The following is a 72,089-nucleotide window of genomic DNA, read 5'->3' on the forward strand; positions in this document are numbered from 1 at the left end:
GAAAACACATGAGCTACAGTGTCTCTATTAATTTCATGGCTGTCTGTGCAACATTGACTTAGTTGGACAGTCACCTCCAGTCTGACGTGTTGGTTTGGGACAGTTGGGGATGCTGATTTGTGGCTGGCAGGAGCAATACCTGGGATGCAGGCTGATTAGAAGCCAGTGTGTCATCGTCATTTTTACCTGTAATATTCAATAATAAGCTTAACTCCAAGCAGGAGGCACGTCTCGGTTGTGCGAAGGTTGGGTTGTTTGTTTTGTGTTTACTACTGTCAACTTATGAATACAAGACTCGGTAAGTAGAGTTAATGGAGCGTACTGACTTTCAGTGATGTTTTAATGGTTTGCCATTCCCACATTCTTAAATCCTTAATATTCAATATAATTAGACTGACTAACAGTTTTATTCAGAGAGAAAATCGTTGCAAAACTTTCTCTGTTAGCACTTCAGGAGAGTATTTCAGGAGAGATATGGAATGATTGTGAATGTTTGTGACAGACTTTGTTTTTGAACTTCTGGCTGAGAAACAGTCAATGTTACACTGTAGCTGCTTCGGCAGTCACAGCAGAAACAAAAACTTAAATCCCCATGTGATTCTTGGGGTCTGGCACATGAAGATCTAAGTTAGGTGTGACAGGGACAGAGACGGGATGAGGCTGGGGCTGAGGCTGAGGCTGAGGCTAGGGCTCGGACTGAGGCTGGGGCCAGAGGCAGGGCCGGGTCCGGGGTTAAGACTGAGGCTGTGGCTGTTTGTCAAGTATGTACTTTGTATGCCTCAAAATCAACCCAAAGAAAAAAAAACATTCACACGTAGTGTACATATCACCTAAAATATTAAGCCTCATGTAAGACCTGTTTTTCTGTAGTCATACCTTCCATGTGGTAAATACATTGTCTCCCTGGTTTGTCTAGTATGGAGTATCACACAATCCCACCCACACCAAACAAAGAGCCCCCCCTATACACACACACACACTGCTCAGACTAAATGTGATTGAAGCTGTTTTAGAAAGGAAGGAAGTAAGAGCATGTCCTTGCCTCCATGTAGAGGAGGAGACATGGCCACACACACGCACACACACAGACACACACACACACACACACTACACAGCACCCTGTTCAGAGAGGACCATCTGGGCACAGCGAGGGAACCGTCCATACAGGCAGCTACATGGACGCCCATGCCAGATATGTGGTCCCCAGATCCCTGGCCAGTATTATGTAAATGTGATTTGTTAATTCAGTGGCCCTGTTTGGGGTAAATCTGCCACCAACACCTGCCAGAGTTTCTACAGGCCAGGACCCATATCCACCGTGACACTGGCTTCATTAGATAAACAAAGCAGGTCCCTATAACAGCATTTGGTGGAAGGCACCATCAATTCTGGTACATTTAGATCACAGGGATTGGATATGACACTGTGGGGGCTTCGTTACTCTGGCTCCCAGACTCACAAGGTGAACACAGAATGTGTGTGTGTGTATGGATGTGTGTATGTGTAAGGTTTTCTCTGTCTTTCTTTCTCTCTCTTTCCTTTAATGTGTTTCTGGTGTAAATGAACAGGCACAAATGTGTGTTTTTATTCTGTCTCCCAGATTCTCTGCCATAAAGATGGTGACTGATGTATTTTTCAGCCATGGTACCATAATCAAAGAGGCTCTTGTGGCCTTTCTGATGCATCATGTAACGTTTATATAGACTGGAGCAGAGTAGAACAAAAACAGAGAAAGAGGCAGACATATTGTAGACAGCGACAGAGTCAGAAAAGGAATTGTTTCTGTCTACGTGCTTTTAATTCTGGCATCCCATGTCAGCTCCCTTCTGGTCCAGTTCCTCTCTCCTCCATACAGTTTATCATCTCTACCTTCTCCAGCTGATGTATTTTTCTTCTGTGGCTAATGTCTACCAGCCTTTACACAAATTATCTTTACCTTCACCTTCTCTTCCTGTCATTCATTTTCCTTTGGATCATATCTACCTCCTCATTCAGTTCCTGTCTTCTCCATGGATGATGACTGTCCTGTGGAGCATCAGCCTGCTGGAAGGCATGTAGGTTTTGCCTGTGTGTGTGTCTGTATGTGTGTGTGTGGTCTTGTTTAACTACCCTTGCGGGGACCAAATGTCCTTACATGTATAGGGAAGCGTGAAAAACTTGACTTTGTGGGGCTCCCGGGAAGATATGGTTCCAATATCTTCTAATGCTTTTTTCATGGCGTTTTAGGGGTTTTAGCGTTAGGGTTAGAATTACATTAAGGGTTAAGGATCAAGTTTACAGTTAGGGTTCGGGTTAGTGGTGAGAGATAACACCATTTTTAATGGAAGTGAATGGTGGGGCCACACTAGGATAGAAAAACAAACATGTGTGAGTGCGTGTGTGCATTTAGAGTTCTGGTCAGAGATCTGGTTACATGCATTTGTTGCTCAGCTGCAGACTTGGCACATTGTAGGCCTACAGTTGATATTTCTAATGATTCAATTGGCCCAACGAGCATATGCTGTCCTCCCAATCATAAAGTTCAATTATACCAGTTGTAATTGGATTTTCTATGTGTGTGTGCATGTTTGCGTCTGTGTGTTTATGTGCCGGTGTGTTTGTACAGTGTATAGGGAGGTGTGAGTGTTGTAATCAGGTTTCTTCTTGTTTATTGAGTTTGAAAGAGAGTGAAATGTAATCTGAAAAAGACGTTTAATCAGTGACCTCTCACCAGAGTGTGTATAGTCTACTCTAATCAGATCTATAAAGGTTGAATTTGATACTACTTTTTATTTTTATTTTACAGATACAATGTAGCACATTCATGTTAAACATGCACCTTTGTCACAACTGTGTTGTCCCAACATCATTTTGGTTTAAATCAATTAGAACTTTGCTGAAGGAATATTTATAATTTGATGATTTTAATAAATTAAACTGGCCATGAGAGACTCCAGTCTAGGTTGTAGTGGTCCAAGCAGCCTGTGGGATCCCTGGCTTTGTCACCTCAGGAACACTGGAGGTTGTCAGCTGCCGAGTCTCCACAGGTTCGGGATGTTTACTATTAAATATTGATAGACATCTGGAGCCCCATTCATCAGCCATCAAATCTCAGTCCTCCCCTCAATGTAAAACACACACACACACACACACGCACACACACCCCCACAACACACACACACACACACACACACACACACACACACACACACACACACACACACACAGACACAGTCCAGGTCACGTGGGCTCATGAATCAGATGCTTTGGCCGGCTTGGTTGCTCTGGTATTTCCAGGAACTGCTTGTGCCTCAAAGGCATGCAATTCTGGCACAGACCCCAAAACATATTAGGTGGATTACCAGGACAGGATGAAAATGTGCTTGCCCGTCACATTTGTAAGTGCTGAGTGTACAGTGGGCACTGGAGAGGTCTGAAACAAAACTAGAATTAGATTGTTTGGTCTCATTTCAGATTTAGACTTAAAAGTTGTAAAATTGTTTGGACAACAATGAATAGATTTATGAAAAAATAAACGTTTCTCATCTTTATCAGGACCAACCTTTGAGTTTACTGTTCTGGTGCTGCCACACAAGAAGGCATTGAACGCAAAAGTAAATATATTTTGTTTATTACAGCAGCCATTTTGGTTGATGGAATTAAGTAGTATTATATTCATTTTTATGATACTATAAAGAAAAGCACAGGGAAGGAGTTAAGGACAGAAAAGGGCCCAAAAGTGCTGTGCTTGCATAAGTACAAGCCTTTTTTAGGATACTGCTTGTTGGAGGCCATCACTTAACCATAAAAATAACAGCCTAATAAAAAAATATATATTTATATTTCAGCTGTAGGGACAAACATTTTGTCATAATTGTGGACTATATACTGCATATACTGAAAATAAATTATGGACTGACATGTTGACAATTAAGACCAAATGTCAACATGGCATACTGGTGTCAGAAAAAGATGCTCATCAATAGTAATTTGTTGGCATTTTGTGAATTTGTATTTGTACTGTTTCAATCCAATGCTACCAAGTGTGTATTTTTCCATGTTTGTTTTGTGTGTGGTGGCTGGTAGAAAGGCTGGATGTTGAAAACAAAGAAACACAAAAAGGCTTCTTTAGCAAGGGGATGGACAGCCTTTCAACTCTTCTGTTTTCACAACCAACCTCCCTAGCCTGTCTATAAAATTCCCGCAATGCCCAATTGGAACCATGTGTTCTGTGAGCACCACAGAGAAATTGGTGGAGAACACTGTGAATGCCAGACACACTAAAGGCGAGAGGAAGAGAGAAAAGGGAAAACAAGCCTCTTTAGTGTTTTCTTAATTATTCAGCCCAGGAGGGATGCTCTTGCTGCTTGTTTGTGTCAGCCGACACATGTACAGGTACAGAGGCACAGGCACACACTGTAGGGTAGAGAGTGTGTTTGTTTGTGTGTGTGTGACATGTGACTTCTGTGCATGAGTACATCTCCATCGTTTTCAGTGTAAATTAGTGTGTCTAAATGTGTACTGTTCGCAAGAGTTTGTGTGTTTGTGGCGTCTCGTATCCGTGTCAATGGATGACACAGTCCAGTCCTGCCACAACAGAAACAGCCTTCTCTGTCTCTGCCTCTCTCCCCCTCTCTTTCTTTCTTTCTTTCTTTCTTTCTTTCTTCTCTCTCTCTCTCTCTCTCTCTCTCTCTCTCTCTCTCTCTCTCTCTCTCTCTCTCTCTCTCTCTCTCTCTCTCTTTCTCTTTCTCTCTCACTCTCTCTCTCTTTTTCTCTAGCTCTCTTTCTCTGGAGAAAATCAAAGTGATGAAGAGGAGATTAGTTAGGAGATTAGTGATAGGCTCCTCACATCTACCACCGACGACAGACAACAGCAGCAGCATTGCCGTGGCGACCCTGTCCCGAGCTCTAATCGCTTCAAATGTCATGACGGAACAGGGGCAGGCGGTAGATCTGGGCTGCTACTAGGTGCACCACTTGTTTGTGCGAATGTATGGCAATTAAAAATAATTGGGAAGCAGGTTTGCCTGTAAATCTTCCAAGAGTGCCAGTTGTGATGTAATGAAGCTTCATTAGGTATTCTGAAAGCTGAGAGCACCGTATGACAACAGCAATTAGCAGGGATCATAGGCACAGTGAAAGCAAATCATTAAAAAATACCCTGGCCAAGATTAGCTTTTCGTTTTATGACCAATTCATTAGCTAATTGATTTCTTATTAGTTCCAGGCAGAGGAGCCTGTTTGGGGCTCTGGTGCAGGTAATTAACAGCATTTACTCCATTAGTCAATTGCCTAATTTTCTAGGAAAACAACTTTGGAACGGAGCAGTGCTGGAGGCAGAGGGCCGAGTGCTGCGTGCTTCACTCCCTCTTTAACATGGAGGGGAGGGATCCTCTCTGCTGCTTGGGGCTCGGCATCGTTAACGCCTGTTAATACGCCCTGATTACACATTCCTGTCATGAGACTGTGTCTGGTGCCTGGGTCCATGTTAGCCGGGATGGATGGATTGAGAAGAGAGAAGAGGGGATGACTTCAGTTATGAATGAAAGAGAGCCACAATAGAGTAGGGGGGGGGGGGGAGAGAGAGAGTGAATAAGGATGGCAGATTTGTTGTATTCCATATTTAACGTGACAGTGAAAAGCCTTCGTTTTTATCTCCTTCCATGAATAGGGCATATTTACAACCTGCTTCCCTGCCATGTATGGATTAGTTGTGTCAAATGAATTGAGAAGGAATTCTATTAATTATTGCTGGTGACCACAAAGACAGGGGTGCATATCCGAGAGCTCTCTTTACTCCGCACATGGCGAAGAGAGCAGGTAGATGGATGGTGACAGGTGAGACTGCCTCCAGCAGCCACTCACATAACAGGGGCAAGAGAGGAGAAGAGGACGGCAGAGATGAAGGTTGAGGGAGGGGTCATCATTTTGCCTCTCCTTTGGAATCCTCTATAGATCACCATTACCGTCAAATCAAGCTGTCTAATGAGGTGTTTTAGGAGAGAACAGACAGGTTCACCGTTACATTGGTGTTGTAAATCTACTTCAGAACTCTCTTTCATAATTGTGGATCAGTGAAGGAGCCAGCATTTGATACGTGAAACGTGGAGAGGGTTTTCCATAGTTTTTTTGTACATGTCAAATATTGACAAGACGTCCGTGTGATGGTTAAGGTTGGGGAGAGGGAGCCAGGTCAGTGCTGGAGTTTGTCCAAACACATCAGTAAAAATGACGCTGACAAGCAGGAGGTATGTGATCAGCCTGTTCAGTATGAAGAGGAGTGGGCTCTGAGTTCACCATGGCCACGGACAGACAGAGACGGAGCTCTTTGGGGGATGAAGAGTGAGATAAAACGAGAGATAAAAAGAGAGTAGGGGGAAAGTTCCGTCTGATGGAAGAGAGACAGGGATTTTGCCCATCAAAGCAGCCAACGGACACATGCACACGCACAGCCTCGGGGTACTGCTGAATGACTCTAGCCAGGACTAAGTATACACACACACAGTCACTGGTCCCTCACTAACTCATACACACACACTGCTACATGAGTCTGCTACATGGAACATTGATTAGCATTGTAACATGCATGACCATGGTATTGCTGTGGGAAGATTAGCTCCGATTGTGTCAGTTCCAAGGGGGAGAGTCAGGTCCGGGTCAGACTGTCTGTGTCCATGGAATTTATACTTCATTTACTCTATTTACTCAAATATTGTATTTTCAATACAAAAACGACCGATCTACAATTGCAGGAGAGATGATGTCTGTCTGACTGACCTGCCCCACAGTGTTGTCCTTTCAGCACATTGTGTGTGTGTATGTCTACACATATGTCTCACAAACATGGTTTCCATCCCCATAGGAGAGACCTGGGGGTACAGGGGGACTTAACTGGACAGATGGAGGCTCAGGGACCCGCTACAGATGGACCTCCCCCCCATGTCTCTTCTGCCTTTCGTTTCTCTAACCTCCCTCCCAGCCCCTGCCTCCCAGTATCTCCTCTCTGTGCCTCTTAATCTGCTTGCATCCCTTCCACAACTCTATTCTCTTCAATACAGACTTTGTTTTCTCATTGACCCCTGTCCACCATCCTTGTTTTCCTCCTCTCCTCCATCTCACCGTCACTTGATTCTTCCCTTCTATTTGCACGGTCTGTCTCAATCCCTTTGTTAATGAATCCTAATGACTTCTCCTGAAGACCAGGGAATGAATCTTCCCCTCTCGCTAGTTCTCTCACCCCGTTGCTCTCTCTGTTTCTCTCCCCCCTTCTCCCTCCCCCACTCCCCGCTCCCTCCCTTTCTCTGTCTCTGTCTCTCTCTCTCTATTTCTCTCTCCCATTGTGATCAGAGGACGGATGGTGAGTGTCTCTTAGTAGAACAGACTGTGATTGCATGATTGAGCAAGTGCAGCACGGTTCTATAGAGGCCTGTCTGTGGGCCTGTGTCAAATGGCTGTGCTCTCTGTGGCTGACTCCCAGGGATGCCTCGTAGTCTGCTGTGGATACCCCCATTTACAGACGCACAATCGCAGACACACACACACACACACACACACAGGGAAAACGTGTGTGAGATGTGTGCTCAGCCAGGGGGAGTTACACAATATCCTGATTAATCTGCTACTGTTTGATTGACTAACTGACTGCTGATTGGCTAGAAAACTGAATGATTGTCTGGCTGACTGGTTGATCTGACTGATTGTCTAGCTTGCTGGCAGGCTGATACACTGCTATTTAATGGCCATCTAACTGGCCATGTGATGCAATCTTAACAGCTTCAGCAGCAATTTAACAAACAATGGAATGAATCCAAATAGAAATCCTAGTTCAAAATAGAACTGAATGTGGTAATCCAGTGTAGCATACTGATTTCTAAACCCTCTGGAAATATAACAGGTTAAAATGACCAAACACTGCTGGGGTCAAAAGGGTCCTTACCATTCATAATTTTATAATATTCCTGTCATAGATTCCTATGTCCTGTTAGATTGTGTGTTGATCAATATGAGGCGGATTTAACCAAGGGTCCATAATGAAATAACCATGAGACATGCCTCATCTATCGAACGGCACTAACAAACTTTAAATACATGTTATGATTTAGATTATGTACACTACAGGATCTTCTCATAATAGGCATGTCATGCACTGCTACCATAAACATTTTCTTTTCTCTCTATCCCTACATCTACTTTTCATGTAGCCCCTGGGACACAAATAAACAAAATAAGGTTCAAATAGTAAAATAGTAGCGTGCATTAAGGGCTGTGAGACCACTGTAATATTTCATGAATTATTTTGAAATATTGATTTGTGCAAATTGTGTTCTACCTGTTTTTATTTCCCTGGAGACCCTGGCTATTAACCTGAACAGCAGCAGGGTAGAAGATCTGTGATCAAATGCACCCCGTCACTTTGTGATGACTGGAAGTTGATGAAAGCACCTGATGAATAAGGATGACCTGAAAATCCAACAAACTGCCTCCACTGCTTCTCAGTAGTGGAGAGGGAGATGGAGAAAGTCAGATGGCTGAGCGGTTAGGGAATTGGGCTATTAATCAGAAGGTTGCCGGTTCGATTCCTGGCTGTGCAAAAATGACGTTGTGTCCTTGGGCAAGGCAATTCACCCTATTTGCCTTGGGGGAATGTCCCTGTACTTACTGTAATGACATATAGAGTTACACGTATTGTCAGTGGATTACAGTGTTTTCCCTCTAAATTTGCTCTGCATTTAGGGGTATAATGTTGATTTCATGCCGTCTTTCAGTCAGAGGCCCCCTGCCCTGTGGGTAGGAGAAGATAGAGGAAAACAATAACGACCCAAGGAGAAGACCATCATCAGATTCCCCAAATGTCTTTCTGTTCTAATGTTTAGCAGAATCTGCTATTTTGCCTTGTTGAATTATTTTGCCCTAAAACCATAGCATAGATGACAAACAGTACGGTGATAATGAAGGGTTCTTGTCTCATGGGACTGCCCTTGCTCTGCAGCTGGAACACCACAGACACCACTGTTAACCCCCTCCAAAACTGGCATTTGGGATCTCATAAAAAGTCACTGCAGTAACATGGTTGTAGGTCCAACCTTCCTAGAATCAACAGCATTATTTTGCTTCTGCATTTATTCAGTGAAATTAAGTTAACTGTAAAGCTGAGCTAAAGCATAGATACTCTAATATGCGTTTAAATTGCATAGACATATATAAAATAGCTTCCAGTTCTTGCCATGGGTACATTTCTCATAGCTGTGCTTCATAGACCATAATCTACTGTAGCACAGCTGGGGTTGACATGGACTCACTAACTAAATCAGGACAACAACAAACGCTATGCAACACTAAATTATGTTTTTAAATAAGACATCTCTTTGAAGGATTCCACTCGTAAAAACTTTTGACATCATTAACCCATCTGTGTTAGTGGGGGAAGGTTTGTGGTATGGTTTCATGCAGGCAGGGTATACTGTAGCTGTCTTCTCTGCTTGCATGTGGTGACACATGAGGATGGACGGGTTGGAGTGCCTTGAGAAACAGCTTCATGATTCAGAGATTACATTGGGAGCAGAGCAGTAGCAGAGTACTTGATGCAAACATATAAAAAATAGCCAGCAGATCTCTCTAGAGGTCAAGTTTGAGGGAATCGGATCTGTAATCTAAAAATATTTGACTAAATTATGGGGCAAAAAATAAACAGCCACGTGTATGTGTGTGTGTGTGTGAAAAGACATTCAAAAACACACATGAAAAAACACACTTCATATGAGGAAACCAAGATTTACAGACTTACTCATAGGGACTTTTCACACACCTGTGTGTTGTACACCGTAGGCCTGTTTTACACTTATTGGGCATAACAAGGACTTCTGTCAACCATTTTCTATTTGCACAAATGTTTACTAACTTTATATATATAGAGAGAGAGAGAGAGACACATTTTTAAATATAGATTTATGGATTTTTTACTTTTCATAAAATGCTGTTACTTTGTATATTTTTCATTGTGTACATTTTGTGTTGCCTGTCAGTGTAGTTGTAACAGTGTAATTTGCCTCTGTGGATCAATAAAGTAGTAGTCTACTTTACTCTAGCATTGTCCATTTCTGATTCAACCAGAGGGGGACTCGCCATGCCGATTTTCACTCATAAAAGTACCAATAATAACACCAACAACAATACTGTTGGTGTTATTCCAATCACAATATTAAGCAGCAGCCTAGACCTACCAGGACAGGGCAGATACAAATAACACTGATCTTTATACCTCTGGATAAAAGTTGCACTGCCTACAAACACATGCAGGCTACCACCTCCAAGCATGTGAGAAAACTAGAGCTCTGATTGGACATCAACAAAGCCACACCTCCTAGCTCAGGCCCAGGAGCAGAATACACTCAGCTCAGCCTGTCGATTGGCTAAAACATATCAGGGCCTTGTCGGCAGAACAGCAGGTTTATTATCACCATATTATCCCTACACGTGGTAAATGCTCAGACACTGGCATCAGCATATTTAAGGTGGTAGTTTGGATATAAAATCCTGTATGACATCTACCACAACAAATTAGACTGATCTTTTACAGTTTGTGCCAATTATTTCTACATTTATGTTATTGCACCTGCTGCTCTTTAAGGTGATCAGCATGCTTGTTCACTGAAATATCTGTTTAATATTTTTAATAATTAACAGTAGTCCAAATGAAGTAGCCCATCATGCTTTAGTTTGACATTTTCGTAATTCATTATTCAAATGATGCATGGTTAATGTATTAACGTTCAGCTAGAATTTGCATTGATTCTGTTTTAGTTAAACTACAACCAAAAAGTAACATTACAAAGTATGAGGCCGACTGTGGGGCTCATGGCCTGCAAAGAACCAAACTCTCCTCCACATTCTAACTGATTCGTGAAAGAGTGGATTTAAGGTGCTCAAATGATTCTCGAGATTGGAAGATCTAATTCTAGAGTGAACATAAAACAACTGTCCACGCGCTTTGCTAAGGCGCCATATCATAGGGTGGTGGGAATGCCAAAATAGGGTGGGAGTCAGCATGCTTTACTGTACTAAATGCAAAGGGCCATATTATATACGTGGCCAACATGACACGGAAATTACTTGAACTTCAGTTAACGCATTGGTTTATGAATGGAAAATGAATGTTACAATGTAACAATTTCACGCTACACGTAAAGAGCGAGCAATTGGCTATCGAATGTTAAAAGAAAATTCGTTTTCACTAATAATCTGAAAGGTTGCGCTGTATATTGCATGTTCAAATGATTGATTTGAAAGGGATACATAATTAGATTATATGACGCAATTATTTTGTAGCCTGTGATTTAATTGCAGTGATTTTATTACTCATGATCATATGCAAAAAATATAAATGAAAAAATTACAATACTTCTAGTCTTATTTTTATCATTCATTATTTGAATGTTCACAATATTATTATTATAATTAGTAGTTTTTAAATTTAGATTAGGCTACTCTGTTATTTTTTTTAACATGTGGTAGACTTCATCAGAACGAAACGTCACAAATGAATTCAAACATCTGTATCGGTCATCACGTTGGCTTTGCCGTAATGCAGAACTCAAGCTGAAAAATGAGCGCTATGCACAGCAGGACCGTAACCTTGCAGTGAGTGTGGGTTACAGATCACTGCTGGGTGACTGTACGTCTCACGCTGCCACCCTCTCCCTCTGGGAAGCTACAAAGTGTCAAAACAGAGGGAGGGAGAAGTAATAAAATAATTGGCACAAAAAGGGAAAAATAGGATTCATGGCCCTTTAAGAATGTTTCGCCACTAAACTATGGCGACAACAGCGCTACTGCCTAAAGATCTGTCTCGTGGAAGCGTGCTCATGTACAAATACCCTTGAGGCTGTCGTTGAGCTCTTGTTGGGAACCTACAAGTCAACGGGCAACAGACGTGCCGTCAATGGGAAAAGCTCAGTCATTGCCACTAATTTAGAAAAAAAACATTCATTTTAAGATCATGCTGATGTAGGCCTTATGAACAAAAATAATCTGTATGGAAGTCAACGTCTTACACATTCCCCAAAAGGTCAAGCCACATATGCCTATCACACGATATAGACATTTTTCGATATGCATAAATATTGGCCTACATAACGCACCGTATCAAGACATTAACAATGTGTAATACACATAACGTTATAAATATCGAAATATCTCAAATAGGCCATTTCATCCAAGCACTTTTCCTATGCAGGGTTTATGGTGTCCTAGTCAGCATGCATTCAGACAGTTGAGCAAATGTAATTTTATCAGTCAAAATTGTTTTTGAGTGTAATAAAATAAAAGACTACCATAGAATGCCTTATTGCGCGATGTTCATAATCCGACACAAAGGCTATAAGTTAACGGCAGCCAAGATGGATGCATTTCATTATTGACCACACACATGCGTCTCTACAAGTTATTCTGCAAGGATACTTATTATCGAGGCTAGCGATTTAGAGCACAGATTGGCGTCTCAAAGAGGATTTACGTCCATTAACAACAAAAGGCGCAGCTCGTGGCACAAGGGAGAGACCTCAGCCCAGCGCATCAGCCGATGTGATCTGAAGCCGGTTTGTGATAAATGGGGAGATATCAAAACACGTCATTAGAAAGCAGAGCTTTACTGAACGCTTTCACACTGCCAGGGCGCTCAGGGTAGCATACCCAGGGGACAGCTCTCTTCTCTCGGCCTTTTGTGTTGCTGTGCTCGTCCACGAGTTAGATAATGTTAAACCATTATGATATACTCAGCTTGTTTTTCCATAAAAATCTTATAAACCAGGGATTTTTTTTCAAGAGACGATTATCTAGATCAATTATCGGATGCAACTCAACAGCACTAACAATGGAATCTACATTAAATAAAATACATCCTCCCAAATATGTGATTGTCATATAACATCTCATTTGTCAATAAAATTACATTTTCAATTGACTGCGCCGCCCTGAATGGAGTCTGATTATGTAGACAATAATTGATTTTATCATCACAATATTAATGCACAACTGGCATTTCAGTATTTTTATAACAACACGAAATTTCTCAAACAAGCTAATCACACTGGAGATTACTTAAAATGTTGCTCATTGGGATAAGGCATGCAGTAAAATATTTACCTTGGTTTAATCAAAGAGTTCTGCTGTTTAAAATAATAATGTAGGCCTGTTAAAACAAAAACGAGCATATGCTGTAGACAGATATTATTATTTCCTACATTATGGTAAAATGTATATGTATAGGCTATAAAGGCTATGTGTATACAAACATTTTTCAATGTTAAACTATCAATCCTATTTCAATCAGTCTAAAAAGTGTAATCTTCCAATCAACCAAAGCCTACTTAAAAAAATAAAAATATATATAATTAGCCCAATAGCCCAATTGTTTTAATATGTAGCCTGAGCTATGTCATTAAAACAAAACTTCAGGCCTACAATTTGAGGTAGACTAACTGTCCTGTGTTTTCAACTGAAACTTGGCCATCTAAACGACTCATGGCAATGTCTGTTGTTATTATAGCCTATAGTTCACCTGATCCACTTGTCAACCCCCCCCCCCCCCAAAAAAAAAAGTCCCTCTCCGTAGGACTATTCATAAGTCATAATAATGTTAATGAAATTAGCACCGAGTTAATTAAACAAAAGCTACAGATCTCACCCGCATTTAACCGTAAGGCACCGGCCTTTTAATGACCCGTAATTGAATTAACCGCCTCCGTCGCAACATTGATTTTTGGAAAAGCTGCTGAAAGTTGAATTCAGAAAAGTCGAGCCATCCGTAATTGCTCAAGACACAGAGATGGGGGCTGGGCTGAGGTGGCTGTGTATAAATAGTCTTCTCTCAAATACTCACTCATAACAGCTAGAGTGATCTCACCTCCTCTCCACCCCTCCTATCGCTGCAATCACGACCGAACGCGAAGAGCAATACAGTGTAACGGTATAGCTAATTTATAGTGGATTTCCGTTATCAGGACCACTAACCATGGAAGAACTTACGGCGTTCGTTTCTAAATCCTTTGACCAAAAAACGAAGGAGAGCAGTAAGGAGAGTATCACGTACAGGGAAGTTTTGGAGAGTGGCTTGGCACGGGCAAGGGAGCTCGGAAACTCGGAGACCAATCTACAGGACATAACGGAAAGCAGCAACCACTGTCCGGTTCATCTATTCAAGGAACACGTAGAATTAGAAAAGGAAAAATTGAAGGACTTTAACGTTTCAAGGTCTTCAGAAGGTGGGTTTTTGAATGAATGTCGTTCGAGTCTGTCGACGTGAATGTACGAGATTCATGCAGTTCGCAGCTTAGCCATCAACCCCTTAATGTTTACCTTGACAATATGTATAGCCGTTTACAACTAAATAAAACGTTGTTTTGGTTCAATTGAAGTATTGGTTACAGTCTGTGTTGTTAATAATTTAGTATTTAACATGTTTGGGAAAATACATTCTATTGTCAGGATGCCAACAATGTTTTTCAACGCAGCTGTTGATCATTGCTGGTCATTTCGAAACAAATCATAATGAAAGAACATTAAGGCCCATTCGATCGATGTTGCACCGTGCTAATGAATAGGATAAGATGATGATACTTTCATCTCTGTGTCACCCTACAGAATAGCATAGCTACTTGACATTTTGTCCTGTTTGGCTGCGTTTCAACTTTGAAACAACTGTAGGCTACTACATTAGTGATCCTACACCCTTAGGCAACATTTTGATTTTCATAAAACATGAAAATGTAAAGTTAAAGAAATCAAACATAAATACCTAAATATAGGCTCATCTCTCATCTTCATCATTCTAAATAGACTAGTGTAAATAGGCTACGTAGACTATAAGCTAATGTTTGATAGGCCTTCCAATAATGAAGTAAGCTATTCTATAGCCTAATACAACACAGTCATCACAGTAATCCTCACCCAAATTTGTTTTATTATTGTGAGCTGAATACCCAGACAGAAAAATCTATGCAACAAGAACGTGGGCTTTCACATACAGTCTATCATTCTAAACATTCTGAACGTGTTTAGCACACACGGAATATTATTTTTAAAGTCTGCAAACGTCTATAAACCACCATTTAGGCCATCATAACCTGTTAAAACATCGATATGATTTTTTGGGGTAACATTAGGCTACCTTCGATATTATTATCTATAAATTGTGTTTAAACAAAGGTAAAATGCACAACATTTTCAGCAACTATTCAATTAAACCTTCTATCGCCTATTTGTATTTGTATATTGAGAAACCAGCAGTGGACTTCATTACGAGATAGTCAACATGAGATCGACTGGGTGATGGAATAATAGGCTTTTTTTGCAGTAAAATGTTGCTTATGATGTCTAAGTAAACAGTCCAATTTATCAACCAAAAGGCTTCTCGGTAAAACAGAATCGAACCTAAATGCCGCAGTAACTAGCAGCAACTAATGCTGTTCAAAATACTTTCCTTGTTTTTACATAGGCCTATTTATTATAATGTTTTTGTGTGTGTGCAAAATGTAGTGCAGACTAGGCAATATGGATGTGTAATGCATGCATTACACATCCATACACACAAAAAGCACAAGTGTGACTTTTACTAGAAATTAACTAGTTGTATTTTACACAGGGATCTACGAATGTAAGGACAAAAAGGAAGACGTAAAGTCGGAAGACGAGGACGCGCAGAGCAAGCTGAAGCAACGGCGGAGCAGAACCAACTTCACCCTGGAGCAGCTCAACGAGCTGGAGCGGCTTTTCGACGAGACCCACTACCCGGACGCCTTCATGCGCGAGGAGTTGAGCCAAAGGCTGGGGCTGTCAGAGGCCAGAGTGCAGGTGAGCGCCGTTTCTAAAATTATACTGTGGAGGCCAAAAACAGCATGGGTAGGCCTAAAGGTTATTGGATGTAAAACATCGACATCGATTCCGTATACGGGTAACGGGTTCTGATGTCCAGTCATGTGCCCAAAATAACAGGCCTTTGGAATACATACAACATTTAGGCTTATCATTAGCCCACGCAATAATTTATGGCCTAGTTGAGTTCCACACTCTGCAGACGTGTTGAGCTGTCTTTAATGATGCAATCAAACAAATAATGCAATATGCCGAACACATAAACTATTAAGAGACCAGAAGCAACACTGCTTTATTTAACGACTGTATTTTACTAGATTGGTAGTCGGCTAATAGCCAACAGACTGAATTAGTTCAACCTCTTATTATTGTCGATATGATTTTTTGATTTTCCCAAATAACTGATTTTAGTAAGAACACAACTATAGGCTTGTATATTTTTTAGGCTAAGAGGCAACGTAGCCTAATAACAACATAATATCAACAATAGTAGGCTACTATTAGTAGTAGGCTACTAGTACTAGGTGTACTACTAACAACTCCTAACTAATATAAAAAAATAAAAAAATAAAAAAGGCAAATTAATAATTTAGCTTTTGGTCAAAACCGCACACAAATCGTCTAGAATATACGTTTTTAACAATGGCGTCTTTCCATCTCTCAAAAGTTGCGTGTGCCTGTGAAAGATCTTACCACATCATTAAAACTAATAAAGAGATGAGACGTCTGCTGCAGGGGACACTCTCTTATGTCAGTCACCTCATTTACCCCCGCATTCTCTTTGTAATATTTGCCATTGGGATGATAGACTGTTCCCATAAAAAAGGATTAGATATAATGTAATTATGGCTCAACTGTGTCGGTTGTAGCCTACTGCACGTTCAGCAATCAAATCTATGTTAGAGGTCTTCAACGTGGGTCAGTTTGCAGAGGAACAGTAACCTATCTAAAAAATAATCTGATCTAGGATGAAACTAAAGTGCAATGTTCAGCTGTTTTAAGTCTAAGCGTTTGTAGGCTGCAGACGGAAATGCATCAGCTGTAGGCTATTATCTTCGTATAGGCCCTTTCTAGTATAGTCTAGTCCACAACAACTTGATGGAATTTGCCGGGTTGTCAAAGAGCACTGAGCTGAGGCCACGTTGTTGTAGAACGGCTGAGGGACAGATTTTCGATCTCAACCCCAATCTATCGTAAGTAAATTGTCAGACATGTGCTAGATAGCGGGTATTAACCTGCACTTACTCGCCTGAACAGAAGCCCCGCTCCGCACAGCTGTCAAGAATCTAATTGAAAGTTATGAGAGCTTGGTGAGGAGCAGGCAGTAACCCGATTAGGACTAATATCTTTGGGTTTCTGGTGCACAGCTAAATTAAATGTCATTATTCACTGTCTCTAATAAAAATCAAAAGGAAATTAGATTAGGGTATTTGTGAAGCGCATCATTGAGTGGTCCTTAATGAAGAAATAACTGTCTGAACCAGTGTAGTTCACTTTGCTTAGCATACTGCCGTGTAATTGGAATTGATCCCAAGCTGTAAAACGTTTGATTTATTTGTAGTTTTTGTGTCAATACAGACCTCTGAGACAACACCAATGGTTCTCAATTAAGGCTTTTATTTCTGACTGTTGTTACAGTTAGATAGTTACAAAGATAACAAAACATGCACACATGATAACAAAAGCAATAGCCTACACATTGTAATAATGACAAAAATCCAACAACAACCAATCATAATGGTAACACCTAATAATTATTATCATAACAATGACAACAATAATAACAGAATTTTGAAAAATAATAGTAGGCTAGGCCTGAAACAAATAGGCTTAAATTATCGTTCGTTGTCCTTTCTAAAATAAGTAAAAAATTGCATTTGAACCATAGCCTCCATTACCACTTATTGAAGTCCACTAATCATCTGTGGTCAGCGCATATGCCAATAAAGCCTGCTTTATCGACAACCGTGTTATTGCAGCCCCATCAACACATCCTCAACGATCCACGCGCTTAAAATGGTTGCGGCACCTTGAGTCATTTGACTGCGCCCTTTGTGGTCCGTGGACTTGCTAATTCCTAACTGTAAATAGTAGTCATTGAAAGGTCGGAGGGGAAATAATATGATGAAAATCATTGCAGGGTCGAGGGGGGCTGGGGGGGGGGGGGGGGCGTAGAAGATAATGATATTCAGAAGGGAAATTAGGTTGATGATGATTAACAACAAGAGACGACACAGCCTCTGCAAACTACACGGAGCTTGGAAGACTGCACGAATTAGATCGTCTCCTGACCCTTTCACCTTGTAGGCTATATTTTGGGCAACACACAAAATAAGGAATCACGGCGGCATTGCTACATTAATATACTGCTAGCATAGTATATGTATACTAAGTATGCTAAAAGCAGTTACATCTATTTTAATTAGTGAAAATATGAACGCCATGATAATTACTAATTGTATGTGTTACCTACAGGTTTGGTTTCAGAACAGAAGGGCAAAATGTCGAAAACAAGAAAACCAGATGCACAAAGGTAAACATTATTATGATTATGATTTTGATTAATATTACAATTTCGCTGTAGTCGTGGCATTAACTAGCCTACACATCATTGATCAATCGCAATAAATACAGAGGCCTATGTATATTTTGTTCGAGGTTGTGGAGGCTTCCATTTTGGTTTATCCACGGCTGTGCATTACCTTAAATAATGAAGCAATACATTAAAAGATTTAATATCAGATTTCAAGCATCGTTTTTCCTACTTTGAACAAACTCTTCCAACGCACTATCTCACCCTACTGTCTCGCTGTCTGACAGACATCTCTCCGTTCTCCGCAGGTGTCATCCTGGGCACCGCCAGTCACCTAGACGCTTGCAGAGTAGCTCCGTACGTCAACATGGGGGCCCTGAGAATGCCTTTCCAACAGGTAAGCAATTGTTTTCATTACCACCGAAATTGCGTAAATTACAGAATGGAATTTTATAACATAAACATTGAAACCATTTATATTTCTATTCTAACTAAAATTGGATCAAACAAGCTTTCATAATCATCAATGCATTCATTTGGAAGTAGCCTGGTATTATTATTAACTTGCCCTGCTAAATTAAATAACTTATGTTAATTAAGTTAATTCCCCCACAAATGTTCAGCATAGTTTCCAGCCATAAAATAATTCTCAACAGCACTTCTAATGATCTCAGATTCTGTGAAATACCAAGACTTTTGTCATATTTGAAACATCAAAAAAAATACAACTATATTCCTTGGTTTTCTCACAGTGTAACTTGGGTTGAAATGCAATACTCTGTACTGTAGCAGAATGGCGGACAAAGACTTATCCATTGACTTTAACAGTATGATGGGTGGTGTGTTACAAGGACCAACTGGACTTTCACACCCAGAGCCCAACCCCATCACCTTTTTCGGTATCTTTTTCTGTTGAGAGGTGAGCAGGAGAAGTGAGCAAGTAGGGGGCAAGGACGGACGTGTGATCTGGTGGTGTGTGCTTCTGCGTCCTGGTCATTGCGGTTTTCAGTGAAGAGTACAGGTCCAATTAAACCGACAGAGTGCTAGGCACATAAAAGAGATGATGAAAGCAGAGGAATGGAGAAGGCTCTTATGGATATTGGCACTGAGTTACACTGACAGGGGTGGAGGCATAATGCCTGCATACTGAGTGGCCTCTTTTATGCAGGACTGAGGCACAGCTTCTAGGATGGACACACTCACTCCGTAGTACACTGGCAGACCGGGCTAGTAGGTGAATCTGAACATGCGTGCATGCATTCATATAAGCATGTCAGCACTCAGACGTTGTTCAAACGCAAGCATACATATTAACTCAATGACCAAAAACGCATGCATGAGCACATACACAAAGATACATTTACCACTTATCCAAGACAACCCATACAGACGATTACACACGCCATACACAGACATTGCATGCAAACACGCTTCACACAAGGCACACGAGGAGACGAAGCTAAAGCTATGTCCTCTAGCCTGTTATAAATGGCGTACTGTATGCTTAATAGTTCTGACTTGTTTGGAGCCCACCAGTGTTTTAGTGGCCGATAGTTTGTGACTATAGCATAGTATAGAGACTCTGGTGTGAGGCTCTTTGCGTTTTCATGTAGAAAACTATGCTTGCTGCCCCAGAGACAGCGTGTTATTAACATGCTGAGGGAGTAGAGACTGGTGTTGCGGTGAGAAGTCTTCCACCACCAAATTAATTCAATGTGAAAGTTAAACAACAATTATTTGACGTGTTTAGCATGAGTTTGACTATTTTGAATCTGAGAAAAGTTCAAATTGGTTGAAACAGTTAGCCCTCCATTACTCTGGTCATGCATGGACTTAGTGGACTTAGATAAAGTATTTTTTATGGATGAGAAAGCATGAAGCTCTCCACTTCTCCGGGTGCTTTCTTTGGTATTTGAAGCACATGAGGAATGGCAAGAGGCTACACTAGTCTGTCTGAAGAAAAAGGATGGCAAATTTTCACCTACTTCTTAAAAAATAATTGCCAAAAATTTGCACACTGATATTCTATGCTCCATACGATTTCACCCCCGTTGCTCAGGAATATGTCAGGATAAATATTTATAACTCTAAATACGTGAATATTTTTGGTGCAAAATAGTTTATTTATGCAATTGAATACATAATTATGATAACAAGCTGGTGCATATTTCCAAGGGTATAAAGAAGGGCTCAGATTGAATTAAACTAATCTGTTCAGTGTCCTAGAAACACTTTGATACTGGACTAGTAAATTGGATGTGGTGTCTGACTGCAATGTATGATTCATTCACTTTTGGAATAGCTGACATGCAGAAAGGGGCTCCAGCTCAAAGTGCAGCTCTTGACTATTTTCTTACAAAACAAAGTGTAAGCAACAGCTTAGAGAGGGGGAGACTTGAGGGGGAATTTAGTGTCAGACTATGAAACCTAAATCCTGAGCTCTCCTCCCACACACGCACACTAGCAAAAGGGCAGGGACTCACTAACCCTGGGTTTGTGTTTGGCTGTCCCTGCAGGTACAGGCCCAGCTCCAGTTAGAAGGTGTTGCTCACTCTCACCCCCACCTGCACCCACACCTGGCGGCACATGCCCCCTACCTGATGTTCCCGCCCCCTCCCTTTGGACTACCAATCGCTTCGTTGGCGGACTCAGCCTCTGCTGCGGCGGCTGTGGCGGCAGCTGCCAAAAGCAACAGCAAGAACTCCAGCATCGCCGACCTGCGACTCAAGGCAAGAAAACACGCTGAGGCTCTGGGACTCTGACCCCACGGGGCCACCCCTCCGTTCGCCCGACGCCCATAATCGCTTCTCACACAAGACTGAGCCTGTGAAAGGGCCATGACACGCACAGCTAAAACTAAACTAAACAAAAAAACACTGAGGGGATTGAAAGAGAGAAACACAGAGAAAGAGAGAGTTTGAGAGAAAGAGAGATAGAAAGAATGGGGGAAACAGGAGGAGGAGTAACAAAAAAAAGGAGAGAGAGCGGGAAATTGTCACAAAACCAGCTGCCAAAACAAGCCACTTGTAGTGAAAGGTAATTAAATACAAATGAAATCACCTTTTACTTTTCGCCCAACAGGCAGGACTTCTGCGGGGCCAGTGGCTCAGTCCACTCCAGGCACAGATCTCAGCCCCTGGACCATACAAACACATGTGGATGTCTGTCTGAAGGCCAGACCAGGCCAGCCAGTCAGACCCGAAGAGGCTTTAACAAAGCTAGCTGGCTAAGCAGACGGCAGGGCCATGTTGACATTGTAAACTCTTGACTGTGGAACAGACACAGACAACCAAGTGACATCGGAACTGCTCTGACTTTACACACGTAAAAAAAAAGAGAAAAAAAAAAGAAAAGACATGATCTTGTTTGCCTCCAACCACTGTGTTCCCTGCCGCCGCCTAGTGCATGAGTCCTATTGGAGTATAGTAGACCTGTATGGGCCTGGCCGCTGTCTGTTTTATCTCTGCCATCTAGCCCCCACGACATCTTCATCTCCCAGGCCAAAGGTCACTGGCCTCTCTTAGGTTTCAATTTCCTCAAGCTGTGGACCAAAAGAAAAGAACACCAATCCCATCTTCTTCGAGAAGGAGAGAACAAATCTATTGCTGGGCATGTGTCAGTGAGACAGTTTTCTTTCCTTACACCTCAATTTGTGCTCTCTCTTATTTTTCTTTCTCTCTTTCTTATTTCTTTCTGCTTATTGTGATTTGTCCTGGGTTTAGAAGTGAAAATAGCCTTTGCACTTCAGGTCTTGTATGTGGGTGTTTAATAACGCCACTACAAGCAAATACTACTTTATTAAATGAGGGGGGATTTGATATCATCACGACATTGAAAAGAGACAGTCATAAGATGTTTCGTGAAAAAAGGGTATAGCTGCATTTTTGTAATTTTGAAAATATGGAGAAAGCATCAGTTAAACTGAAATGCAAATGTGTGCAGATTAAGTGCAATACTGTAAATATTAAAAGTAAACACATAGCAGTTAATCCTCCACGATATGGAATCCCGACAATTTTCAGTCATTTTTGACGTGCTGATATTGTTGGTGTCAACTCTCTTTGCCAAACAGAACAGTTTTTCTAAAGCAGTGTATATTATATTATGTTGTTACTTCATCCACAATAATGTGCCATAACACTTAGAAACTCCATTGTATTCAAACATAGTTCTGTACACACCAGGAAATGACAATTAGTTGTGGAGGTAGACATATTATTGATATAGCAGAAATATACAGCTGATTTTTCTAGAATAGTGCATGTTGTTTTTACAAAGAGCACATTTAACAACAAAGCGGCTTTATGTATTTAAAATTATTCAGAAGAATTTCCAGAAATTATCCAACAGATTAATAATTATATGAAATATTTGGAATGTCAAAAACATGATTTATTGTTTGTGGAAAGGCCATTTGATACAACTGTCTCAGCATGTATGTGAACCTGTGAATCCTAGTCACGTCTACCTTCAACAATGGATTGCCATTTTCTGTGGTCATAAATCTCAAATTATAGTTGTTTAGCGATGTTTCCATTTTAAATTAAACAAATGGGTGCTTTTATTTATTATTTTGTCTGAAAGTTTATGAAAGGTGAAATAGTTACACGTGTACATTTTACATGGCTTTGCATTTATTTTTATATGTTTTATAAATGTTACATGAGAGGTGTGGCTGTAGTGCATTGTTTGCCTAAATGTAGCGTGTCCGAGTTTACAAACATTTCAGGGATGGTTGAATTTATCAAAGCTCCATGGAAGTTGTACCATCAGAATTACTATCATTTCAAATGCAAGCATGCCTAAACATGATTCACCATACAGTTGTGTTTTTTCTCTTTTGATTCACAAAATATGAATGTACATCTTGTACAAGTAAACTATCAATAAAGTTATAAATATTTGTACTGAAGCTATCATAATTCACACACATTTCATACAACAATGTTATTTTAAAGCTATGACCATGATGCACAATGAACAGGCTTGGAGAACCATTTTCTCCTGTTAATGATTATTTATGACCTCTTTACGATAAACTTGGATCCAATCCTCGCAGGGTACATAAATACCATCAGCAAACAGTTTATACATAAAGCTATGGCATGAATAGTGTTGTAAAATGATCTGCATCCTGACCTTCAGCACACAGGCTGTAGGAGTTGATGTGTGATCTGGCAGTATCATGACAGGCTTTGCCCACAGCTTGGCAGTGAAGGATGTGGATCAATAACAATATCAGTCTGGTCCTGAGGTTCTTGCAGTCTCTGGCCCGCACCATCAGATCCAATCTGATCCCCATTCCAGAAGAGAAAATTGAGGTGCTATGAGATCCACAGGCTCCCTGCACTCAACTCATCCCAGAGTCTGCAGCCAAGCCTTTATGAAGACCCCATGCTGGCAGTAATGACAGAGATAGTATTGGGATTGAAAGTGAACTGTAACTTTGTCAAATAAAAGCAGGATGGCTATAATTGGAGAAATAGCAGTTCCCACAGAGAGAAAATAGGACAATAATAAGCAAGGGTTTGGAGAGATAATTTCTTTTCTTTTTTTAGATCACTTCTATATCCAGAGAGCAATTTTGCTCCCTGTTTCAATGGCAATGATTAACTTGAACAGATCTCAAGAAGAGATCAATAGTTGTATCCATATGTGTACATCTGCATTCAAAATGATTTCCCGAAACTTCTATTTTCTCTCTGTCTCTCCCTTACACACAACCCATACACAAATGCATACACACGTGCACACTCACACCCTTTCCACTTGTTTTACCCGCACATACTAAATTTTGCACGTTCATAATAGTAGGCCTCTTTTTCAAGTGTATTGGCTTCCTCTGGGAACCCAGATCCAGATGTCTGTACACACAGTAATTACAACATGTGCTGTAGTACCTTTTTGTCTGAACTCCATGCAGGAATTAGTCCAAATGGCGTCCTGTTGAGCTCAGTACCCCATAGAAGGTCGCCATGCGTTTAATTTGTACCTCTGTGCTCATACATCAAGATTAAGTGATAGAGTCGCAGATGGATCAGTCTGTATTTACGCACTGACCCCTCTGGCAGGGCCCACTGGGCCAGGCTGGAAATACCAGCATCCTTTTATGTGTACTAATAATTAGCCATGCACACACAGCCATCCATCAACATGCAATGAGCCATGGCTGCTTTGTCAACATGTTCAAGAACATAAATCTATTTATGTTGGCCACAAGTAACAAATAAAGAGTAATGTAATAATATGGCAGGTAAGTGTGTGTGTGTGTGTGTGTGTGTGTGCGTGTGTGTGTTAGTGAATATTTGTCTGTGTGTGTGTGGAGGGGTATGTGAGGAAAATGTATGTCAAGGTTGTTCAAAAGTGTTTTGATTATTGTCTGAATTACAATATGTTACACATGTAAGTGTCTCATATTTCCTTATCCTGGCCTTACCGTGAAGGTGAAGAGGAAGGAACCACATTTCATACAGCGTGTTCACAAGAATATATCTCAATATTGATGTGTATTTATTAGCAGTAATGAGGTGTTCCGGCAAGGGCACCACATTGTAATTGGAGTCCAGTCTTAAACAGAGATCCCTTTATCTACAACTCTCCCACACACAGTCTGTCTGGGCCATGTCGACCACTGTGGAGCAGAGCGAGGCTGAGCAATAGAGGCTGTGTGGAGCTTTCAACCCCGGTGCCAAGCTATGCTATCCTGCAAGAGGTCAAGTGCTCAGAGGTCACGTGAAAATAGTTTTTATCACATTTCATTCTCATAATCCTCTTTGAATGTCACACACAACTATGGTCAGACGGAATGTGTGCTGCCGCAGCCTGAGGAGTATGAGGCTGGGCAGTGCAGTGGAAGGGGTCAGAATACACACAGCTTAGTTTGACTCAACTAGACAGTGAAGAAAAGCGCCTACCTTGAACACTCAGCTGCTGTAAATGTTAGCGAAGTTCCTATGACTTCATTTTGTTTATCCCCATACCCTGTCAACGTTAATAGGATGTCCACTAGTCACAAAGTATTGATACATTTTGTTATGCTGCTTCTAATATCTAACATATCCAGATTAGAGTGTTTTTGTTCGTGTTGAGGAACATCAGAAGTAAGTACTCTAATCGAAATCCTGTACGGTTCCTCTTGTCAATAGCCTCAAAGGTTTATGTGTTCCTAGGAAATGTAATTCCAGTGTTCCTCATTTGGTTGAGAGCTGCAGGATCAACCGCTCACAGAAACTTCAGCTGAAAACTATTGAACTGAAGTGTTGAAGTTCCTTATGGCCGACTCCAGATCAAAGACCCTTTTCTAACCCTGTTTGCTTTGATTTGGCTTTGGTTTACTTTGTTGGCTAATACTCATAATGTAGCCTATCTGGAGTCAACGGCAGTGCAGAACCATATTAAAACCAACATCTTAAGACTGGGTCAATATTTCTATTGTGCAGTGAAGAGAAAAGTGTCAAGAGTTTCAACAGTAAAGGAAAAAAAATTCTCATTTAATTAGATGTCTGATTTTCTCCATGATCCAAATTAATTATTTCATAATTATTTTATTTTCTATTATAAGGCCATGTCTGTTCAATTTAGCACAACCACAATGTCACTACACACCATGGTTGTTTACACAGCATATGTGTTTGTCAGTCCAATCTAAACAATAAAACTCTACACTGTTCAAAAAGGAGCTCAACTATTATATTTTCTCAAACTGTCTATTTATAATTCATAATATTCACTGCTTGTAGAATGGCTTAGTAAGGTGAAATACAATGTTTCAGTGTATTGTTCTCATTTTGATACAGTCACACTTACAATTATTCCTGTTGTTTAATAGCTTTGCATGTGCAGTATTTATGTGCTTGTATGCATATAGATTGTATATACATTTGCAATTTGTGTCTCATTCTGGACAATCAGCAGGGCTACCACAGCATCTTCATGGTCATCCAGAAAACATTCTGGTTCTAGACTTCCAACATTACGTTCTGAGCTGTGAGCGTTCATGTGCTGCCATGGTCGTTCTAGCGAGAGGGTCAGAGAAGCTACAGTATCTGCTCTACCCCAGGCTGGGAACACTCTTGTCCAACATATCTCTCTGAGCGCTGTGCTTTCCCCTCCACAGGTCTACAGTATCTCCCTCTGTCGGAAAATAGAGAAAAGAAAGAGAGGTTGTGTGTGAGAGAGATGTGGGCTTACAGGGGATATCACAGCCATGCACTAAACTAAGTAGAGTGATCTTTATAAATAACCTTTATTGAAAATATAAGCAGGGCTTGTTACAAAGTCTTTCTGATACAAAGTCTTTTGAAAATATGTTTTGTAATTATTAACTTAAAAAACATGATTTTATCAAAAGCAACATTCTGCTTTCATTTGATGGATTCTTCTGACCAAACAAACCAAGTTTGCTTGTTTTTTTTTTCAAATAAGAAATGTAAATGGACAGCCGAACGCAATTAGGAAAATATATCAAAACAGATGAAGACACCAAACATGAAACTAATTCCTCCCAACAGTCCATTGAATCGATTCCAGCACTGTTAAGAACCGTTAGTTCCAGTTAAAGGAAATTCGATTCCCAATAAGTTTTTTAAGTACTCCATCCATCATTATTCCTCAATGCAAAACATGTAAAACTATTACTACATAAGAAGGGGAAGCACTCTAGAATGCTTCAATGACTAAATATGCTGACAAGGACCAATCTTTTTCAATCTTAGGATGGTGGTTACTTGTATTTTCACTTATCATTATTTGATTGTGCCCAAGTTATGTTATACCTGTTCTAGCAACTGATTTGCAATATGTATTCACAAACCTATATCGAAAAATCACAAACCTTGTTAAAAGCCATACTTTTACCATTTAACCATGGTAACTATGACGGAAAGATGTCTTATTGTCTTATTTTAATCATATGCAGTAATTATGTAATTCTATACATTCTATGCTTTTTCAGTTATTTTTCCATAGACATGGTTTCCCATTGACTACTGACGTACTGTAGCCAACCATCTTATTAAGTTTAACAGCCTTTGGTAATGCAGCAAGGTGTCGTGTCATTGATGTTGTCATGGGTAGATTTGAGAGACATAAGAATCTTACAGTATTATGTAACTTTTTTTCATGACGAATCATTTGTGTCCTATTTTAGATTTTAGAGACCCAAATCAAACATTTTCCAGTTTGGTCCAACATTATATTCTTGTGTTTCTACTAATTTGATCTCAGGTGGAGAAAGAGTCAAAAGTTTCGTCACCTTCAGAGAGATTTCTCAGATGCTCAACTTAAAAATAACCACAAAGGTATTTTCCGACTCGAGAAGACCAATGAGACACCGAATGAAGTATCAACCATCTACAGTTGTTACTCATTACTGACATTTGCACAAATACATGTCCATTTAAATCCTCTTTGTGGACTACTCTACCTCTCCTCTCCTCCAGCTCCTGTTAAGAGTTGTCCCACAATGCATTTCAACTCTGTGAACAGATAATAACATCAAACTGCGTTGTTGCATGTGCGCACATCAAACAGTGAACCTCTCCGGAGCCTCTGGTCTCCATAGACAAGCACAGCGGGAGGCTCAGGACTCTCCCCCCTCTCCTCCATGGGGTGGGAGAAGTGGGAGGGCTGGGAGAAGAAGGGGCCTTACAGATTCCAGGGCAATCAGACAGACGGTGAATGTTAATGAAAAAGCAAACAGCCCACTGCTGCAATTTGTGCTGGGAGCCATGTTAGAGCAATTGGTGCTACCCTTCGCCACAGCTCTGTTCCCCCTGCAAACTAGGAACACTCGGGGGGAACATAATTATGTGTCATTTCCAGTCTATGGGTCAAACGCATTTAGATGCAAATGCAAACAACTTCCTGTTTTGGGAGTCTTGTTAATGTATGGCGAAATGCAAATGTGGCAGGAGTAAATGTTTTCCCCTCCATCCTAAAACCTTCATATGGAGGATGTGGCTCTCTCTGATCAACAAAAGTAAATGTGGAAGAGCCGAAAACCAAACCGGCAAGCTGTAGTAACATTTGAGTTTGAGTTTGAACAAGTTTTTTAGAATACTGGGTGTATGTTACTATCATAGTCATGGAACTGTTCTTTTTACTTTCTAATACATTTTATACAATACATTTAATTTCCCTAACATGGTAACCAAAATCTCATTCAGTCAGTCTAATACGGTAGTTAACTACAAGTCCACTAAGGTATTTTCGTGGGCTTTGCAAGGCTTTAGGATCAGATTTAAACCTTTAGTTTCTAAGTTCACAAGGTCAATCTTAACTGAATATACTGAGGGTATATCTGAGGGTAATTGTGCAATGTAGACTGTCGGAAACGTAATTTCCATAAAATAGGGATGACTGGTCTCTGTGTGCAGTAAAGAGAATGACTGCAGGTTTCAGGACTGTGCAATCTGATTACCTGATTCACTGGTAATTATGATTGCCTCAACACCAATTTAGACTGTCTAATGATATACATACTGAACCATCAAATAGAGACAAGTGCAACCTTGAAAACGTGTGTGTTCTGGAATGTCGCAGGCCATGACGATGAAGCTGAACATGGTACCATATGCTGTCGTGTTGAGTAAGGTTACAATAATGTACACACACAATGTAACAGGCAGGGTTGGTACGGTACACATAATTCACGGTTAACCTGCAAAAAATGACATGAATTTCACTCTGCTACAATAAACAAATTGTGAAACTCTGGCTCTATAATATCAAGTATCTAAATGCAGTTCAGTGGGCAATCCCTGATAATAGTTTTCACTTGACTCTGTGGAAGAGTGAGGAACACAATGAGAGGCAGCAACACAGCTAATACAATAACCGACACAATGTGTACCAAATTAATCACTCTTAGTCCAAGGCAATTTAAGGAAAAATGATATAATTTGACCATGCAAGTCTGGATAAGTATCGACAGTATACTGTATGTGTTGCTAATCATATCAGAGAACAACACCGATGTCTCTGTTTGTCCTGGCTGTCCTGAAAATAAAAACAGCTAGCGCTCATTTTCTTGTGCATGAAAGCTTTGGCGAAATGGCGTCTCTGGGATTCTTCAAAGATGAAATTATAGAACAATGATAACCTACCACTGCTCTTTTCATGTGGTACTGAGTCATATCTTTAATGATTATCATGCATTATGTCAGTTCTGCCTACAGTTTGTGTAATTAACCCTGACAAGAGTATACTTAGACCTATGATTTTACGCCAATCACTGAGCAACAAATACTTTTGTAACAAATACCTTCCATGCAAGCAATGAAAGATGAAAACAAGGAATTGTTGTTTTACATTTTGATCTTTAGATTTATCTTTGGCTCAATATGTATGCTACAATGAACTTGAATACTTAAAAGCTAAATACTAATGTGAGGCATTAGAATTAAGAATCAATGAATAAATATATCTCCTTACATTATTCATAGAAAGCATAACCCTCCAAATATTTTTACATAACCTTGCGACTCTCATCTCTCAAGGCCATGAAACAGAATGTGCAAATAAAGCCACATTCTATTCAACAGAGTTTGGAGTGGGATGGTAATCTCCTATTCCATATCAACGAGAGGAAGAGGGGTAACTGAAAGATGAAATCAGAATACAAATGGGACAACAAGGCTCTGGGGAACACTACGGCAGCCCACAAGGGTCAGATAGAACCATGTAAAACTTATATCATACACTCACCTTTGACCCCTAACCCCCCTGCAATCTGATTGGTTTGGAGTCCGGCCCTGAGGGTGGCTTTCAGGCTAAAACTGCACACTGAACTCTCCTCATTGCTCCTCTCCAAGGAGAGAAACTGGAGTAGTTTCATATGATGAAGGCAGATGGTTGGATAAAGTGCCTGGGGGAATGAGAGCTCCCCTCGTTGCAGCCCATCTCCCCGTTTCCCCAAAGCTGACCACTAATCAATACCTGCACATGCATCCTCTGTGTGTGCATGAGTGTGGTGTGTGTTTACAGTTACAATACACTGAACCGTGTGTGTGTGTGTAAGTGAGGAGAAAGGGGTGTTGAGTTACTCTGTGTTTTGTGAAATAGCTATCAATCCATGGCCACTTTATAAATAGACACCGTAAAGAGAGGTAGATTATCTTCAACATTTTTTGTTGTGTTGTGTTGTTGGTGCTGCAGTTGAAACCACAAAACTCTAAAAACCTGCAACATGACTTCATATCCTGCTTCATGAACATGTTTCCATGCCCTTGTATCAGAAAAAATCAACTGAAACATTGAACTGCACTTGTTCTTAATTCTTCTAAACTGCATCCATGAGTAAATCTTATACTATTACATGGCAAGCTGTCGTATTCATCATTCTTAGGGAGGACTGCTTTAACCCAAACTCCCTTGGCAGTGCCCCCTATGGGCAAGGATGTTTCACCTATACTCTGACATCACCTTCTGAATGCTTACTGAATCTTATGGGTACAGATCTTTCTGTCGGTGCTAGTCCAGTTTTCCTTATAGTATCTGTATGGTACAAAACAGTTTTTCATTAAGAAAGGTCACTCATCAGCTCACTCACGATTATATGTTTATCATATTTTATGAGATCTTACCTCAGATTTGTCACACACAACAACTCCACACCTAGATATGATAAATAACTCTGCTGCTTATGTACTGTAAGAAACCGGTGTCTCAATGTACTTTATGGTAAATGCAGCTGGGCTGCTTTTGTCTTTGAGGTAAACAATGTACCTAATTATCCTTAGTTACCGAATGTTTCTGTAGAGAGCCGTTTCACACACTGTTCATGTCTCACCCAGGCACACTCAGCATTAACTGGTAGTGGATTCCATCCCTCCAATTACTCCTCGTGGATATTACACTAACTGGCTATCAAAGCACCACGCAGCACATTGCATCTTAAAAGTAAAGGCCACCGTGTCGTATCACGAGTCACCATGAACACATTGGAGTGTTACTGACGCTTCAAAACCCACAGCCATAAGCGTGAAGAACTGAGCCGATACGCACAAGCTGTAAAACAGCCCAAGCGGTCAGCCCATTTCTGGTGAAGGATGCACTACTCAGAAATGTCTGCATGTACTGTAATTTGTGAACATATTCAGTGCAAATACTGTGCATTTTTACTAAATAAAACATTGGCGCTATTTTAATTAAAATTTTACATTAAAACATATACAAAATTAATATAAATATAAAAAATATAATAAATTAATAATAAAAATAAATAAAAAGCAGGGAACCCCCCAAATAACAGATTGCAGTGATATTGTGTCATAAATAATATCTTTCCAAATGGCTTACACTACATGCGTGTTTGTATGTGTATATCTGTCTCTCTACCCATCTAAAATATGTCTGGCTATGTCTTATAACTCGACTCATCTCCTCCTGTAGTTGTTCTGTACAGCTTATAACTGTCACAGGTACGCTTCATGTGCTTCAAGCTAATGAGAACAGATTGATCATGTTTAGCTGCTGTTGTGTTCTGTCCCCCAGGCATGGTTGGGTTGTATTGATGAACACATTAAGAAGGGAGGATCTGACTAGAGAAACACTGTGATTAGATGAAGCTATGAAAAATGAATTCAATAGTGATTGAATAGCCCAGTCAGGAGCATATTAGTTCCAATGGGAGCAGGGAATCGGCTGCTGGTTATTGAGTTGTGCTTGTTATGGAAGCCTCATCCCCTACCTCAATAGCCTCAGTCGCATTAATCGCAAGTCCAGTGCTTAAAAAATATCTTTGTTTTCTAACGTATTCATAATCCAGTTGCTTAACTTGCAAACAACTGCATCAAAACAACGTGCATATTGCAATTGAACCTGGAGAGCATGCTGTGTTGTTTGAGGTCCAATTAAATCCACTTATCCCCTGGACGCTGTTTGGAGGCCGGTGTTACTTGCTGTCCGAGGGGAAGCAGCGTGGGAGAGACAGGGAGGCGAACTGCCAGCACAGTGAGAGGGTGGATGGTGCATATCAAAACATCTGATCACTGTGCAGCAGGTGTGGAGTCCACCTCGGAGGCAGACAGGGCAGAGGTTGTTTCATATTTTATGGATCCTGTTTGAAACAACCAATTGCCTCAAAGAAAGTCTGAGTGTACGACCAGAGATGAACAAAAAATAAGTATTTGTCTGTGTGAATGTGTGTGCGTCACATGTTTGTGTGGATGTGTGTATGATAAAAAATAAGAAGAATCAGGCCTCACCAGTCTAACTGGGCTGTTTGCAACAATCTCTGTGTGTCTTTGATATTGTTTGTGTGGTAACAGATCCCTGTAGAGGCTAAGAGCGGGGCTGTAGGGTTCCCAGTGGAGGCCTGGCCTTTGTGGAGCCTCCCTTGTTTGCAATAGCCCCCACGATAGAGCCCAGCAGGCGGAGAATACAGGCCTAATGTTCTGGCTGGATGGAGCCATGAAAGCAGACAATTACCAGGCAGCAAGCGGCCTCTCCCAGGGTTATGGTTTTAGTCACATTATTTGTTTTATGTAGTATTTGAAGCAGGAGCTTTAAAGTTTAACAGCCCTAGGGTTACTTTTGCCCCCCCCCCTTCCTCTCCTCACCCCCCGCTCTTCCTTGTGTATGTGTGTGTTTGTGTGTATTACGGGGAATGTGGTTTTTGATGATTTAATTGGCCATTATTAGATGTTTGCAGGCGCTTACACTGTTTTTTTAAGGTACGTGTGTGATATTGAGCATACTCCATTTGTGCCCTCCGCACACTCTATTGCATGTTGATAGGGCCCATGTGGCTTAAACTCTGAATAGAGCGAGAAGATACTGTAGAAGAGATAGACAGAGAGAAAGAGAAAACGATAGAGAGAGGGAGAGAGAACGAGAGCAGATGTGATTCTGAGTTATCTTGGGGTAGTTACGCCCTCAGGTATCATGCTTGTGTTGAGGATTAATGGGTTTTGATTGATTACACTGGGAATACACAGCAACACCCACAGCCTCACATAGCCTCACACAAACACTAAGAGATTTTGCCACACAATCACACAGACGTACTTGACAATCACTGGTAGAAGGTTAAATTATTGTATTTGCGTTGATTTCTGTAGATTGTTTAATTGCAACTTCACTATCACGTGATGAAAATATAATTGTCGGCACAGTATTTGTGTTGCTGTGTTTTGGAAGACGAATACACATACAAACTGAGAGCACTGACAGGGTGTTTGCCTATGCCTGGTGGCATGCTTCAGGCCATTAGCAGGGCAGCAGACTGCTGCTCCTTCAGCAGCCTTAATACACACTCCTCTCAATGATCCCTCAGTAGGTATTACAATATATACATGCAGTTAAAACATGGTATGGATTTGCAGTGGCAAAATGCATAGCTAAATTAGCACGTGTTGATTGAAATCAAGATGTGGGGGGTAAACAAAATGTTAACCTCACACATAGATACGCTAGTGTCCAGACGCAGACTATTCCAAACTATCCAGAATATCCCATACTTCTCAGCCATGAGTTGCTATGTATTTAATTTAAATAGTTTGTTCATATAAACAATAAAATGTTTCTACAGTCCAAAGAATGTTGTTGCCAGACTGATATAATCAATATTTCTTAATTGTTTGAATTGCTAGCTATATCCACTTTTGATATTCTAATCTAATTTACAATTCCAGGAGTGTCTGTCAGTGTGTGTGGCTCATGAACTGGGCACTGTATGAAGTAAAGAATTGGATGGTGTCTTGCTCAGGACACGCTGTGTCGTTGTTTGGATGAGCTAGCTGCCTAAAGGCCTAAAAAGTTATGATGATTTAAACTTTCAAAGATCAAAAGTTGTTGACTAGTTTGATTCATTGATTGCACAGACACAAGTAATGTTTATTGCAATGATTATGATTATGATGATTATGTATTTTCATGAAAAAAATTGTTTATGAGGATGTTTTTGGGTGGATTACTTTTTTCGAACTATTCACATGAGACATATGAGACGCATACAGACTGCATACAACATATACTGAGAGAATAGAAAGGAGGGAGAAAGTGGAATACATGCAGAAATGGGACAGGCTGGAATTGTACCTGGGCTGCAGCATTGTGGTGGTACACACTCGACACGGTGAGCCACCAGATATATATTTATTTTTATCTGGTAAGTACTGCTTTTATTGGAGAAAGCCTAACCTAAATACACAAGTTTTTCACCTAACCTTTCACCTTTTTATTGAATGAAATGTACATGTATTCACTATTTTGGATGGATTTTGTTAGATTTAACAGAAATAATTCTGAAATTGTTCATGATTCACAGTTTCATCGAAGCAGGATAGGAAAAACTTGTGTCACATTACTGCTTCTCTTTATGCCCGCACAATAATACTACTTCCTGTGCAATCAGCCACTCAACTACCCCCTCGGCAAGCAAGAAAGCGCCCTCACGTCTCCTCCAATCATCTCCTTCCTCTGTAATCTGCTCCTCCAACCGGATGAGAGCAGCCTGAGTAATTTGTGTGAAGATTTGCCAAATTAAGAATTATAATGGGGCAGAATGCGGTTTGTTCTCTCTGCTTATTGAATACAGCAGTGCCAACAGCCATGCTCTCTCCGAAGCTCGATTGTTACTGTCTGGATAATCACATTCTCACTCCTCCGTCCCTACCACACCCACCCCATTCCCAGATGGGCAACAAAGGTGGTGGTGACAATCCGTAATATTAATCTGATTGGGCTAATACAATATGGGGGGGGGGGTTCTCCTCGATCTTGCAGTGTCTCTGACTACCTGTGGCTGTATTCTAATCCGATTGAGTTAATCAGAATATTCCAGAATGAAGACTGCTGACCGCACAGCCTGTCAGGCCAAGCAGAGCCCTGTTGAAACACTCTTTCACTGGAACACCCCTATATTGTTTAATAATTACTATCACATGGGATGCCAAGAGACCCCTTCAGGCCATGCAGTAATCAGGAAGAAGTTTGAGAGAGAAAGAGGGAGTGGTGGTTGAAAAGTGTGTGTGTGTGTGTGAGGGAGGGAGGGAGGGAGGGGGGTTGGGGGGGGATTGAGACATGGTGAGGGGGTTGCGGGTTGAGCTCTGAATCCCTGTTGTGTGACAGTTCAGGTGCTCAGTAATGAACTGTAATGAGGTAACCCGTGTATGGCGTTTATCATTTTATTTGCTGCATCATTTGTCAACAGCACCAGTACAGACGCTGCATTTGTTATCAACCATTCCCATTATGATTAATAAGATTCACCATACTGTAATAGGGTGTGTAATGTATTACATTTATCATTAGTTTAGGGAGGCCTCTCAGTCTGCCCGGAGCATCCTGCCTTTAAAACACACATTAGGCATATGCCCATGGATGGCCTGTGTTATCTCCCTATTAGCTCAACATCCCATTATGACTGTGTTCAGCTGAACATGCTGGCTGCACAGCACCAGAACACAGCCGTGAGTGGGAGTTCAGTCGCTGTCTGCATCCAATCACTTTCAAATGAGCTCCACAAATGGCCTCGGCGGGAGGCCTGGACGCTAACGTGGCATAAACATATGAATATTATGTATGCGCCTCCATCCAATTTACTGCCAGCAGATATGGTAACGAACCCACAGTGTGCTGAGTGATTGTCAGATGGCTTGTATGTGTGTGCGTGTGTGTTTGTACTTGTGTGTGTGTTATCCCCCACTGTATCTGACAACAGCTGAACCATGTGTATTGGTGGTGCATTTAATGTGCCCATCTTAACACACACTCTACTGTCCGTTGGGGGATTAATAAGCAGATCACTTTTCTCTCCAGCTACTGACTAACAAGGCAACCAAGGAGAAAAGTTGAGCTTGCATCAAATCTGTATGCATATTTTTGTGCATGATATGTGCCAATGTGTGTGTATGTATGTGTGAGAGAGAGTGTGTGTGTGTTAGGATAAGTGTGTGTGTATGAGTGCATGTATATTTGTGTATTTGAGTGTGTGTGTTTTTAACCTTTTAGCCCAGTAGTCATGCCAATGTTTTTTTTCTGTTCACTTTGTTTATTACACTCCTGTTGCTGGTAGAACATAATTACAGTGTTAGTACACAGCCACAGCCACACACATACACACACAAACACATTGTACGCAGCCACACAGCCATCATGTGAATTGCTATACTGTAGGTGGAATGATATGCTGTTATGTGTCGTACAGATACTGTACACAGCGCACACACTCATAGAACAAGCCACTCAGATGAATTACACTGTCTACATAAGTGGAGGTATTACTGTAGCGGAGACACAGACAGAAAAATGGAAATTCCACTTTTAGAGAGCGATGTCACACACACAAATGTGCACATACACAACGCCCCCTTTGTGATCATCACTCACACATATGCATTTCCATACAGTAAACTCAGACATGCACACACACTCATTAGGAGAGGTAGATGAGACTGCCTCCCTGACAGCACATCTAACAGGGATGTCTACGAGAGGAACATTGCCGAAGCCTCCTAATATCTTTGATAGTGTCGTTATGGTAATGATGAGGGATGATGTAAAATTCATGAAGTGTACCTAACAGATGAAGATGGCTAATAATCGTTCTCTTGGCACACAAGCTGAAGAGAGAGATTTCATAAATGTAATAGGTGTGCGTAAAGACGCTTGCACGTTTTGCTCTAATTGTTTGTGGACATTTCGGTGCATCTAAATTACTTTCATGTGAAGAAAGAGTGACAATTATCATTTAAGCTTCCTTTACAGCTGTTAAGCAATACAATAGCAAGGGTAAACAAGCCCCTTTTCATCCTTACTCCTTAAAGATGAAACCTATACAATTACATAACCCAGCTCATGTCTGTCACAACAGCAGATATAACTTCTCATTAAGCCTCCCTCTGCATGTCTAACCAGTAGTTGTCACACAGGAGAGAAGATATTCTAATCACAACTGGACGTCAGAGAAAACCTGGCCCATCCTGTCACTTCACAGAGATGGAGAAACTGATGCCTCAATGACAGTTATGTGTTTGGACTCACCCTCTGATGTGGGTCCGTGTCTGTGTTTGTATGTGTGTGTGCTTGTGTGTAGTTGTCTGTGTTTGCATGTGAGTGAATAAATGTGTGTGTGCAGCCTGTATATGTGTGTGTGTGTGTGTGTGAGTGAGTATGTATGTCAAAACTCAGATCTCTAAGGACTTTCTTTCAAACAAATTTACGGTGAGCAGTCTTCATCAGTAGGAGGTCCAGGTCGCTTGCAGATGGCACAATCCATCGGATATCACACAGCTAACCAGGGCTGTCAGACAATTGGGATGGTTTTGATTTCCCCTGGAATCCATGCTCAGTTCAGATTAACCTGGACTACAACACACACATCAGTTTATATTGTGACGAGGAGGATCTGATCTACACATCTGGGGAGTGATTACCAGAGATGGCCGAGATGAGACACTGTCGACTACGGAAACAGTTGTGGTCCATTAGTGACAGATCTAATGAGCAAACCAAATAATTGTCTAATTGAGGGTGAGGTACATGGTCAGTGTTGAGGGTGTTAGGTGTATTAATATGACTATTAATGGAACTCTACGTCACAGAGAATTGTGATCATTGTCTGGTCAGGGTGGTGGAGTGGAGATATGACAATTCAGAATGTTGTAATGTTGAGGCAGGGGTGGACTTAGCTATGGGCGACATGGGCAGCCGCCAAGTGGCAGTATCTTGCTAGGGGCGGCCCAAACGCACGCACAAAAAGGTTTACGCGATCAGTCTATATTGCTCATTTGCAGGTCACGTAAATGACAGCCTATACTGTCACCGTGTGGGACAATTTACCTTGACGGAGTGGGCGCCTTGATTCTAGTTTGTGAGCTAGGCAGACGACTGCCTGGGCTGAGAAGGTCTCCCACTCAGAAGCACGAGACGGAGAGGGGGCCGGGGGAAAGTTGAACTCAGGTCTCCCCACTGGAGGCCCTGGGGGGGAGCGGGGGAATATATCAAATAGCGCACCTCTAACTTTGTACAGTACTAATGCATATAAAATCTGTCACACTACGAAATGCTACCAAATTAACCACAACTTATTAATAATTTTGGGAATACATAGTTTCACAGATATATAGTTGCATTTTTTTCTGTTTTGTGAGAAATCGTTAAGAACTTATATAAAAAACAGGCTGCACACCACCAAGGTGAACCACCACTGGGGTTTGCCCAGGGAGTCACACAACATAGGGCCGCCACTGCCGACCGTACTATATATTGATCTGAAATGTAATTCATAAGTAGCAGATATGCCATACATATGATATTTTGCAATGTCTGGTGAGTGGTGGGTTGTGACACTGATGTTCTGAATTGTATGAGTGGGGTGGCGGGGAAGTGAACCTATACCGTTCTGCGATGTCTGGTCGGGGTGAGAGGCAGGTGACACAAAAGTGTTCTGAAATGAATGGATAGGGTGATGAATGCAACCCCATCGTATTCTGTAACGCCTGGTTGGCGTGGTGCGGATATGACTTTACAACGTAATCTGTGATGTATTGTGGGGGGCTGTGGACATGTGAGCCATGTTGATGACCTTCCGATGGTTCCCATGGTCTATTCACACAAACACATCTGAAACTTCATATCCACACCTCCCCCCTCCCTCTTTCCCTCCATCTCTCCCTGGTTTCTTCCCTCTACCTTCTTCTCCGCAGCCCCCATGACTTCCCTCCTTGACCTTCCCCCTTTCCCACCCTTCTTCCATCTTTCTTCCACCTGTGACCCATGGAGGGCCATCTGGGCTCTGTTCCCACACCTGTACGCCATTTCACTTTCAGCGTGGAAACATGACTGACAGCTGCACTTCAAAGATCTTTCCTCCACCTCTCTCTCTTTCCCTCTCTCTCCCAGTTATTTGCTGTTATGGGGGGTGGTAGAATGAGGGAAGGAGGTTATGGGTCCAATTAAGATGAGTGGTCCTGAAATGCAGCTGAAATGGTTTTCCCAGTGTTCATCCAAGTTGACCCATGCACAGCCGTGTAGTGTAAAATTATCCCTGTGCGTGTTTGTGTTGTGTCAGATGTGGTGACTGGCACAAAGTGTTAGTAATTGCCTAAGTGCTCCAGAGTGTCAGAGCTGTCCGTCATTCATCCATCTCCCCCCCACCCCAATCTCTTTCTTTAGCTTCTCATAATATTTTCACTGAACTACGGAGGACAAACTACTTTTAGTTATAAAGTTGTCACTTTGGTGCTTTAACTTGGAAAAATATTTTACCTCGGGAAGAACACACACCCGACTGACATGTGTTCCTGGGATTTTAGAGGAAAAAAAAATAAAAGAAGCATACTAGTTCTTTCTTTTGTTCTTTGATACTTTTACAAATCCAAGACTGTACGCTTCCTTGTCAAACCTCATTTGAAGTCAAAGCTGACCTCAACGTGACATTAAGAAAATAGATTTCCAACAAAATCAACTCTAAAAGAATGGACTCACTCATGCACTCTCTGCGACTCACACATATTCCATGTGTAATTGCCTGCACTCTGAAAACACCAAAGCTTCTATTGGTAGTCTGAATGCCACAGAGCAGAAACAGCATATTAAGAAGACTAATAGAAGAAGACTGATACTAATACTGTTAACAGTGACACTGTTATATTCCAACATACTTTCTCTCCTTCCCTCGTTTCCAGAGAGCTCTCATGATGCTTTTCCTACAGGACAATAAAAGTCAACATTATCATGTTAGCAGGACCCAGGATAAACTTGCTATTTCAATGTTTATACCTTGCTGCTACTGTTTTCCTCTATAAAAAAAAGATAAGAATACAGAGTATTAATGTCGGGTTTTAATGGATACCTCTCTTCTGCTGTAAAGTAACAGTACAGAATATTACTGAATAGTGTGGAGTATTAATGGTAGCCTCTGTCTAAATAGACTTTCTCTCACTTCCTCTGGGACATAGAAAAATAATTTGTTACTTTAATGGGTGTCAAATATGTTTTTCAAATCTATTAAAAGGTTATCTTTGTTACACACGGACAAGTGATTATATCTGAATCAATGTTAACTTTGTTACCAGGGAAATTTACTGCTCTCCCTCCCTGCCGCGGTTTGCAAACTTAATCGCCGTGTTTTTACAAAGCCCAGCAGAAGGATGATTTATATTGCCACAGTGGCTGACTGGTCTTTGATAGAGCAGGAGAAAAAATGTAGAGGAGAGTTTGGAGGAGGGAGTAAATAACACTGGCTTTATTTTCATCGGGATGTCGGACACTCTCTCGTTCTGTATTGTTAGTGTAGCAGCAGCAGGAGACTGCTATGGTCAACATGACACATGACTCTACAGACCCTCGCATATTCTCCAGAGGGGCTTGCTCCTCAGACTGGGCCTGATACTGCTGTAGAAGGCTCTGGAGGTTTCAGACTTGGCCGGGTCTACGTACTTTACCGAACATCAGTACCGAACATCTCAAACTATCACAGTCAGACCACCCCGTTTGAAAATTACATTGAAAAAACATTCAAAAGACATTAAATCCCATTAGAATCCAGTCATCTTTCAACGGCAACACGCTTCACTGCTTAAAGTATGTCTTGTGCCACGTCAGCAATTTGTGAGTTTTTGAACCACTGCCGTTATATCATAAAATTATTTTGGGGAATAAATACATGTCCTTGCTATGGTATTATTGTGATTTTCATCAATACATTCCAAATATATAGCTATTTGTTCGAATTATTTTTTATAAAGCTGCTGCCTTGAGAAAAATGAGTAGACAGAGGGAAAGAAAAAGGAGAGAGACAGAAAGAGAGAGTGAAGAGAGGGAGTCTAGTGTCTACGCATCACTATTTGTCTTGGGCAAGTTAGCTTTATCTAATAAAGTGTCTTCGTATTAAGATAGATACTTCAAACGTTCTTTTGTCTCCACAATCACAGAGGCAGGCTGAACTCACACATTCCTCATGCAATTTATTATTAATAAGTACATCAGTGGGAGAAAGATATCCTGGGGACCAAAACACTCGCCGGGCACAGCATTCATCAAACGTAAACGAATATCACAATACACAGGATACAGGCGCTCCAATAACAGGTAATTGATGAGAGGGGTCTATGGGTGCACTAGATTATTGTTGATGGTTATTATCGTAACATCATTTTACAGCTCAGGCCTAATGATGAACTGTCTGCTCATGGAAACTCTTCTGTATACAACAGCTGTAGGAGATGAATCATGGCTTCTCTTGGTGATAGAAAGCTATATTCCACAAAACGGATCAGTCTTGATAAAGACTTGGTTAAGCATCATTATGTCCACTTCAATGCCTTTGTTTTTTTAAGAGCAGTGTGATCAATTGCAACCACAACAATTACTCCCCTAACAGGGAAAGGAACCACATGCTCACTGGCAAGTCTTCACTTTGAAGATTAAATCGTCTGATCCATATTAAGGTGACAACTGATCTATTATTGAGATGACTGTCTCAGATATCAAATTCATGTGTAAGGGTAAGAAAAATATCAACAAACGATAAAAAGAAACCCAATAAATGATATACGCCAATTGATTCACGAAAGTACTCCATTGATTCTGACCTGAGGGTATGCTACATTTACTTTGACCCGGGGGTGTACTCTGTGTATTCAACTAGGATGTATACTCCATTTAAGTTGGTCAGATGTTGTACTCCATTATTATAATTAATTTGTTAGTATGTCCTGGCCTCTCCCTTACAGGTATTTGAGAGTGAGGGACCAGAACCATCAAGAAGACAGATAGACAGATGAGGATGACTGAGACAGTCAACTTGCCAGTTACCCAACCTCACAGCCAGTATGCTCCAGTGTTTGGTTTCTAACAGGCAACACCAGCACTAAAACACACAGAGAACCTCCATCCAATCAATAATGCTTGTCCCTCCAAGAGCTGCAACACGCTACACGAGAGGGGGGGTTGAAGAGACCATCTGTCCCTCTCAGAGTGGGGTCCCATGTGCTAATGTGTTGGTTATCAGGTTAACACTCATAAACCACAGACAATCAACGTTCACTTCTCCTCTTACAAAGAAGTAAATAACTCTATTTGCTTTTGTGATACTGACGTTCGCATTAACCGTGGGTCCCTCCGACCACAAGTCTTTCTCTACTAGAATTTAAGAGTGCGTGTCTGTTTGTTTGGCTAGTGTTATAATCCTCTGCATTGTGCAAAGCGTACCTTCTGAGTACTTCTCAGTCATTCACACTCGTGGACTGAATGAGACATTGAAATGATGCATTAAGATGGCCATTATGCCACATACTCTTGAAAAGACTGTGGAGTAGGATGTGTTCATATTGAAACAGGAAGAATAGGAAAACGCTGACTGACAAAAATCAAGACCTTTAGAAACACACCTGTAGAGAATATTGAATATTTTTTTGTTTTCATACTCTTAAAACATTCAACTAATAGAATTACTAAGGCACGGACAGTGACAAATAGTAAGATTTTTCCACACATTTAATCCAATTAAACTTCCACCCACATTCTTTGTTTTTAGTCCAAATTGCTAAAGGGTTATGTTATTGTGGACCATTCATCATACAGGATGTGATCATGATGTCAATTGTTTCAGGGTTCTATATAATTCAGGTCTCATAAGTATATGAACACATTCCCATCTGTTTGGTGGTGTTGGGTTTCCAACCACACTTAGCTGCTAAACCACAGTCACGCTAGACATTCACTGCTGTTTAATTAGAATGAAATAAAGGGAGAAAATGTCAGAATAAAAACCTGCCGCTATAAAAGTGTTTTGCCAACAATAGCATTATCGTTTGACACGCAGCGTGTACAAAAAAACAGCATCGTATCACTGTGGAGAGTCGACCTTTGAAGAGTGTGTGTGTGTGTGTGTGCAAAAGTGTGTGTGTGCATGTGTGAACCAGTAATATTAAAACTTCAAACGGTGCTTTTAGATACTCACCAAAGAAATAACCCCTGACACGGCAACAAACAAACACAAGGCACATTTAAATAGCACAAGTTCGAAAAAGTCTGAAAACAAAGTAAGTTGAAGTTCCTTTGTGTGTGAGTTTCGGTGTCTGCTTTTCTGCATGTGAGCGTGTCACAAAGAGCAAAGACATGTCTATTATTTGCAGGTTGATTAAAGCAGGATGGCTGGTGTCCAATCTGTTTTGAGGGCAGCTCAGTGACAGCCTGGCGCATGTCTACCTGCTGCCTCCTCACCGTGTTAGGTGATTTACGTCTGACTCCCTCCGTTTAAGTAGCGCTACGTTCTCATTCCTACCCCGCTGAGTGCCAGGCTCAGAACTCCTGAAGAAATATTACGCTTTGCTGCCAGACTACAGTGACAGCCATCTCACAGCCTTAAAGAGACAGAGAGTTTAGCGGGAGAGGAGCCGCGAGACAAGGCAGGGTGCAAGGCATCTGTAGGCACGCGGCCCTGCAGAAAACAGCCATTTGATCTAAACCAGCTCTGATTGGGTAGAATGATGTTTATAGCCGGGTAAGAATCGACTTTCAATTAAAAAATGGCACAAGGGGGGGTTGGGGGGAGCTCTGTAAAACAGACGGTAAAATTTATTGAACAACTTTTACAGGGGTCTCGTCTGAGAAACATGTGGCACACAAATGAAACATTTGTTTCGACAGACTGGGTCGCCTGCAGACGAGCAAGTAACTCGACGCCAGGGACTTCTTCATTAACCCTGAGTTCAAACCCACCGCTACACAGCTCTCTTAGTGGGCGAAGCAACAATTTGATGTTACGTGGATGAAAATAAATACCGCTGTTTTTGAAAAGACTGTGATTTCTGTTTTGCTCTCTCTCTCTCTCTCTCTCTCTCTCTCTCTCTCTCTCTCTCTCTCTCTCTCTCTCTCTCTCTCTCTCTTTCTCTCTCTCTCTCTTTCTGCTCAGCCCACTCATATAAGTAATGAGATAGTGTGTCATCCTGAGGCCTTGTCATTTGCCACATTATTATCTCAAAGCTTAAACAACAGCTTTGTCTCTGATGTAGGCTAATGCACATGCGTATGGTAGGTGTTTTACTGTGCTGCCGCTCCCAGACCCCCCTCTCTAGTGGAGCCACTGATCATACACCTAATGAACGTAATGAGTGTGTGAGCTCTGGAGTCATGCACTGTCAGATGGACATGCTGTTCGCTAATTAGCCTATAGCAACCTGAACAAAGCCAGCTTGCCGTTATTTCAACCATTATTTAGACTGCAGCCTTGGAAAGAAACAGGACTCGATTCAGTCAGACGCTACAAACGCACGCCCTCATCTCTGCTTCTGAAGACGACTATAAATAAAGACTGTTATTGTAACCTAATCAAATTACGCAAAATATCTCTGTTTGCTTGACAGTTAACGGGTGCTCTCTCTCCGTCGCTTTCTTCTCTCTCTCTCTCTCTCTCTCTCTCTCTCTCTCTCTCTCTCTCTCTCTCTCTCTCTCTCTCTCTCTCTCTCTCTCTCTCTCTCTCTCTCTCTCTCTCTCTCTGTCTCTCTCTCTCTCTCTCTCTCTCTCTCTCTATCTGTTTTTCTGCTTCTGTGATTCCCCAGAGGTCTTTTTCATTCTTCTTCGGGAGCGGATGGCCCACTCATGCGGCAGCCCCAGAAGTATTCAACAGAAAAGGCAGTCACATAATTTCAATGAGCTTGGGGTAGACAAAAACCAACCTTTCAGCACATTAGCATCAGCATGCTACTGTTAGGGAGACAAAGCAGGCACCCAGCCACCGAAAGAGAGAGAGAGACAGAGAAGAGGTGGAGGTCAGTTAGTAATGATAACATTGCGCCAGTCTGGCAGGGTTTAGGATAACAAAATTCCACCCTGAAACTGCCCACCACCAAAGTGATGATGTCATCCATAATGGCCCAGATTAGGTAAAATGTAAATATGAGGTGACAGCAGTATAAAGGCTGACCCCTACCTACAACATTGATTTGGACAGGACATTCAGACTCTCTTTCTGTACCTTCAACTCTCCATCTATACTTCAACCTCTCTATGACTCCACTGAATCCACCTCTCTGTTTATATCTATACACCTCAATTTGTACCTTCCAAATCTATCTATACCTCCACCTCTCTATACTGTACCTGCACCTCTCTATCAATGCTTATACCTTCATTTTTACCTTTCAGATCTATCTGTACCACCACCTCTCAGTCTCTACCTCCACCTATCAATCCATCCCTTCCCCTTCTGTCCCATCAGATACCTCTTTCCATCTCAATGTTTTGTTCCTTCCACTCTATTTCCCCTGTCTCCGTTCTGGCCTCCCTCTCTCCATCGCCCCATCTCTATGTCCGACTAATCACCCGGTGAGGTGCAGCCCCCACCCCCTGACATTCCCCCCCCCCCCCCCTTCACCCTCCTCCACTCCCGCTCTGTCAGTGATTTTTCATCGCCCTTGTTGGGCCGTTTTATGCATTGTTTCCCTGATGCAGTGATTGATGTCGGGGGCTGTGATCTGGGGGAATGAGACGCAGCTCGGCACCGGGCTGGGGAAATAGGGAGGGGAGGGAGGGGAGAGGATAGAGGTGTCAGGCTGCAGAGGGCCCTGCTTGGCCCCGGCCACTGCTGAGGCTGCTGGGACGCCGCTCGCTCACACACTTACACACCCTCATTTACATTTCAATCTCCACCTCATGAATGCGGAGACTCTGGCCGAAAATTAATAACACTGCAAGGAGGATGGCGCCAGAGAGAGAGAGAGAGAGAGAGAGAGAGAGAGAGAGAGAGAGAGAGAGAGAGAGAGGGACAGAGAGAGAGAAAGAGAATAAAGGGGGTCTTTTTCACAATTTTTCTTCCTTTAAAAGTGCCAATTTTTTTCTCTTGCTCTCTCTCTCCCTCCACTTCTTCCCTTTTTCCTCTTTTACTGTCTTTCTCTCTTTCTTTCAGTAGGACGTCCAATGATTGTTATTATAGACAATGCCATACCCAGAGTGACACCAATGTATTTGGGTAGCTGCACCATAGTGTATTTTCACAGTACCAGGGGCGATTTGTCTGGGGACAATTTGGTTTCCATAAAGGATTTAAATGGTTTCTGTGGAGATAGTGGGGCGAAATTTAATTTGTTTCTCATTTACTACAGCAGGTATGAAAAGGAGAAGAATTGGACGTCTGATGGGCTAAAAATTGGTGCTGTCCCTCTGCTGTATCCCCAAGGGCCCAGGGCCCTGCATCATATAGATTGAGTTCCACGCGCCCCCACCCCCACTCATACACACACACACTCCCTCACTCCCTCCCCAGCCCATCCCACCACAACCGAAGCCAATGCACACACATTCGCACACTCACAGACACACAGAAAAACATGCGCTCTCCTGTGCGCACACACACACTCCCCTGCAGCCCAGAGAGAGAGAGGGAGAGAGCTGTAACCTTAAACCAACTTAAACAGTAACCTTTGGGGAGGCTGCCAATCACTCCTAAAACAACGTTTACATCGATCGATCTGTCTGCGTGATTTATGGCCTCATTTTACACTAATTGAGAATTAGAGGGCAGATTAGTGGGCCTCAACACTTGGGCCTGATATGCACTCTGAGCACTGTAATCTGTCACGCAGCGATGTCCAACACCCTCTTACTCACAGAGGAGGAAAGGAGGGAGGGAGGGAGGGAGGGAGGGATGAAGGAAGGGAGGGAGGGAGGGAGGGAGGGAGGGAGGGAGGGAGGGAGGGAGGGAGGGAGGGAGGGAGGGAGGGAGGAGAAGGAGGGAGGAGAAGGAGTGGGGGGCATTCCATTCTAATTGAATTTCAAGATAACATGGAAATTAATTTGACACTGGTGAAATTTGAATACAGCTCTGGTACTCCGTGCTCTGGTACCTTATTGTGATATTACTGTGGTTTCTATTACCCAACTCTCTGTCCCCCGTTTTTTTGTGCCGAGCCAGGCAAATACTATTGATCCAAATCACTCTGAGCTGAGAGCTGGCTGAAGCATGGAATTCCTAAATCTTATTTGTTTTCATATTAGGCCAGTTTACCTAGTGCTATCTGGGGCCCGATAAAGAATATTAACGTTCATTTTGTCTGACTGAGTCAAGATGAAGATTCTCTGTATGGGGGCGGAATCCCCTCTCCGTGTGGACGCTGGATGAGCGCAGGTGAGCGGCGGATGCCCTGAGTCAACAAATGGAATCGAATTAGGGGACAGCCTGGCCAGCTCCATTGTCTGGGTAATTTGTCGTCTAAGTGGCAAAATGAAAGCACTCTCCACAACTCTCTGAGCACCTGCTGTTGTGTCACTCATCGCTGTGAGAGAGCGAGAGAGAGAGGAAAACAGAGAAAATAAGAAGGGGTAGAGAGAGAGAGGATAGAGGGAGGGAAATATACTTATTCATTTAACCATTTAAAGAAAGAGTTTTCAACATGCCATTTAAGTGATTGAAATCAATTAAAAAGAAGGGGAGTGAAGGCAAGAGAGAGGGCGAGGGATAGAGAGGGGTAGAGAAGGGGAGAGAGGGGCAGAATGAAGAACAAAACAGAAACATTTGACCTCAACTCTGACAAATCCTGCTGAGGCTTAAGCAATTGTCATTCCCATTACAGCTCTCTCACAGCCAGATCCCTCAGCTACAGTGTTGCTTCCTCGCAGTCACATGCTGTACATCACAGCTGAATCATCACAACATCACTGCTACATCACAGCTGAATCATCACAACATCACTGCTATGCGTCATCCACATCACAGCTGTCTCAACTATGTCACTGAGAAGTTTCATTTACATCACAGTTATGTCATATCTATGTGCCTTTATGTCAAAGCTACATCACAGTGACATCACATTTGAATTATTTAGTATCACAAAGTGTTTGCACATTGTCCAGTGTTCGCTAGCAGGAGGTCTGTATTTAAGAGAAAAAAATGATTTAAAAAGGAAGAAATCTAATGTCAGGTCAAAAATTATCTCATGGAGAGGTTTTGATTGCTTTTGCCCTTGATAGCTTGTCATCCCAAGTCTTTTTAATTATTGTTAGCAGTTTTTGAATGCAGTCATCCAACAGTGTAGTCAATGTAATTATTTTAAAATATAGTCACTGTAGTGCACATCAATTTGCACCTCATCCCAAACTGCCGGACCAGAAGTACATAGTCACTTCCATGAACCGTGGGTACTTCCCGCCTGCACGGAGTGGGAAATGGCTCTGCTCTCCAGCTCTTTAGCGGAGCAAGAGATGCATTTATCTGCGTAATGAACTTTGGGAGCTTGCTAACTTAATCCTCGTAATGCCTGCAAGAGTTAATTAGCCCGTTCAGATTCACGGTGGTATTTATGGGAACGAACAGGTCTATAGCCTTTCACCATTTACAATACTGGACTGCACAATGGCTGACTGAAGTAACGAAAACCACTAAACTACAGAACCTCAATCACCAACCGAAAGATTAATAATCCCACCGCTATAACATGTGTACAGACTTGTTGAATAGAACACTGGGTGTGCTCTAACTGTAATAGCATTAAGACTGATATTCGATTCCTTGAATAGATCCCTCCCGGTCTCAAGAATATCGTTCTCCGGCAGAGTGTACTGGCGCCTCTGGCCCCCGGTGCTCTGATGAGACATTCTAGAGCCAGGGAGAACAGTACTAGAGCTGACAATAAAGACCCAGGGAACGTCACCTACACTGTGACAGGTGCTCTGCTGTGTTCCACCTCTGCTGAGCCCAGATACATGACATGATAAGGCTGGCTGCTAGCTGCTGTGGTCATGGTCTACATGCCCTCCTTACGTCTCATGGGAAACGTATGCGGTGTGTGTGCGTGCGTGCACGTGTGTGTTTTAATTGTGTTTAATCCAGGTGCTTCTTGGGTGCCCCCCAAGAGGGGGTTGGGGGGTGAGGGCTGAGAGGTGGTCCATTGTTATCGAGCAGGCGGCACACGCCGGGTTACAGAGGTCCCTGTATCTGTCTGCCGGCTCATTGCTCATTCAGACCCAGGGGATCCAGGGACGGAGGGAGGGAGGAGGGAGGAGGGGACGGGGGGATAACTGAAAGGCTGATGGAGAATAGCTGACAGGTTGGAATGGTCCATCAATAGATCCATCAGCCGGGTAATTTGGAGCGCGTTTAACATACATCAGAGGAGTCTCAGGAGCTGGTATGTGTCTTGTCGTGGAATCAGAGTAAATAACAGTTAAAGATGGTGTCAGTGCTGACCTCGGTCCTCCTGGAGCAGCTGGGGGGAGCTGCACCACAGTACGAATCATCACAGATGGGGAGGGATTTACTCTCTCTCTCTCTCTCTCTCTCTCTCTCTCTCTCTCTCTCTCTCTCTCTCTCTCTCTCTCTCTCTCTCTCTCTCTCTCTCTCTCTCTCTCTCTCTCTCTCTCTCTCTCTCTCTCTCTTCTGTCTCTCTCTCTCTCTCTCTCTCTCTCTCTCTCTCTCTCTCTCTCTCTCTCTCTCTCTCTCTCTCTCTCTCTCTATCTCTCTTTCTGTCTCTCTCTCTCTCTCTCTCTCTCTCACACACACACACACACACACACACACAAGCGCACACACACACCAATACACTAGCACCCATGTACACTTACATGCATACATTTTTGAGAGAGTGGATGCGAGAAAGGATGACAATGCAAGAAACATCCTAAAACAATACTCAATATTCCTTTTCCAGAATGAGGCTTGCGATTAGAAATGCCATAAACCATTACACACAGTATACACACGACAAACCATCCAGGTTTTGTTCATATTGAATGTTAAATATTCATTTCTTACACATTTCTAGACATTTGATGACTGAATAGAGTCATTATATACATTATATCACATGGTGTGATAATGCAGACCTTCATAGAGTGAACTGTTCCCTTGTGCATTGTTCAGAATCACTTACACATGTACATGATCTCTGTCATCTCCCTCTCTCTCTCTCTCTCTCTCTCTCTCTCTCTCTCTCTCTCTCTCTCTCTCTCTCTCTCTCTCTCTCTGTCTCTCTCTCACACACACACACACACACACACACACACACACACACACATACACACAGCCACACACACCCACCCATGCACACACACAACACATACTCTCAAATGGTCCTTTGATAACTTCTTATAGCACCAGAGGGCAGGTACATGAACCTCATCCCCTGTGGGTGTGTGTGTGTGTGTTTGTTTGTACAGTGTGTGCGAATGTACAGTGTGAAGAGCATCACCTTAGGCTAACCCCTGTGTCTGCCACTCATACAAAACAGGTGTGTCATTTTATGTTTGTGTGTGATGCAATGGGTTAACATAACAAAATAAAAATACACACACTCAGAAAAACGCACACACATACACGTAAACACACACACACACACACATGCACGCAAACATACATACACACACACACACACACATGCACACACATACACACACAGTTATTTGACTCACTGATCTGTTTCCCCATACTATTGAACTCTTTGACAAGTCCTCTTGGCCCTACTTCAATTACAGCCAATTACCCCATCAAGGCTCTACATATTTTACTGTATTACACTGATACAATTAATCCTCTGCTTTTTGGCTTTAAGTGCGTGGGGCTCCCATAATAAAAATTGTCAGTTAAAATGAAAATGCAGCTCATGTAATTAAATTTAATTGGATCCTGTCACTTCTGGTGTTGCTGTTGTTTTGATCCTTGCCGAGTGTTTGGAGCTGTATTACTGCCTCTATGCTCCGCGCTTCATCACAAGCAATGCCCTCGACCCCACCCAACCGACCGCATCTAGACCTGGTCAGAGCTCTGAGCGCTTTGAATCCTGAACGCAAGAGCAGAGAAAAACCAGGGCCAATTTGGCATTCGTTTATTTACTTAGAAATGCTGCGCTAGATGTCCCCCCCCTTCCTCTCTGGATTCCTCGTTAGCAGTGAGGAAACTGTGGTGTTGAAGTTAGTTTGGAATTGACTATCAGAGAGGTATCTGACCAGTAATATGCTATGTCCAGGTTTAATGTATTTTCAAGAATTATCTCAAATACAGCATTTAGATTAATTATAGTAATCCATCGAAGTCTACTTCAGAAGTTCAGAATGGTGTAACCTTTCTTTAATCTTTCCCCACACTGGGAGGGAAATAATAAAAGGGACGCAGCAAACATGCAATCAGTTGGCTCACAATAAATCTCACAAATGTGATTTGATCCTTATTCGTGAACAAATTCTAAGACATTTCACAAAGAGAAAAAAAATCAATTACATCTCTCTCACCATCTGTCTCAGATTTAAGACGATGGTGGAAAAGATTGTAGGGGTGTTTGTTTCGCAGCCTTGTATTTGTGTCGCTAGAGGAATGAGAGACCTAAACGGAGAGGTCAGGATGAGATCCACAGAGAGACACAACCTCGCCCCCCTCAGCCAATGGGGAGGGAGGAATTGAACATGCAGCCCCACCAGACTTGGCAGGAGCGGCAAATCTTTATTCACTGAAAGCCGCTTGCTGCTAAAGCACATTCCCTTTCAATCCATTAGAAGCCTGCGTCCCCTTCCCCCCGTCCTCACACACCGGACCCTTTAATTTGACAATGACAAAGAGCCACTTGCAGATTTTAAATTTCATAATTTTAATCTGTCAAGTCTGACATTTAATTAGTGGCTTCCTAACCTGTGTCCGCCTCGCTTTCTGAAGGGCGGCGTTTGTTCCCCAGCGCCGCAGAGCAATCTCTCCCTGAGCATTGGCGAGAGCTGGGAGTGGATTAATATGTATGTACATTACCAGCTGCTACTAAAACAATAGAGCGGGGGGAGCCCCATTAGTTCCTAATCCAGACAGATGAGGTTAATCATTTCTGGAAGTGCTGCTCCAGTAAAACCTGAGTGGATCTCTCTCCCCTTCATCAGCTTCTGATTGGGAAACCGGAGAACCTTTTGTTCTGTTACTCCTGGAAGGATATAAATAAAGAGAGCAGTAGGAGGAGAGAAGGGGGAGGAAGGGGAGGAAGGACAATATCTCCTACTTTTATATGTTCCCCTTCAATGGGGATAGGCTTGATGAGAATATTTAGACACCTGGATGCACGTAATTTCACCCCAATGCTGATGTCAATGATGTGAAGATCAGTTCCATAGAGATGCAGAATTCTTACATGGGAAAGAACTGAGGTGAGTTTTAGAACAGTATTTTTCTTGGCTCTCTGTTCTCACCCATGTAAACCTCCCCCTAGTAACCGTTCCTCATTAGATTCCATCTTCTGGGTAGAAGGCAGAGACTGAGCAAGGTTCAAACTGTCAGAGCTGCCCGGGCCCTCACACCCACAACACCACACCCACTGCTCTGTGGAAGGTGATATTGACTGGAAAATCAATAAGTACAGAGACGAGATGGGAACGAAATGACTTGGAATGGGGCTGGCTGGAATGTGTCAGGTGAAGCAGGGAAGTGTTTGTGTGTGTTTGTGCATCCGTGTGTATGTGTTAGTGTGTATGTGTATCAGTTACGTGTGTGTACGCATTATGTGTGTGTGTGTGTGCCTGTTTGTGTGTGAGTGTGCATGAATGTATTTTGGTTTATGTGTGCATGTCTGTGTGTTCTGCATGATCTCTTCTTATCTCGTTCTCATCTTACCCATCTCTATGTGCAACAGACTCAGTTCTATACTTGTCATTTAAATTGTACTCATAATACGACTCCTGATAAACGCCATTTGACATGCAATATGAGATGCCAGTGTCAGGGCCGGTTTGAGAGGTCCAGCAGGTTGAGGAGAAGGAGAGGCCTGTTCCCTCCAGGTTGACAAGGCTGGCTATTTCACAGATAAGGAATTGTGTACACTGATTCAGAAACAGTAGTTAGAATTGATTTGTTCAGTGTTTATGTCTACCAGTTCAAATTACAATAAACTATTGGCAATCCAGGTACGTTAGTTAATAGGTAATAAGGCCTTAGTAAGTCAGTAAGTCTTGTGAACACATAATGTTAAGAAGTATCTAAGGGTCTTATTACCTGTACTGACGCAAATTACAAGCACCAGGACATAAAGTGTTAACTAAACTAACCGGAACTTCAATTTGTACTAGCACTAAAGCTTTGTTGTTGTATGTGTGATTTGATTTCATAAATGAATAAAGGAACACTTTTAGAAAGGGAGAGAGAGGGGGAGGTCTGTGATAATAGTGTATGCAGAGTACTACTGGAACAGAAAGCAGGAGAACAGACAGATTAAAGCAGAGAAGTGGTAAGAGAGGACAAGTGTGGCATGCTCTGACGTGTGCAGCTGGTCCGAACCAAAACCAGACCCCTTAGAGCTGAACGACCCACACACACCACCAGGAAGAAAAACACACCTGTTTAACTCCTATAAATCAGTGTGTCAGTGTGCATGTGAAATAGAGAGAGAGAAAGAGAGAGAGAGAGAGAGAGAGAGAGAGAGAGAGAGAGAGAGAGAGAGAGAGAGAGAGAGAGAGAGAGAGAGAGAGAGAGAGAGAGAGAGAGAGAGAGAGAGAGAGAGAGAGAGAGAGAGCGAAAGAGAGCTTGTATAAATCACATGATGGCTCTAATTGGTCATTGATAATGGGCTAATTTCCTGTGGAGGGGTACCATAAGTCACTGGAAGCCTGCTGGCTGAGAACTGGGGCTCAGCACAAGCACACTCCCTAGCCAACTAGCTGACTCGTTGGCTGAATGACTAACTTGCTGATTGACTAGGTGACTGGTACACTGATTGACTGACTGACTGTGTCCTGATGCATCAGATTCTTCTGAAGAAATCTGCATCTTAGCTGTGAAAGTAATTTCTGCTGAGGCCAGGGATTAGCATGGAATCCTGGGTGTGTTCTTTGGTAGAAATGAAAACATGCATAGTGTGAGTGTATATGTGTGTGCGCAAGTGTATGTGTGTGTATGTCTGTGTGTGTAGAGAGAGAGAATTAGAGGTTGAGCTAATCACATGAATAAGCAGCCTCTAGCTCATTACCAAGCCTATTATCCATGAATTAACATGATTAAACCCCTAATAGAGTCCAACAGGCCTCCCTAACCACCATGTCCCCTTTTAACTGTGTCCCTGCTCGGTCTACCATGCCTCCACATGAAAAGAATAGCACATCAAACGAGGCCTGGTTTCAGGATGACGGTTTTCAGGTGTACGAGCACACTGTGTAAGGGAAGTGCTGGGCCAACCATGTAGCGCAACTCTCTAAATCCTCCCCCTCGGCCTGCTGTGACACGCGCCACGTGTTGGCACGGTAACAAACCCCTCATTAGGGCCAAGGAGAGACCGGGGGTTAGGGCGTTGCTTAATTAGGTCCCCCATCTGAAACTTCTCCCTTTCTCTCTCTTCTCCTCTTTTTCCCCTCGGTCACTCACTCCCTTCATCAGGGGAAAAGGGAGAAGTGAGAAGGAGAAGACGTAGAAGATACATCTGCATAAAGAACGGAGATGGGGAAAGAGGGAGGTACTGTAGGAAGAAAGGAGAGAAAAAGGAGAGATAGAGAGAGGATGGAAGGTGATAATAGGGTTAAAACATTTTCTTCTTTCTTGGAATGAAGACAAGAAAGAATAAAGCCTCCTTTGGAAACATGGTGTGGAGAGAAGTCTTCTCTCTGTTGTTTAGTAACAGCTTGATGTCACACAACAAAATCTTGCAATTTTTACTTCTAACTTAAATTTCCACTCATAGTCTACTTTTAAATGTTATTACAAACTGCATATTTTTCTGCCATAAAATACATATAATATGTAAATTCATGTATTAAAATAGTCATTGAAACTCAAACCAGAAAACAAGATTCTGTAGCCCATAAAGATAATAGTTCCTTTATAGTACTAATAATATTCACTTCAAAATAACATGCTATCAAAACTTTTTCATTGCATTTTGTAAAACGAAATACATTAAATATGCATAATATATGTATTTTCCAAGCCTGGCAAAATTATTTTTCGCAATATAAATCTAGTAATTATCATGTTATTATCTAATGATTATCTCAACTGTCCAACCAGCACATAGTATTCAAATTTGGCTTCCAATTGTTTAATGTGTCCCAAAAAATGGAGGACTCCTCATTTGCTTTCATTATTTTCAAATAAACAGAAAAATGTTTCCACCAAAAGAAAGCTGAATCGACAAAGGATACATTTTCACAACTCTCTGAGATATTACTGTGGTCTAAACTCTGCCCCCTTATTACTTTTACAGTTTTAAATACTTGATTTTCAGATTGCAGACTGGGGCCTTTAACAGGATTTTATTGCAACACAATATCGCGTACATCAACAGAGTGTTTCATCACAAAGAAAAGGACACTGGCCCTATGAAGGCAGGGCCTCTCCAGTCCAGTTCTCGCACGTTCGAATGCAGTCCTATTTGTATTTGCAGCTCCAAATTCATATAAAGCATTATATAGAGTACTGCATGCATATTGTATAAAGCGGAAAACAAATTTTTCTTCTTGCAGTGATTTCATGTAATGGTACAATCTTTAACTGAATTAATTCATAGAGCAAAGTAACATTTTCTTTATTCTGAGTTATTTGGTGTATCATGTGAAAACTTTAAAGATATTGTTATATGGGTAGCCTTTACACACACAGTAACACATGCACACATGCACGCACACATGCATGCACACATACATGCACACACGCACACATACACACACACACACACCAGATTGAGTCAGATCATAAGAAAGTTGCCATTCCTCTTCCTCAATTTGGGCAGAGAATGAGCATGCCTCCCTACCACTCTGACACCCTTATCCTTCCATTTTCTCCTTCCTCCCCCCTTTTTTCTCCCCTCTTCCCTCTCCTCCCCTGATTAAATCTTCTGCTCCCTCTAGGATTATTAGGATTCTAATTCAATCTGAAATTCAGGAACTTGTTTGCTTGGTTACCTGCCACAGCACATCAGCTTGTCATATTAGTGGTGATGGTTTCTTGTACCTAATCTGCTTTAAACAATTTCATTGGCTCCTGGTCTATAAATCATTCCATAATGGGCCTGACATGCGTGGGCTAAGCTAGGTAAACAAATCAGCTTTGTTTTATGTTAGGCAGCAATGAACTTGGCTTTATCAACTTCCCATCGATTCACACACACCACAAGGTCAGAATCTCCCGCGCCGCTCATCAATAGAAGTACGGGTCAGCACTCAGCAATTACAATATGCATCAGATACCATCTCCCCACCATCCTAACACTCTAGTCATATTTGCTGCTCAGCTAACCTCTTAGAAAAGCAACCGTTTCCTTTCATGTTTTTCCTGAATAGTAGAGCAAAGGAATGTAGGATTTCTTGTGTGTGGAAAAGTAGTTTACAGTTTACTGAGAAAAAGTCCCTCAGTTCACTTAAAAGCTAATTTAATTCTAAAACTAATATTGAAGTGTTGATTAAAATAGAACTGTTTGCAGCTTTCACAATAAATAATTAAAAACAGAATTTGTCTGTGGTTGATGCCTGGAATGGAAGGGTAAATAAAATCTTAATTTTGATTTGTTTCTAAAAGCCCAAAGTTTTGATAGGATTTTATATTAACCTAACAACTAAACCAACTGTTACAATCCACAGAAAATGTGTTTGGGTACACAATATACTGGATAGGCCATATCACACTGTCTCAGAACACATTCAGTGAAGTCTTGTCTAAATATTGGTTCAACTGAAAAGGGCTAAATGAATTCCATTAATGATGTATATTATAACATTTCCCCCTAGTTTAGCATTTTTAAAGAATAACACTGCCAACTCTTCCACACCTGGGCTCTGCAGCAGGCCTTAATGAAGTCAACTAGTGTAAGTGTGAATATTGGCCATAGCAGGATGATGTATGGCCTCGCTCACATCTGAGGCACTGTGCAAACATCACACACGCCCGGGCCTGGGTCTCCATCCAGAATGAGAGAAGAGTTACACAGAACTGTCAAACACCATCATCTACACTCACACACACACATGCACACACACAGGTAGTATACATACATACATACACACACACACACTCATACAAACAGTGTTTACATCAAAACTGTTATCGGAACCAGACAGAGAAGGCTGTGAATGTTTATTGCACTGGCTGAATACAGTGAGCAACCATCATAACTGAAGCTATATGTTTTATTACATATTTATGTCAGATAGTGTAGCTATTTAGTGTCTCATTAAATACCATTTCCAGTAGATATAATTTAAATACATAATCTACAAAAAAGATCAAATACAATCAAAAAGTGTTTTAGTAGCATTACAAATTGCAAAGGAAAGCAAAATAGTACGATGGATCAGAAAAAAGCCCTATTCCAGGGAGAGAGAATGGAGGACCGCAGAGAGACCATAAGCCAGATAACCCCTTTAGCGTTGTGTCATGGGATCTTTTCACACCAATACATCTCCCTAATGCAGCAATTTCCTGCAGCTTTGCACCCTGAGAGGGGCTTGACCTTCGCTGGGGATGCTGGGAGAGGGGGGTTTCTAATATGGCCAATAAGGAGGGATTACGCTCGTCAACCAGCAGGTACACCCTTCCCAGTACTGGGCTACTCTATTCAGAAACATTGTCTTTAGCTGAATTGATATTAACAAGAGATTATTTTTATCTCTTGGTTTGATTTGTGTGCCTTTGTGTAGTATATTGTATATATATATACATACATATAATAATACACATAATTATGTTTAGATATATATGTATACACACACACATATATACATATTTTGACATATTTTATGTTTTGCAAAGTTTGCTGATTCAGTCACTATTTGTAGATTATTTTTTCACATGTGATACTGGAAAACAGCTGAAGCAGCAAACTTTGGAAAACACTAAATGTTTCACTGCCAATTCTTTTGACCATGACTGTATGTAGCAGTGGCGGCTGCTGGTCTTTCAAACAGGGGAAGCTCATTTTCGGCCTACATCATACACATTTTCAGTTCACTGGCTAGTTCACCCCTACGACACTAGCCTAGCCTACTGTATGAATGAATGAACGAACGATCTAACCAAAAAATATTTAAACCCGAAGGAAATAAGGGAATTAGGTTCAACTGAAACAAGGAATGTGATGCATAATTGTATGAAATGTATGATGAAAATTGGCTAGCAATTTCGCCAAGCAAATACCAAGAAATAGGTTGCAGCCGTTTGTCTTTCAACTACAGTTGCAAAATCCGTGATGGGACTGAGCTTGAATAGCTTCGGCGACTTTTTATAGTACAAAATCGCTGTCAATCAAAAGGAGATGCAGTCTTTCGACAGACCCTCCAATCATCACGCGGAAGCCCAGCGTCCAGGCCAGCCCACTCCTCCATTCACCCCCAGGGACGCTGAGCGTTCAGGGCGGGACATAATCGCAGCATGTATCCAATGACCGTATAGTTTCGAAGCACTGAAAAAAACTGTTCAACGCAGCCCCATTGAAGTCCATGGAAGCTGAGCTTCAACAGGGACATGCACTGTGACGCTACGGGAATGTATGAGAAGGTGTTCTAACGAATTTAAAATGTTAACACAATCGTAAATATTTGACCATTAATATTTTGAAATGTTAGGGGAAACTGAGTTTGAATAGCTTCGGTGACTTTTTATAGTACAAAATCACTGTCAATCAAAAGGAGATGCAGTCTTTCGACAGACCCTCCAATCATCACGCGGAAGCCTAGCGTCCAGGCCAGCCCACTCCTCCATTCACCCCCAGAGACGCTGAGCGTCCAGGGCGGGACATAATCGCAGCATTTATCCAATGACCGTATAGTTTCGAAGCACTGAAAAAAACTGTTCAAAGCAGCCCCATTGAAGTCCATGGAAGCTATGGAAGCAAATCGTTACCAAAATTCAAATGCAAATGCATTTCCAGAAATGCATTTGCATTTTAAGAATGTGGCTGCGTTATTTGACTCATAAATGAAATTAGTAATCAATCATCCTATTTGCATTTTAATGTTCTTCTTCAAGAGTGCTCAATCTTTCACTTAATTAAAATGAAAAAGAAATAGACATTTGAGATTTAATTTTCAAAACATGCCCCAGCAAATAGATACCAAAATTCAATTTGAAATGTAAAATTTGAAAATTAAAATGCATTTCCAGAAATGCATTTTCATTTTAAGAACGTGGCTGCAAAATCGTGACCACAATTCAAATTCAAATGCATTTCCAGAAATGCATTTTCATTTTCAAAAACGTGGCTGCAAAATCGTGACCACAATTCAAATTCAAATGCATTTCCAGAAATGCATTTTCATTTTAAGAACGTGGCTGCATAATCGTGACCACAATTCAAATTCAAATGCATTTCCACAAATGCATTTCCAGAAATGCATTTCCAGAAATGCATTTTCATTTTAAGAACGTGGCTGTAAAATCGTGACCACAATTCAAATTCAAATGCATTTGCAGAAATGCAAAATGAACGAAAAAGCATTCTGAGCGGCGCAGCAGAGTGACGTCAGTAGCCGCTCTTCTTCAGCTCCCTGCTGACCGAGCTATCCATCTTGTTCGGTAGGGGGCGGTGTGCACATCTGCATTGCATTACATTGCAAATGTGCCGGGAAATTGATTGAATTGCCGGGTCTTTAGAGCAGCGTTCCCCAACCGGTGCCCACCGGTCCGCGGACCGGTACCGGTCCGTGAGTCATTTCGTACCGGGCCGCACAAAAAAGAATTAATAACATTATTTCCTTTTAATTGATTATCAGAGTCTGAAAGACGTTTTATTCTGAAAAATGACCTGATTATCTCCTTCTCCGCGGGCCTTTTCCCCTGAGCAAAAAAGCTCTGCAAAGACGTGTGTTTACTCATTTTTTAGCAAGTTTGTGGGCTTTATTGAACGGTATCATGCGCGTCTCTTACTCTTGACACATGACAAGTGATAGTTACCACTCAATGAAGCCTGTTTGAGACAACAACTCTATCGGTGTTTTGGATGAAGGCTATCCTGAGATCGCCACTAAAGCACTGAAAACCCTGCTTCCATTTCCAACATCAAGCGGGATTTTCTGCCGTGACAGCAATCAAACAACATTGAACTGGATATAAGGAACGCACTTCGGGTGTCACTGTCGTAGCTTATAGTCACACACAACAGTGGGACTGACACATCGAAAGCTAGCTAGTAACAATATAACGATGGAAAACCAGGCTAAGAAACTTAAAGATGGGTCAATTGAAAAAACGGCTGTTTATTTTACATAAAACTCCAAAAACTATTTTTCGCTTAAATCAGCTAAACTAGGTGTGGAAGTCACTAACTAGGATCACATCAAACCCAGAATGTACATGCATTAGCAGCGCAGCTGTCCAGGGCCTATCTTTCCTCCCAGTCCGTTCTGCCGGTCCGTGAAAATATGTCTTACATGAAAGCGGTCCGTGACGCAAAAAAGGTTGGGGACCGCTGCTTTAGAGGACGCATCACAGACCATGGCGCTCCCTCAAATTGTGCAAACACTGTTAGAATTAGCTGAACAGGTAGAATCTAATAATATATCTGAGTCTGATGCCCGTGACCGAGTAGAACAAGTCATAGAGAGCTTGGCTGCATACTCTGCCGTCACAGATTTACACATTAATAGTAGCTCTGCCACTGTTTTATTCATTGTTTGACATCAAGTTGCTCAGTCTGTGATGCGTCCTCTAAAGACCCGGCAATTCAATCAATTTCCCGGCACATTTGCAATGTAATGCAATGCAGATGTGCACACCGCTCCCTACCGAACAAGATGGGTAGCTCGGTCAGCAGGGAGCTGAAGAAGAGCGGCTACTGACGTCACTCTGCTGCGCCGCTCAGAATGCTTTTTCGTTCATTTTGCATTTCTGCAAATGCATTTGAATTTGAATTGTGGTCACGATTTTACAGCCACGTTCTTAAAATGAAAATGCATTTCTGGAAATGCATTTGAATTTGAATTGTGGTCACGATTTTGCAGCCACGTTCTTAAAATGAAAATGCATTTCTGGAAATGCATTTGAATTTGAATTGTGGTCACGATTTTGCAGCCACGTTCTTGAAAATGAAAATGCATTTCTGGAAATGCATTTGAATTGTGGTCACGATTTTGCAGCCACGTTCTTAAATTTTCAAATTTTACATTTCAAATAGAATTTTGGTATCTTTTTGCTGGGGCATGTTTTGAAAATTAAATCTCAAATGTCTATTTCTTTTTCATTTTAATTAAATGAAAGATTGAGCACTCTTGAAGAAGAAAATTAAAATGCAAATAGGATGATTGATTACTAATTTCATTTATGAGTCAAATAATGCAGCCACATTCTTAAAATGCAAATGCATTTCTGGAAATGCATTTTCATTTGAATTTTGGTAACAATTTGCTTCCATAGGAAGCTGAGCTTCAACAGGGAAATGCACTGTGGCGCTACGGGAATGTATGAGATGGAAATCAGTCAGTCGACCTGCTAATATATGTAGCTGATTCTGAATGAACTCGTCTTCGATATGAACGTGTTCTAACGCATTTAAAATGTTAACACAATAGTAAATATTTGACCATGAATTTTTTGAAATGTTAGGGGAAGCTGAGCTTCCCTTGCAGTCTTAAATAAATCGCAACTGGTATGTATATATACTGTATATTTTGATAAGATAACTTCCAGGACAATTGCACTTAATCCCCCTATTTAGAGTACAGCGGTTATTTGTTGAATTGACCTTACAGCAATATTTCATTACAGATGTACTCCATTATATTGCGCAAGAGAGCTTGATTCTAGGCTTGGCATTTGCTTTGGAGGCTGTTGTTAGAGTGTGACAAACATAAGAAACACAGCAGTCTCAATGCAAATGAGGCACACTGTCCTGAAAACAAATCAATCACAGACACTCTCCGTGATGTGTCTATAAGAAGACTACAGAGTACAGTACACCAGCAAAACCTCTGTTGGTACAACTGCACAATGTATATCACTAGAAAGACCCCAAATTACCCACACCCATATACCAACACAAATTAGTGTTACTACTTTACACAAACATGTTATCATACACACCCACAAAGAGAAAGAAAGATTTCTATATGTGGGATGTACTGCAAGCCATCTATATGGGGTATGTTAGACAGAGAGGTCCATGTTTTGGTGTGTTCAGAGGGAGGCAAGTTCCTCAAAGTGGGGACACATGTCACAGGGACAGTGGAAGGGATGTATCTCCTCCATCATGGTTGACAAGGTGCCTAGAACAAACACTAAAATGACAAAACCCGAGTCTTGATGATTCTGAGGTCTTTGTGTGTTTACATTTTTGTGAAACTTTGCCACACCTAAAACAAAACAAAAAGACAGAATCTCCGTCGGCATGCAGGAGATAATCTTCTCAATTACGTAGCCTGTGTTACAGAGTCTGAGAGCTTCCATCCCTCTCGTTCACTCAAATAACAGTTTGTTGTTGACAAAAACCAGGTAAACAAGAAGGGGGGAACTCACCATATCCTCAGGAGGCCTGAAAAGAGAAAGGCAGAGACAGTGAGAGAGAGTGTGAGAGAGAGAGAGAGAGAGAGAGAGAGAGATGGGGGGAGAAAGAGATGTAGAGAGATAGAGAAAGAGAGAGGGAGAGAGAGTACCTCCTTTACTCCTCAGTGGTGAGAAGTGAAGTCTGCCTTTTTGTCTGCATTCCGGAGAGACTGACAGCAATTACAGCTCTGTTTCTTAGTCGACATCCTTGGTGCAGAGACGGAAGAGGTACCCTCTTGACGTGAAAACCACCAAAAAGGAACCAATCTACCCCTCCTTTCTCTCTCCCTTCCTCTCACCATGAAAAAGACATTTACCTTCAACTTTACGCAAGCGGGTGATTGTTTACCTTGAGTGATGTGCCATTATGACACATCAACAAATCAGCATATCAGCAGTCTGCGGTTAACAGAGAAATGTTATTGAGTAAATTATTTATTCTGTCTGAGGAGAGCAGCGCCACAGCTGAATGAAGACAAGTGTGCTCTCTTCCACACATGTTCATGAACCCTGCAGTTACAGCTCGCTGCCAAAATGTTTGACAGCAGTCTAAGTTTAGAAAAGTAAAGGACGAGAGGCTGCCTTCAGTTCATGTGTGTCAGATGCCAGATCTGAGATCATAGCTGTACCTCCAACACACCAGCTCTAATGGTCTCCTGGCTGAACCACAAGGCTGTAAAGCACAGGGACTATGTGTCTGGGACAGTTATTACATAGGGCTGTATATACTATATACTCAGCCACACAATAGCCTTTCATAGATAACATAAAGTCTATTTATTCTTGGAGATGATTCCTTTGTCAGTTTTATTGGACAGAGATTACTGAGAGTCAGAGAATCAAGTCTGAGAGTCTGACTCATTGACAGTTTATTGTCCACTCCTTTCCTTTCCGGCCCTCTCCTCTCCTGTCCCCTCCTCTCCTTTTCTTATATTTTCCTCTCCTCTTCTCCTCTCTTCTCCTTTCCATTCCTTCCCCTTTCTGTTCCATCCGTTCTCTTCCTTTCCTTTTCGTTTCTTTCCTCTCTTCTCCTCTCTGACATTCTCCTCTCATCTCCTTTGACTCTCCCCTCCTTTCCTCTCTACTCTTCTCCTTTCCATTCCTCTCCCTGTGTTGTGTGGTCAGTGAGAGGATCATGAGGTCCAGCAGAATGAGATTGGGGTACAGATTACTCTCTGTCTCCCTCCATCTTCCTCTCGGTGTGGCTGACAAGGCCTGTCGTGTCTAACCTGGGTGGAAAGTGACTGTAATTGTCATCTCAACAGACAAGGATCTGCAGCCACTCTGGAGACACGCACGCCAAATTTACTGAGCTACTTTATCATATGGACAGAGCCAGGCCACAGAAAGGCTTTATTGACATGGACGTTTATGCAAATACATACTTTTTTTTGAATTGGCAGGTCACGTCACCTAGTGCTTAGCATGCATAAAGAATTGAGCTGGAGCTGTTTAGGCTGGCCAGAGACACAGCGAGCTGACAAGCTGGGTTTGAGGGTTCAGGAAAACCTAGATCTCTGTCTCCTCTCTCGGACTCAGGACGTGTCTAGATGATTGTGTTAGGTAGGGCTAGAGCATTTGGCAAAATGTTCAAAGCCCAATTGCATTAAGCCGAATTTGCTGCTGTGTCATTTTGACTGTAGCTTATTGCTGCTGTTGTCTAATGCCAGCTCTCAGTGATGTGTCTTTTTGGTTTGATCAAAAGAACAGAGGTCTTCCAGAGCAAGCCAGCTCCCTTGAGTTCACTGCATGGCACATTTCAAACAGAGACTAACTTTATCACCTCACTGGCCTATAGCTGACAGTATGTTGTACTATTCTTACCGTGCAATCTGATTGGTCGTTTTGGCATTCAATGATTGGTGTCACTGATTATAACACTTTGTACTGATATCAATTATTGTTATTATTTACAGAATATTCACAAAAATATACCTTCAAGAATATAATATGGCAAGAATATTCAGTAATTTTACATTAGTGACCATATCACTACACAAAAATATATGTTAAAAACATTGTAGGTACCGTATTTTAAAGTAAGCCGCATCCCCCCAGAATGGGCACTTTCTGTTTGTTAATCAGAATGTACGCCGCACTGGGGTTCAAACAGCACTTTATAAGCAATCAATGTTACCGTTGCGTGGCACAATGATGACAATTGATCATTTCCACGTACGTACTACAACTTCTGACAGCTTGGATACGTATCTAAACTAGACAACATTACCAATCAGAGTGAACACTCAAATTATTCAAACTATAGACTATAGCATTACACATGTCAAAACAGAACGAACACAACAATATAACTCCAAACAATGCTTATTTAACTAAGATAATGCCCTTAATTTAGTAGCTTTTCAGATTGCAGCAGGGCATTCTGGGTACCAAGTGCAATGCACGAGTATAGGCGATCTTACAGCATTGTGTAACACACTTCGGTTGTGGATAGTATGTCCAGAAATGAATCCAAGTCACTCATTTAGTGGCAGAATCCATTGTTATGTCTACAAAATTATTTAGATATATTATAAATTTAGCTAGCTTGCAAATCCTGAGGATAGCCTACTGTAGCAGACCTTTCTATGTGACAACGGACAAGGGTGTTTTGTCTCTCGGGAGTTGCCGTAGGCTTGATGCTGAACCTATTACGTGAAATCAGTGAGGGCTGTTCGAATGGCGATGTCAAGAAGAGCAGTGGTAAAATACAAGCTATGAAAAGAGACCGTGTCCGTGTCTTATTGTCCACACTATCATATACAATTATATGTAAAACGAACTTGCAAAGAGCTCAGTTAGACTACCAAAGTTGAATTAGTAATGTTGTTAGTGATGCTAGCGTTATTTTGCGAGCTAGCCTAGCCTATAACATTTAGGGAGTCAGGTGTCTGAGCGGTGAGGGAATCGGGCTAGTAATTGCCAGTTCGATTCCCGGTCATGCCAACTGACGTTGTGTCCTTGGGCAAGGCACTTCACCCTACTTGCCTCGGGGGAATGTCCCTGTACTTACTGTAAGTCGCTCTGGATAAGAGAGTCTGCTAAATGACTAAATGTAACATTTCACTGGGTTTGCAGCTGTTTGATTAACTGAAATTATTATGAAATGTTATGTTCTACTAGCCATTTGCCTACTTTAGCAAGTCACTGTATTTCCAAGCCCTGATAGTGTAACTGAGAAAACAGTAAATAATTCCTCTTTCAAGTAATAAGCCCCCGTTCAAGTGTTGAGCATAAAATTAGCTGCACGGTCAGCCACTTTTTTGTTCTAAAACTATAAGCCGCTTCGAAATATAAGCCGCACAAGAAAACTGTAAAATCGGAGTACAAGCCACGGTTTATTTTATTTTCCGTAAAATACGGTACATACAAATTGCTATGTAATTTAATGGTGTTAAGTGTTAGTGGTAAAGGTTATTACTAAAGTGTAAGAAGGCGCAGTGTTGGGAAGGGTGCAAGGAGTACATTGATGTAATAAAAGTGCAATTGAAGGTTTTGTCACTAAAACAAGACGCATGTGAACGTCTACTCACCCCTGGAAACTCCACCATCCCCCATAGCAAGTTTAAATGGTGCAATACCTTGTACAACTAAACCATAATGAAGTGTAACTACATATAAATTCCAATATAACTACAAAGTTATAACCATTGATTTTGCTATAGTATATGGTTGTGGATGTAACCTTAATGTAAAGTTTTGCAATTTTTTCAATCAGAGTCGCTTTTGATAAGAGTAAATATTAGTCAAAGAGAGGGTTTGCTTTTTAGTCTAGTTTTGATAAGATTGATTTATTGTTACTTTAGCTACCCAGTAACCTCTCTGCTGTTGGAGGTACAGTAACACTAACCATATGGTATGTGTATGTGGAAAGAGGAATTTAAATAGTTTTTCTTTTTCTATATGGTTTTCAGCTGCTGCCCCCCAAAGGTGAAATTACCCCACGTTTGTATGAGGCACACACAGTCTTTGAATGCAACATGTGAATGCCTGTGGGCCTGTAAAATAGCTCTGAGGTGGAGAGACAGAAAGTTAAGCTGTCCTATTGAATTGATTGAACATTCATGAAACTTAAGCAAGCCCTCCCTCCCATGTGGAAACGACTTCCAGACATCTCCATAGCCCTGCATGTAACCCAGCCGTGAGCCTCCCTACTGTAGTCAGGTGCTCAGCTATCGCCTTCGGGCTAAACTGAATACTTAAATCTTTTATGAAGAGAGCTTGGAGCGTTCAGTTGAAAGCTCACTTTTTTTTACATGAATGCGTTATTTCCTTTTGTTGTGTTTATTCGAATAATTAGGATTTTATACATAGTCGTTAATTTAGTGATTTAGCAATAATAATTTAACAAAGTGTATACAGTTGTACTTAATTAAACCACCACAACAACAACAACAGCAGACTTGAACTAAAAGGCCAATTTTATATGCTGGTCATTCAGAATCTATTTTGTGTGGGCGATTTAAATTCCATTGCCTTTCATAAGGCCTTCTTGAAGACATTTTCATGGATCTAATCAAAAGGTCTTATTACTCTGGTTTAACAGAGCAGCTGAGAAGAATGAGTTTCAAGATGTCCTCATACTCCATCCTGTGTCTGTTCACTGTCAGACTCAAACAGAGCTATTTTCCAAGTCATTTTCCATGTAAGGGGGGCGAGTCAAACCATCTCTTAAAAGACTGTTGATCAAAATCCATGAGGGAAGATCAATAAAAGGGAAAGAAGTCAGACGTGGCGGCCAAGTGAACGCATTACGACCAATTCTGCTTACATCAGACTGCCTCCCGCTGCACAGCACAGGGTGTGTGTGTTACATGTGTGTGTGATATGAATGTGTGTATGTCCATGCTATGTCTGTTTGTCATCGGAGTGTACTTTTATCACCACAGAGCCCTCTAAACAAGATGTACTATAACAGGAGACTATTTCATGTTCCTCCAATAAGCTGAATGGCTGGTCCCTCCCAAGGTTACGACCACGCGCTGCAACAAAAACACACGGCCAGCTATATCGTGTAATAATCATTATCTGGCAGCGGTGTACACTCCTGTCGGGGTGAAGCCCTGAACATGCTGCTACCCAGTCACATTTTAATCATCTGCAATTAGTTTTGTTTTAATAATACTCACAATTAATGGTCCTCCTGTTTGCATAATTCATGACACGGTGGCGCTGATGTCAGAAATCAAATGCGGCAAATTAGAAATAACAAGTTTGAGACGGTGTGATTCAATTAGGAGCAGAGGAGACATTGGGCCATGCATAATAGAGATGCCAGCAGGGCCAGACTCACGTCAGCCCTGTCAGGCCAGCTGCAGCTATTGGATTTGGCCTGTCACACGCACTCAGATCAGCTCTGTAAAAATTACTGTTAACATTGATCTCTTGCTTTTATTTGTCTTTGTCTGCTTTGTCTTAGACGGTTGTGACAGTGTGTGTCTGTTTGTGTGTGTGTGTGTGTGTGTGTGTGTGTGTGTGTGTGTGGGGGGGGGGAAGGGGTAATGCAGTGTAATAGCTGGATGTAAATCAGGTGTAAGAGAGTTCCAGGGGGGATGGCTGGATACATCTGGATAGCCATCAGAACAACGGACGCTGGAGACTTTGACTGGAGCTGAAGGAAGTTGTTGGCTAGAATACTGGGCTGGAACCCTCTGAGTCAGAATACATCAATACACTGGGCTGGGATACTCTTGGAAAAACGTTGTGCCGGAAAAACGAATACTTGGATTGGATACTCTGGTTTGGTGAAAGTTTGTTCACCTTGTTACATGACATCGTCAACAACAAATAAGCTATAGGGATACAAGGCCAACAGCAACATGTGTGCTTGTTTAAATCGTGTCTTGTGAACTACTTGTGAAATACGTTTTGCTCATGTGTGTGATCTCCTGCATGTGTGTGTGTGTGTCAACTGTCCTGTTATGAAACACTTCCATGGGTCCTCAGTGATTACTGAAAGCTGAGGAAATGGCAACACTTAATTATGAGGTTGAAAACACTCTCTAATGCTTTTAATTAAAACGTCACAACCACATCTCATAAAGTTACTCCAAAGTTGTGATTATTTATTAAACCACCCATATGAAGAGAACTGCAGCCAAGACAGTGGAAGGCAGGACTTATTTACAATGCTGAGGTTTGGTAAACTGAGGAAAAATGCACCTCCAGTGGTTAGGACTAGCAGAAGAAAAATCCTAAGTAGTAGTTTAGTGGTCAGGTTTAGGATTCAGGAATAGAGTTTTACATGCATTAGTACAACAAACTGTCAAGTTGAGACCAACGCCTAATGCCTATGCAGTCTCAAAGTGTCACATGGCATGGCCCCATTTGATCTTAGACTTAATTCTTCACGCACAAATTAATTCATACAGTAAGTGATAACAAATAATTGGTGACATTTTACCTTATCTATCAGAGTTGTCAATGTGACTACATGTTGAGCAAAACAAGTTTATTGATTATTGACAAAGTAAACTGGAGTAAAAAAAATAAAATCATGTATTGTGAAGCATTTCGAATGAGTTTGAAAATCACGCTTTATTAGTTATCAGCCTTATTTGGTTTTGCTACCACTACTGATACAGAAATGAACATAAACTAACAGAGGAAATCCGGACCAAAAACAAACCACAGAACAGGCCGTAAGAAAAAGGGGCTCCCACCCCAACCCTTCTTCCTGTGAGTCGCATGTTTTGTGCATGTTTAGATCTGGAGTGTGCAAGAGGAAACATGTGTTAGTAAACTGTGAGAAAGAGCCACACGCTGCCTTCAGAGGCCTCAGCCCTCCTGATTGGGTAATCACTAATGACTGAGGACCAATAGGTCCCCTCGGCATCATCACAATCTCTGCTGTGAGTGGTTAATTGTAGCCAGACATGCTAGCCTTTCACTGGCCTGTGTCCTCGCCATAACCCTGGGGCTCTGCTCTCTCCTATACTTTTTCCCTCCCTTTCTCTCATTCTGTCTCTATTTCTCTCTCACACTCTCAGCCCTGCGGTGTGCCTCTCTCTCTCTCTCTCTCTCTCTCTCTCTCTCTCTCTCTCTCTCTCTCTCTCTCTCTCTCTCTCTCACACACATACACACACACACTCTGTTCATTTCTGTTTTATCTCTTTATTCTGCCACCTCCCACCCCCAAGTCTCTCTTTGCTCTTAACATATGGGAAATTTGTTAAGGCTGATTGCTCCAATCTGATTATGGGAAGTTATGTAGCTGCCATTTATTACTGCTCTTGTGAACTGGTTAACAGCTGCAACACAGCAATTCCCAGTCAAGACCTTTCACTCACAGTCCCTCTCTCTTTCCCTTTTTCAATCTTTCACTGTCTCCCACGCTTCTCCCCCCACCCTACCTCTGTTTCTCTCTATCCCTCTTTTACTGTCTCCTGCTTTTTACCTATTTTTCTCTCTCCTTGGTGGGATCAAAACAGTGCCATTTCCACTTAAGTCATGAGTGCCTCTAATGATGGTAGTTTAGAAATGGAGAAAGAGAAAGAGAAAAGAGAGAACAAGGGTAAGAAAGAGAGACGTAGGCAGACAGAGAAAGAAAGAGAAGGAGAGAGAGACCGGACCATGAAAAACGCTCTGCTCCTGATAAGCCGTCTTCCTTCCCCTTGTTGTCCATTAATGCAGTTAGTTTGGGTTCAACAATAGTGAAGCTGGCCCGAGGAGCCTGAGCTGAGCCGAGCTACTCGGCCCGGTGGGGAATTAGAGTGTTTAGCCATCTCCAGACAGGGGGAGAAATGAGCCTTGTGGCTTTTGTGTTATCTAATCTCGTTTGCATTTCCTTTCAACAACATGAAAGAGAAATCTAATAGGGGCCTGATAGTGTTTGTTTGGGAAATTCTCATTTAGCCGTCCGTGGAAAAAGCGCCACAATGAATGACCTCGGCTCTGTGTGCGTGTGTGTGTGCTTGTGTATGATGTGAATTGAATATTCCGCATGTATGCGTCTGTATGCGTTTATAAAGGGACATTTATCATGCTGCCTAACTTATGATAGTTACAACAGTAGTTAGTGTATTTTAAGAATGTCTTGGATTTGTAAATGTTTCTTAAAATTTTGTATGTAATTTGTTGAGTTGAACTTTCTGGTTACATTTGACATTCATACGCTAAACTTTATTGCCACAGTTTTGAAATCATATGCTTATACACAATCAGTGTGGACACATTTTAAAATGCTCCCACCCGATCACATGGTGTGCATGTGGATGGATGTGCTTGCTTGTTTGTGGCAACAGTACAGGATGCATGTATGGTTCATCCAAGTGTATGTATACAGTATGTGTGCTCATCCATGCTTGTGCTTATGTGTTTTTGAATGTCAGCAGCACACTAGAAGCGCACAGCTAAGACTGTTTTATTGGTTGCAGGACGGGAGTGTAGCTAGACGAACACTCAGCTCTCTGATGTGTCTGTCAGCCCTGACAGAGTGAGAAGGCCCCTCATAGTCAGAAGGACAGGGGTGAGACAGACACAAGTGTCTTTGTCATGATCTGTGTCAATACATCCATTGATCAACAGCATTGACAGGTCTCCCCGAGCAGCATGGCACCCTGGGATGCCTGAGAGAGCACGCAGGTGAAGGTCACAACAGCTGTCACTCAGCCTGTCAAAAACATTTCAGTGAGGCAAGTCTGAGGCGCTGTCCAATCACAACACAGGATGATAGAGATGTGTCAATCACCGTAATCTGGACGAGGATGTTGGAGCCCTGTCATTCATTCCCAGGTGTTCGTGCAACATACGGTGGGTGTCTGAAGTCTGACTGCTGCGGGAGTTGGTCGTAATCAAGTGGGCTTGTGTTCTAAAACCTCAACATACTATATTTTTTAAGATTCTTTTTACTTCCCAATCACGTATGAAGTAATGTTTCTCCAGGTCATAAATGGGCTGATAATGAGGTGCTGGTAATCACATGGCCTGATTAATGACCCAATGGCTGAACAGAGAAGGGGCCTGTGCTAGTCGTTAATGGTCTCTTTGTGTGTGTATCTGTGTGTATGTTAGTGTGTGTGTGCGCGTGTGTGCGCGTATGTGCGCGTGTGTGATTTACAGCAGACAGCAGCAGGCCTGGCTCTCCTCAGGAGCCTGCAGTAGGAGGCCATAACTGGAGGTGACAGAGAGAAGCCTTTGGACCAGAGCACCATCCAAATCAACTGGAGGGACAAGTAATACACACAGAGAAATGTGTCATGTTGGTGACTCTCTGGTCCGCAAAACACATGACAGCCACTGTCAGACACACGCAGAGGATTGTTCAATAACTTAATTAGTTGTTCTCAGAAGATTGAAATTCTTCAATCCGAGGCAATCTTACGTAGGGAGTCAGGTGGCTAAGCGGTTAGA

General features: G+C 41.7%; 1 protein-coding gene across 2 annotated transcripts; it reads left to right on the top strand.

The window, feature by feature from the left end:
* Window positions 1–13,874: 13,874 nt before the first annotated feature.
* On the top strand, window positions 13,875–23,286 carry shox (shox homeobox). 2 transcript variants are annotated; one of them, XM_062457494.1, is made up of 6 exons: window positions 13,875–14,237; window positions 15,617–15,825; window positions 18,322–18,379; window positions 18,667–18,776; window positions 20,896–21,108; window positions 21,461–23,286. In XM_062457494.1, the coding sequence occupies exons 1-6, from the start codon at window positions 13,988–13,990 to the stop codon at window positions 21,548–21,550; spliced, it is 930 nt and encodes a 309-aa protein (XP_062313478.1). In that variant the 5' UTR covers window positions 13,875–13,987; the 3' UTR covers window positions 21,551–23,286. The 2 variants fall into 2 exon arrangements, with proteins under 2 accessions (XP_062313478.1, XP_062313479.1); XM_062457495.1 differs by having other exon boundaries at window positions 18,688–18,776.
* Window positions 23,287–72,089: the final 48,803 nt, after the last annotated feature.

Source organism: Osmerus eperlanus, chromosome 3, assembly GCF_963692335.1.
Source record: "Osmerus eperlanus chromosome 3, fOsmEpe2.1, whole genome shotgun sequence".
In the NCBI taxonomy this organism is placed as follows: Eukaryota; Metazoa; Chordata; class Actinopteri; order Osmeriformes; family Osmeridae; genus Osmerus; species Osmerus eperlanus.

Bases quoted from the DNA above. Each gene is read 5' to 3' on its own strand.
- shox (XM_062457494.1), top strand. From the start codon at position 13,988: ATGGAAGAACTTACGGCGTTCGTTTCTAAATCCTTTGACCAAAAAACG. The intron at 18,777-20,895 runs GTAAGCAATTGT...CTGTCCCTGCAG, and splicing joins TGAGAATGCCTTTCCAACAG to GTACAGGCCCAGCTCCAGTT. The intron at 21,109-21,460 runs GCAAGAAAACAC...TTCGCCCAACAG, and splicing joins TCGCCGACCTGCGACTCAAG to GCAGGACTTCTGCGGGGCCA.